Source organism: Malaclemys terrapin, chromosome 7 (assembly GCF_027887155.1).
Source record: "Malaclemys terrapin pileata isolate rMalTer1 chromosome 7, rMalTer1.hap1, whole genome shotgun sequence".
Classification (NCBI taxonomy): domain Eukaryota; kingdom Metazoa; phylum Chordata; order Testudines; family Emydidae; genus Malaclemys; species Malaclemys terrapin.
Window position 1 is genome coordinate 62032345 of NC_071511.1, and position 67846 is coordinate 62100190.

Consider the following 67846-nt stretch of genomic DNA (forward strand, 5'->3'; position numbering starts at 1 on the left):
AAAGGCCCAAACCCCAATGGTATTGAGCCAAAGGTGTGGCATGACAAACATGATTGTAGATGGACAATTGCAATAAATTTGTTGTTATTGCTAATGGTAATTTTTGTAACTAATGTGTTGCTATTACCAAAAACTGTAAAAATGTACAATGTGCCTAATCTTTTGGAAAATCTCTTGAACATGTTAAAAGGAATACATGAGAACACACTTTATGTTAAAAGGCCTTGTTATACTGATGTTTCACAGTTAATGCCTGTAAACAGTACTGGAACTTTTCACAAGGAAAAAGACATTCCAGACCTAATGTCTGGCTTTTTGGAGTTAAAAATAGCGTCCGGGGGGAATTTGTAAATGTCCGGATTTCCCCCCCCATGCAGAGCGTGCGCGGCTGACAGGGCAGCCGGCCGGATCGTGCCACTCGCACGGGGCTCCGGCAGCCAGAGCCCTTCCTCCACTTCCCCCTCCTCTCCCCTGCAACTTGAGACCACTCCCCTCCTCTCTTTCCCTCCCCCCCTCCCTGCATTCGCAGATCGCCGGCCGGCCGTTCGCCTCGGGCCTCCGGCAGTCTGGAGCTCCCCCTGCTGCCGAGTGCGCTGCTCTGCAGCACTCTGTTCTGAGCAGCACGGTAAGGGGGCCAGGGGGTCAGAGAAGCAGCAGGGAGGCTCTGGAGGGGGCAGTCAAGAGACAGGGAGCAGGGGGAGGGTTGGATGGGTCAGGAGTTCGGGGGGGGGGGCTGTCTGGGGGTTGGGGCTGTAAGGTTTTGGGCAGTCAGAGTACAGGTGGGGGGGGGTCTCAGGAGGGGGCAGTTAGGGGACAAGGCACAGGGGGGGTTAGGTAGGGGGTGGGGTTCTGGAGGGCAGTTAGGAGCAGGGGTCCCAGGAGGGGGCAGTCAGGGGACAAGGAGTGGGGGAGAGGGTTGGGGGTTCTGAGGGGGCGGGAAGTGGGAGGGAGGGGAAGGGGCGGGGCTAGGGCAGAACAGGGGCGGGACTTGAGCGGGGCTCCTCCCGTCCTCTTTTTTGATTGTTGAAATATGGTAACCCTAACTAAGAGCTGTCTGAGACCTTTTTAAACCCTCCCCTGGGTGGGGAGGGAAGCCAAGCTGCCAGTAGGTGAGGAGTAGCAAGATACCAGGGGGAGGCTGAATTCCCTCCCATAAGTGAGAAAAACAAGCCTAAAAGATTGGCTGAGAGAAGGAGTGGACTGTCCCTGTGTGGCCAAGAGGGACTGTTTTACCCCAAGCCCATCTCGCCAAGGCTAAAAACAGCTGAGGCTGGTGAGACTGAGAAGGTGCCTTGCCACAGTGTGTACACTTATGGGTATTCCTTCTGTCTGTGTGTGTACACATACACATGTGTACTCCCTGTGTGTGTCTGCATGTGCACTCTGTGTATGTGTGAGTGTGTGCTCCCTCAGTGTGGTGTACACACATATCCCTTGTAGTGTACATGTGTGTGTCTATCTGGATCAGCATGTGTGTATGACTGAGCTGGCACTTGTGTCCCTGCGCAGGCACAGACAGACCTGTCAGTGTGTTTAAACAGAGATCAGCTTTTTTCTGTAACTAAAAGGGAAAGGCTGCAGCTTTCTTGTCGGGGGACCTGTCCTCCCTTGGCAGTTGGATCCTGCCTGCTCAGGACTGACGCAATGGAACAATACGTGACTTTTGCTTTTTGTTCCCTCCAGAGCAAAGATCTGTCCCATGATGCCACTAAACCCCTCCTGGGACTTGATGGCAGGTGAAGATGTCATGTGTAATCTGGCTGCCTATCTCAGCTCCTCGTGAGAACCTAGCGGTGATGGTCAAGGCCTGTTTCTGCGCTGGGAGTGGTCCAGAGGCCTGGCCCTCTGCTGGCTGCGGCAGGAGTACGGCGGGGGAGAGCCATGGCCTGGTGCCCAGTGCGTCTGACTGCACCTGATCAGCGCTGCTGCTGTCCCTGGGGATTGCTCGCCTGTGCAGCTGTGGACTCAGCCTGAGGCCCAGCCCTGTGGGGGATAGCAGGGATGGGGGGCAGTTAAGGCCCCCCCAGGCGGGGCCAGCTCTAGCTCAAGGCCACCCCAAGCAAAAAAAAAAAAAAACTTCTGGGAGCGCAACTGCCGAAGCGAAAAAAAAAAAAAAGTGGCCCTGCCCCTGAAATTGTGCTGCCCCAAGCACGTGCTTGGTTTGCTGGTGCCTAGAGCTGGCCCTGCCCTCAGGTCGGACCCTCACATGTCTCCAGCCAGCATGTGCTCCCTGCACCAGCAGCCTCATGTGATGGGCCGGGCCAGGCTAGGCTAGGGGGGAGCCCCGCTGTCAGCACAGAGGCCATGCGTGTCTGAGGGGAGCCAGCCTTCTCCACCTGCATGACACCAGCCCCTCCTCTTAGACCCACGGGACCACCCTACAGCTGGCTCTGTGCCTCCCTTCTGCTTCCCAATCCTGGGCCCGCTGCAGGGGGAAACTAGCCCAGCATAACTTAGAGCATCCTCACCCTAAAGGCTGCACTCAGTTATGCTGTCTGCAGGCAGAGGATCTGGCAGAGCTCTGTGACCTTGTCCTGCTCTGCCACCTGCCGCCCCATCCATCACAGCCTCCCTGGCTGAACCCTGTGCTCTGTGGCACCCGTGTGACAGGGCAGCCCAGCAATGCAAAGCAGCCAGGGCCCAGGAATGAGCTGCTCTTCGAAGAAGGGCCCATCCTTCAGAGGGAGAGGGCAAGTGTCTGTTCTTCCCAAAGGGCCCTGGCATTGCTAGGGTGGTTCACCTAGGCCCTTGCCCAGGAGCATGCAGACCCTCCCCTTCCGACCCCATCACCTGCCCCAGGAACCAGCTGACACGCTGTCACCCGGAGCACAGCTCCCCGGCCTGGCCCAGTGCCCTGCCACCCTCGTGTCATTGGAGCAGTCAGCGTCTCCCGGCCCTGGGCAAACAAGAGCTAATAATTATGCATGAGTAGAGACTTACCCTCTGCCAGCAAGTGGGGCCTCCCCAGTGACAGGGGAATCGTGGATGCATCTGACACCAGCATCGGCTGGTTAGTGGGCTCCTGTATTGGCAATGAGGGTAAAATTCCTGAACCCCAGCTCCCTGCAGCTGCTCAGGGGAGCCCCCCCTCCCCACACACACGCAAATGCACCCATCACACTGATGCACCCAGGCACACATACCTAGACACACGTGCACACTCACAGCCGCATGTGCACACCAGCACACTCACACCTGCACGCATCTGAAGAAGTGAGGTTTTTACCCATGAAAGCTTATGCCCAAATAAATGTTAGTCTTTAAGGTGCCACCAGACTCCTTGTTGTTTTTGTAGATACAGACTAACATGGCTACCCCCTGATACTTGACGTCTGCACACACACACTCATGTGCACATTCACACCAGCACACTCACACTTGCACATGCACACTCACTCACCCACAGCTAGCGGTCATGTACTCCATCTCGCTGACCCAGCCCATCTGAGTGTGCAGTGCTCTTTCTGGGAAAGGCAGCTCTGCGGTTTCATTCCTAGCTGGGAAATCCCAGCAGCCAGTGGCTCTGTGCGGTGACATGTAGCTCAGCCGTTTCCTCAGAAACACTCCATGGGAGAGCAAGACTAGTTCCAGTTCTCAGCCCAATCAGCAGGAAATGCTGGGTTTGCAATGTAGTTACTGGCTGGCTGGAGCCCGATCCAACAGAGAGGAGAGGAATCACCCTTAGACCAGGAGCTTCATCACCGTGACTGCAAACCCCACAAGCTCTTGAGCTGAGTTAGAGCGAGGGGGGCAGAGTACAGGTTGAGCCAGGATCCTGCTTCCTGTCCAGGCCTGACCCCGCCTCAGGCTTATGGGGTTTTTCTGCATTCAGGGTTCACGCTGCGTTCAACTCAGAGCGCTGCCTCGGCCTGCGTGTGACGCGGGCCACAGGATTCCATCCAGGCATCTTGCCCCATTGCTCCCTCAGGGGCCCCTGGCCAGAGGGTCCCAGAGGCCAGGAACTGCTGGGGGGAGGGCAGAGTTACATTTCCCTCCAAAATGAGTTTTCAAACAGTGGCACTGGAACACTTTTACTAGTGGGGGAGCTGAAAACCAGCCCTCTCACCTCTGTCCGCACCCCACCCCTGCCCCTGGAACAGGGCATTGTCTACGGGTTGGGGGGACCTGGACAGGGGTAAGGGGACTGAGGCTGGGGGTGGGCGCGGGGCCCTCAGCCAGGATCCTAGACATGGGGCCGGCAGCCGGGAACCCGGGCGCAGGGCCAGGAGTGCAGCCCTGGGTGGCTGCCAGGACCCCGCACGTGGGGTGGGAACGGAGCCCTGGGCTTGGGACTGGCAGCCGGGACCCTGCACTGGGGACCAGAAGCAGAGCCCCAGGCATGGGGCTGGGAGCCCGCATGTGGGGCCAGGACCAGAGCCCCACATAAAACCTAGGGGTGCTGCAGCACCCCCGCACCCGTAGTTCCTGCACCTATGTTTTTAAAGAAACAAAAGATTTTGGGGGGGAGGGGGAGTTTCCTTCAAAATGTTATTATTTTTCAACAATTGCAATGAACATTTTTGACTGAAACAGAAAATGCACGTTTGGTTTTTCAGTTTTTTTTGGGGGGGGGGATTTGCCAGAGAGGAGAAGAATGACTCAAAAAAAGGATTAAAGATTTGGGCCTTGGTTCATTTCATCAAAAATTCCAGGAAAAAACAACAACAAAACCCATCATTTTTCATATTGTTCCTGTGGAGGATTCTCCCACCCCCCTTTTCAATCCCTGGCCTGTTGAGTCCCTGTTTGTGGCGCCCCCTGGTGGTGAAGCACTTGGGGGCGAGGAAGGTGATCAGGAACAGTCAGCATGGATTCACCAAGGGCAAGTCATGCCTGACAAACTTGATTGCCTTCTATGATGAGATAACTGGCTCTGTGGATATGGGGAAAGCAGTGGAAGTGATATATCTTGACTTTAGCAAAGCTTTTGATACGGTCTCCCACAGTATTCTTGCCAGCAAGTTAAAGAAGTATGGATTGGATGAATGGATTATAAAGTGAATAGAAAGCTGGCTAGCTTGTCAGGCTCAATGGGTAGTGATCAACGGCTTGATGTCTTGTTGGTAGCCGGTATCAAGCGGAGTGCCCCAGGGGTCGGTCCTGGGGCCAGTTTTGTTCAACATCTTTATTAATGATCTGGATGATGGGATTAATTGCACCCTCAGCAAGTTCGCAGATGACACTAAGCTGGGGGGAGATGTAGATAAGCTGGAGGGTAGGAATAGGATACAGAGGGACCTAGACAAATTGGAGGATTGGGCCAGAAGAAATCTGATGAAGTTCAACAAGAACAAGTGCAGAGTCCTGCACTTAGGAAGGAAGAATCCCATGCACCGCTACAGGCTGGGGACCAACTGGCTAAGCGTCAGTTCTGCAGAAAAGGATCCGGGGATTACAGTGAACGAGAAGCTGGATATGAGTCAGCAGTGTGCCCTTGTTGCCAAGAAGGCCAACGGCATATTGGGCTGTATTAGTAGGAGCATTGCCAGCAGATCGAGGGAAGTGATTATTCCCCTCTATTCTGCATTGGTGAGGCCACACCTGGAGTATTGCGGCCAGCTTTGGTCCCCCCACTACAGAAGGGATGTGGAGAAATTGGAGAGAGTCCAGCGGAGGGCAACAAAAATCATTAGGGGGCTGTGGCACATGACTTACGAGGAGACGCTGAGAGAACTGGGGTTATTTAGTCTGCAGAAGAGAAGAGTGAGGGGGAATTTGATAGCAGCCTTCAACTACCAGAAGGGGGGTTCCAAGGAGGATAGAGCTCAGCTGTTCTCAGTGGTGGCAGATGACAGAACAAGAAGCAATGGTCTCAAGTTGCAGTGGGGGAGGTTTAGGTTGGATATTAGGAAACACTATTTCACTAGGAGGGTGGTGAAGCACTGGAATGGGTTTACCTAGGGAGGTGGTGGAATCTCCTTCCTTAGAGGTTTTTAAGGCCCGGCTTGACAAAGCCCCGGCAGGGATGATTTAGTTGGTGTTGGTCCTGCTTTGAGCAGGGGATTGGACTAGATGACTTCCTGAGGTCTCTTCCAACCCTAATATTCTATGATTCTATGAATGATGGCTCGGCTGCCCTGTATCCCAACGCCTAGAGCAATGGTTAAAGCCTGCGGGATCGTTGCTGGCCCGGAGCTGAGGATGCTGCCCCTGAGCAGAGGAATCTGGAACAGCTGTCCTGGCGAGCTCCCACCCAGCATTGCCTGTGCAAAACCCACTGTGGCCTGAGCCCTTAGCCAAGCCTAGTCTGATAGGGCCCAGCCGGGATTTTTGCCCTAGCACTTAGCACGCTGGCTGTTGGCGGGGGATCTGTCTGGTGGTGTGTATGCTGCTGCTCGGTGCTCTCCAATCAGCCGCTCAACAGGGAGGGTTTGGGATCTCTGCTCGCTGCCGAACCGCTGATTGGTGGCCAGCCAGCAGTAGTCTCCATGCAGCTGTGGCACTTCAGCCTGGGTGGCTGGGGATTACCTGGGCTCCCTCGGGCCTTGGCCTGAATGAAGTTGCTGGGGGAGAACAGGAGAGGGGCATGAATGAGGAGAGGCGGGTTAGGGGAATCGCCCTGCCTCAGCTTACAAAAGACAAGCCGAGGTGGTGGGGCATCAGCAGGTGAGGGGGTGCTCGTGGGCTGGGCTGCTACCCCCTGATACTTGCCCCCCTGCTGCAGCCCAGCCTTTCAGGATTGCTTTTTGCCTTCTTCATTTGCAGCCTTGCTGTTCTCGGGAAGGGGGGCAGTCTGTCATCCCATTGAGGACAGGCCAAGAGGAGGCACAGGCTGCAAGCAGACCTCGTGGGGAGGCCCAGACTACATCCAGCTTTGATTGCTGGGCAGGCGGGAGCTGCCTGTTAAAGGCGAGTGCACTGAAAATGTGTGGGACCACACAGAATCACCGGCTGTGTGTCATCTGGATGTATTTGTGCCTCACACCCAGCCTGTCTAATCCCTGATGGGCGGGCTGGCTGCATGCTGGCAACTAGTCTGTGCCAGCCAGGAGGACAATTCACTCCTGTTCTTTAGGGGTGAGATTGTCCAGGGGAGGAGCTGTTCCTGCTGACGTACAGTGTTGTGTGACCGGCAAGGCAAGGGTGTATCTAGCCGCATGGCTGTTGTGCCTTTGTTGCTTGTGCATTGCAGAGCCGGGACCCATTCTGGGCAGACACACACTCTGTGCTCTCCCTTAGACGGACTTGACATTGGTTCTTTCTTGCTCGTTCTCTTGGTCTGAGCTAAAGTCTGGTCCCAGTAAAGGACTGTGGTTGCTGCTGTGTGTGGAATCACACACCATGCGTGCCCCAGCTGCGTTCTCTCTAACCAGTGCTGGGTGAGGGTAATGCCTCTGCCCCTCTGGCCGTCCCCGCCCGGGCGGATCGGGGCGGGCTGGAGGAGGCGGCGAAGAGGCGGATCGGGGCTGGCTGGAGGAGGCAGGGGGCGGTGAAGAGGCGGATCGGGGCGGGCTGGAGGAGGGAAGAGGAAGGAGGCGGTGAAGAGGCGGATCGGGCGGGCTGAAGGGGGCGGATCCGGTTGGGCTGGAGGAGGTGTCTCCAGGAGGTGGCGGGGCGGGCGCTGCTGAGCTCAGCGCGCCGCGGGATGGAGGCCGCCGACGGGGTCCGACCCCGGGTGCTGGTGGTGGGCGCGGGGCTCGCCGGGCTCGGCGCTGCGCAGCGTCTCTCTAGCTCCCGAGCCTTTCCCCACCTGCGCCTGCTGGAGTCCACGGGCCGGGCCGGGGGCCGCGTCTGCTCCCAGCGATTCGGTACCGGCCGGGCCCCGCGGGGAGCTAGGCCCCGACCCAGCCGGGCTGGGGCAGTGTCCGGCGGCTGTGCCGGGGTGCGGCGTCCCTGGGGAGCTGTGCCAGACTGGGGGACAGCAGGCTGGGGGGGGGGGTGCGCCGGGCTCTGGGGCAGTGTCCCTGTGGCGTACAGCTGCCTCTTGCCCTGCGTCCCAGCACCTGGCATTGAGCGGGTGATCATGACTAGTGAGAACAACCACTCTGGACGCTTCTTAACCCTCCCGCGTGAGGGCCCAAGCTGGTCTCTACCTGTTAGAGACCAGGATGAGACCTATTGTGGGATTGGGGAGCTGTGCCAGGCAGGGTGGATCTGTGCCAGGATTGGAGGTGGCATCCCTGAGGCTGGGGAGCTGTGCCAGGCCGTGTGGGTCTGTGTCAGGCTCTGGGGCTGGGGGTTGGAGAGCTGTGCCATGCTGGGGGCAGCAGGCTGTGTGCATGCGCACCAAGTTGGGGGGCAACAGGCTGGGTGGGTTTGTGCCAGGCTCTGAGGTGGCGTCTCTGGGGCAGGAGGGTAGGGAGCTGTGCCAGGCTGGGGGGCAGCAGGCTGTGAGAGTCTGTGCCAATGCTGTGTAATGTTTCCCCTGCCTGCTAGGGAGTGAAGTGGTGGAGATGGGCGCACACTGGATCCATGGACCCTCCAAGGAGAACCCTGTCTTTCAGCTGGCGTCCGACTACGGGCTGCTGGATGAGGAAGCCATGTCCGAGGAGAACCAGCAGATCGAGGTGGGGGGCCACCCCCTCCTGCCCGCTGTGTTCTACTCCAGCGCAGGGCGAGTCCTGAGCCCAGAGCTGGTGGAGGGGGTGAGGAATCTGTTCTCCACCCTGCTGGACCAGACGCGTGAGTTCCTGCACGTGCCACAAGTCTCTGTGCCCAGTGTGGGCGAGTATCTGCGGAAGGAGATTGCCCAGCAGGTGAAGGAGTGGACGGATGATGACGAAACCAAATGGCTGAAGCTGGCTGTCCTCAACACGTACTTCAAGCTGGAGTGCTGTGTGAGCGGGACCCACAGCATGGATCACGTGGCGCTGGGGCCCTTTGGGGAGTACGCCATGCTCCCCGGCCTGGACTGCACCTTCCCTGGGTGAGTGGGGCAAGCGGGGGCTGGCTGCGCTTTCTCAGTGCTTGCAGGCTTTGAGAGCAACCTGGCGCAGCGTCTGCCCATCCTAAGTAGAGTCCTGCAGAGTGGAAGAGCCCAGCTCCCCCCTTCCAGGCTCTGCAAACAGCCCAGCCTCTGCTTTTAAAAATGTCTCTGCAGAGCAAAGGACTGGCTCTTAGCCCTCCACCTGCAGCGCAGGGAGCCTGCAGTCCCAGCTCCCCCTCCGAGCCTGGAGCTGGCAAGGTGAAGGTGGGCTGGGCTTTCTCCTGTGGAAGGCAGTGGGAAAGGCTCTTACAGGTGTTGCACTGGGCCCAGTGTTGCATTGGGCCTGAAGGGGCTGCATCCCTTGTTTAGGAGGAGCTGAGAGCTCTTTCCCGAGCCAGAGGGTGACTTAAAACGGGGGATGCAGGCAGGGGAGTGTTTCCATAGTGCTGTGTCCGCGGACAGCTGGGAGCACAGCCCTGGCTGGTCAAGAAGCAGCGACCTTGTCGCGGTGTTTGTGTCGCTGTCCCAGAGGGGAGTGTGGTGTGCAGCTTGCCGAGCTGAGGAACGCAAGGCCTCAATGCCGCTCGGCAGGCAAGAGTGGCCTCTCACTTGTCCAGGGTAGGCTGATGTTATTCTGCACTGCCAGATGCTTGGCTTGTCCCCTGTGTCTGTGCAAAGCGGTAATAACACTACCAGCTCACTGGGCGGCAGGGTGCAGAGCCCAAAGTGCCAGCCTTGGGGGCAGGAGCCCTTGTGGTGGTGCCATTTTGGGGCACACTGGCCGTAAAAGGAGAGGCCCCACACACCCCTAGAAAGTTGTGGAAATGCTCATGCATTGTGTCTCCCGCTGGCGTGCATGTGCCCGTCTGTGTGTCTGTCTCCCCCAGTCCCCTGCTTCCCTCTCTGGTCTGCCTGCACAGAGGGAGCCCAGCAGTCATACAATCGCCCACGTGCTGGGGCACCCCAGTAGTCCAGGGCAGCTCCAGCAGCAAGGAAGGCTGTGGGGGGGTGTCAGGCTCCCCCAGGGAGCAGAGAGGGGGGTGAATTAAAGCCCACTCTGCTGCCCCTCTCGCCTAAGCCTGGTCTGGGGCACTGGGGCTGCTCTGGGCCTTTCCCTGTGGGGAGGAAGCTGAACTGGTGTGTGGGTCTGTCTGAGCTTGGGGAGGAGGCTAGTGGCCCCCAGCGAGCCCTGGGCTGATGTGCTGGTGATGGGCACTTCCTCTCCCGCAGCGGCTATGGAGGCCTGCCGGACTGCATGCTGACCTCGCTGCCCAAGGAGAGCGTGCTGTTCCACAAGCCAGTGACGGTGGTTCGCTGGGGCGGCTCCTACCGGGAGGAGAGCCAAGAGGGGCGGACGTTCCCGGTCCAGGTTGAGTGTGAGGACGGCGAGAGGTTCCTGGCAGATCACGTCATCATCACGGTGCCTCTAGGTGAACTGCCTCGCGTCCCCCTTGCTCCCGAGTGCCTCGCTCCCACCTGTTCCCGCTGCAGCTCCTCTCTGGTGAACCAGACGCTGCCCCATGGGCTGGCTTGGCCGGGCCATGCCCTGCCTGGGCTCACTGGCCTGTCTTCTGCCCACGGGAAGGACAGCTCTGCCCTGATGCCCCAGCTGCGGCATTGTCCCTCCTCCCAAACCGAGCCCTGGTAAAACCTCATCGCAGGGTGTTACGCTAGGGAGGAAGGAGCTCTGGTAAAACCCAGCCTCCCCTCCCCCACCAAGGGGCTCTGTGCAAGAGAAACCAAATCGAACTGCATTGTAAAACAAGAACACAAGCTGGCTTTGATTAGTCCAACAGACCCCATTCCCCTTGCTCAGCTGTCCCCTGGGATGTGCTTGCTAGATCTCCTGGCCCCAGAGAGTCTTCAGGGCAGAGAAGACCCAAACCTCCAGTGTCAAAACCCAGGAGGAGAAAGCCCCTTGGGTGGCATCTCTGTACTTCCTGAAGAAGCTGAGGGGCCCACGCCCAGCCGAGCAGAGAGCACAGGCTGGGCAGTACCAGAGGGCATTCTGGCACCCACGCCCAGAGGGAGTGGCAGGATAAATGGGGGCAGCCCTTGTGCACACTGAGGGAAAGGCCTTCCAGCCCGTCAGACTTGAGAGGCTTCCCATAGGAAGGGCTGGCCGGGTAGGACACCCAGATCCCTGCCCTGAAGCTGGGCGAACCCAATCAGTAATCCCCAAGCTGGTTCCCGCAGGGGGCGGATGTGGGAGCTTGCGCGCCCCCCCCCCCCCCCCCCCGAGACCCAGTGTGCAGGGCCCCTGAGGGCAGAGACACGGTTGCATGTCTCACCAAGGGCCCTGAAGACAGCCTCGCTTTTGGAGGCCCCTTGATGGATTGTCCATCTTGGCCCACTGGTTCCTACCATCCAGGCCTACCCCTTGCCGGATGATCGCAGATACCAGTAGTGGGTCGCAGTGGCCACAGCAAGGGCTCATGCCCTGCGACAATGAGGTGCCCGCGGACCCAGCGCCTGGGCACATGTTGTGCCTGCTGCTTCAGCACCAGGGTGGATTTGATTTAAATCAAATTGATTTAAATCACTCGTCAGGAAGACTCGATTTAATCATGGATTTCTACATAAAAGTGCATTCTTGTTGGTTGTTACCAACCTGAAGATTCCGCATGTTCAGACATGTTCCTTTTATCATCTTCAACACAGCTTCCTTCTGAGAAGGAACACTTCTCATGATGTTGTTTCATTTGGGCAACCAGGCCTTGCATTTCTTTGTTGCACTATTTGCATTTTGCACGCATGCCTGTCTTACCCACAGGTAGAGGAACTTCATTAAAATATTCCCAAACTGGGTCTCTCTTACGGCCTGCTGCCATATAGGTTTTCCCTTTTAGTGAGAGAATGGTATGGTAGATCTCAAATCAATGAAGGCTACACTCAGAAAGACCTCAAGACTTCTGGAATATGCTGCTCAAACAGTTTCATTTTTGTTTCTGCTGCCTGTCCCTCCCTTCTCACATTTATCTCCAGACTTCTCCTTGTCCAGATATATTCAGCCCCCAACAATCTTCTATTCCTTGAACTTTCTGAAACTTTGCACTTTTAGAGGGAGGTAAGAGATTGACTCTGTGTACATAAATTTGCAGAGGAACAATAGGATTGAAGTGTTTTAGTTCTCACCTCTATATATTATTAATTTATTTATGTTTAAAAACATTTTTGCTCTTAACAAGCATTTGTGGAGGTTTTCAACAGAAAGCTTTACATTACCAGTAAAATTGGAGACACAAATCCACAGTTTGAGAACTGCAAAACTAAGCATCTCTGGCGGTATCTTCTAGCCTGAGCACTGAGTCCCCTTGGGTAGATAGAAAGATTAACTAATTAATCGATACAGAAGCCCCTGGAACTCCATAAGATTGGATCTCTAATCCATGAACTATTGGAACTCACTTACAAGACTTTTCTTAAACATTACATGAATATAGTCTCATACTATGGAATTAGAATTTATAATCACTATTCCATGATGAGAAATCTTTGCTCAATAATGTATCCTAATTAAAACTAACTTTAGATAGGTTTTTTTCCTCAAAAAGCATTTTATCAAAAAAATCCGATTTAAATTTAAAAAAAATCAGACTTTTTTTTTTTTTTAATCATTGATTTTTATCCACCCTGTTCAGCACCAACCAAACATGTGACTCTGGGGTGTGCCAGCCACGCCCGCCCTCGCCAGCTCCGTCCTGCTGTAGCAGGGGCGCTGACAGCCCTGCAGGGGCAGCTGGGCAGCGCAGGGATGGAGTTCTCCCAGCCAGCTACCCACGACCGGAACTGACTCCCAGGAGCAATTGTGTGGGTGTGGAGCTTGACCAGGTACCTCTGCCCTGACCTGGTCTCCCTGCAGCAACTGCACGCTCAGGCTGTGGATGAGGCCGAGACCTTGGTGCCGGGTGGCATCCATGCCATGCTCAGTTATACAGAGGCCTGGGTGGTTAATGACGAAGGACTGCAGGCTATCGTAGCCATGTATCCAGAGCAGAGCAGCCCTGGCTGCTTCAAACAATGCTTGTGTCTTTTATAAAGAGCCAAGACCTGGAGGGTGCTGGGATGGCTGGTAAGGCTGCCAGGAGACGCGTATGGGTCAGTCTGCTCTCTGTAGCAGAGACCAAGGCGAGGGGCTAGTTCCCCTTTTGCAGTCTATCTCAGTGTGCCAGTGCTCAGGTGAGGAGCCCATCCAACAAGGGGCTGGGAGGCAGCTCTGCGAAGGGCACCACGAGGGGCAGGATCGCTGGCTGTGGCTGCTGCAGCAGTGCCAGGGACAGCAGCAGATTAACTTTCTCTGACCAAGCCCAGGAATCGACCCTGCTGCCATGCTGGGTATAATCTCAGTGGGGACAGATGCCTGTCAGGATGTGCCAGCTTGCCACATACAAGGAGAACCGAAACCCCAGCGAGCTTGGGAAGGTCAGGGGGCGGAGCGCATGTCGCTCAGCAAGGGAGAGACACAATGAGCTGTCCACCCTGCTGAGCAGCCCTTGGCGAGGATGCGGAGCAGCTGTGTGAGAGCTATGGGGACCCGCCGAGGAGGAGCGAGGGTGGTAGCTGTGTTTGCTGCTCTGGGAAGAGGCTGGGACGTTTGGGTCCTGCCCGCCCTGGCAGGGTCTCCAGGCAGTGCCTCCTGGCTGGTTAAGGGGAAGGTCGTGGTACTCAGAGCTGTTTAAAAATGCTGTTTGTCTCCTGTTTCAGCCCAGCACTGGAGAAGGAAGCTCTCCACGCCCTAGCTGAGTGTGTGAAAGACCGAGAATGCCCCATCCACATCTCAGCTAGCCAAGGAGTGCTCCCCCAAACGGGACACCCCTGCTATCTCTGCAGCAAAGAACCGCTCCCTTTAAAGCTCTTTCAGCCTCTACCTATCAGGAGCAAAACATGACCCAAGCCCATTGTCTCCCCAGTGGCAGGGCCCTGGATGGATGGCTTCCTGCCACGCCCCCAGCCAAGCAGGGGCAAGGCTAACTGCAGTCAGTCTGGGGATTAAATCTAGCCTGTCTGGTGGGACCCCGCTCTCTCCCCTGAGTCAGATCCTTTCTTCAGCATTCAGGAGGCAGCAAACACTTTTTGTCGTTGTTCGGTTCTTGAAAAGAAGTCATCCAGGAGACTTGCAATGTCCAATCAGAGGTAGAGTTCTTATGAATGTGCAGAAATGCCAAGTGATTTAGATGTTCTTGGCCCATTGTCGTTCTCAAATAATTTTTCAGTCTGTGCAGGAAACTGAATGATCGCTCAGCGGTGCAGGTTGTAGTCAGAATTGCGTAGCACAATTTCAGGAGAATTGTAACTTTTGACAAAAACGTCACTCAAGCCTTCATTTTGTTTCAGAAATTGCTTCATTTCGCTCACTGAATTAAGCTGGCAATTTCTCGATCTGCAAATATCACTCAGCATTTCTAAATGAAGAGAGAGCCTCTCCGTGTGAATGTCACCATGGAAAGCATCACTTATTGGGACACTGTCCTGTTTTGAGCCATTTACTGCATCAGTTATATGCTTCTCCAATTTTACTGGGAATGTAAAGCTTTCTGTTGAAAACCTCTGTTCAATGACAACTTCGCAAGCATCAATGATCCTGACATATGTTTGATGAAAATACTGTTTGGGGTCACTGAAAGTGTGAGGAAGGCTTCCTTGGTCAAGCCAAATTAGTGGCTTGTGTTTTCTCAGGAACATAGGATCATCTAAATACGATTTCTTGCCTTATCTATTGTTGTTTCCCAGAAGTGATTGTATGATGAATCAGTGCACATCCCACGCAACACCTCTTGCAACAGGCCAACTTTCTTCATAATGCTTGCCAATGACATGTTTGGGCTTTGAATTTTTGCATTAACTTTTTCTACAGAACCCATGGATTTCAGAGGAACTGTTAGTGTAAGGTACATTGAAAAAGATTGAAGTTGCTTCAAGAATCCACTGCATTTTGAGCCAAATTCATCTGAAGAGTGACTAAATTCATTCAGGCAGTTCGTCATGGCCTCGTAGTTGCTGAGCAGTGATTTAATGCTGCTGAGCCTTAGTGTCCATCTTGTTGGGCACAGTGGTCGTAAAGAAGGCTCCCCTTCACTCTGAAACTCTCTGAATGCTGTCATACGCTTTGATGACTCCCTGAGGGCATTGATGAGATCATTCACCATTGAAAACATATCACAACATTCTGGACTATTATGCAGGGCATCCTGCGTGGCAAGGTTAAGGGAATGTGCAGCACAGTGCACAAATTCCACTCTCGGCTTTCGATCCTTCACTCTGACTTGGACCCCAGTAAATTTACAGGACACATGACTGGCTCTGTCGTAACACTGCCCCCAGCAATCAGAAAAGGGCAAATCACACCTGAAGTGTATCTTTCACAATTTTGAAAAGAGAAGCAGCATCCATTGTGTCAGTTTGGTAAAACCCAATACACTCCTCATAAATCTAGTCTTTACTAGAAAAGAACCTTAAAGAAAAACTTATTTGTTCATTTCTTGACAGATCAGTAGTCTCATCCATTACAATGGTGTAAAACCTAGAAGCCTTTATCTTTTGCACAATTTGTCTTAGAACCATCATTGCCATCGTTTTGATTATTTCGTTAATAACCTCATGTGATAGCCACTTGTATTTTGTGCGACTAGGCCAGTCTCAGTTCCTCTGAATTTGTGCTGCAGAGCAACAAGGGCTGCATCAAATTTGAATCACTCTCATTATGTCTACGTAATGCTATGCCTTGTTGAGCTAGGTACTGAACACTGTTAAAAATGTTGTGTAGTGCATTCCTAGCTGATTGTGGTTCTTTTCTGTAACTGGCCGACATTAGTGCAGAAACATTGACTTGCGATTGCAGAGCAGCATTCTTCATTACCCCTTCCTTGTGACAGAAGGATTTTTTGTGTGATGTAAAACCACACAATGTGCATCTTGGAATCCAGATGAAATAAACATTGATTCGGCCTTCGTAGAAAATATTAAATCTTCTTTTCAGAACAGTTTTTGCAGACTGAGCAAAAAGCGCCACAAGATTACAAGGGCCAATTAGAAGTGGAAAGTCAGAAGCAGCACTCGCCTGTTTCAATACATTATATTTTGTTGTACGCTTATACAACCAATTATATACTTTACTTTAAAGAGTATAAAATAATCAAGTATTGTGCTAAATACGATCGTACCCCAAACTGACCGCCAAATTGAAGTTGCGTGTTTTTCCCCTCAGGCACTCAAACAATATACAGACGCCTTTCAAATGAATCCGGATCAGGGCCATATTTGTAAGAGATGCAGCGGTGCAGAGTGGGTGAATTCATGACACAGACTTCCAACCTTCTATTTAGACGATGATGAGAATAATGCGGGTCTCCATCACAGTCCCGCATCATTGTCATCATTGCGTATGCAGACTGTTGGAAGACTGCACGTCACAGAAGCACTTCGATAATTTAGCCTGTTTTCACGACACAAGGTTGCACTATCTTAAGAAATAAGGTTAAGCATGCCCTTCAAGTTGATGCTCAGTGGACAATTGTGAACAGACATATTGTTCACATCAAAATGTATGTAAAATATAAGCCCAAACATTGGTGGAGCCTGGCCCACATTCCTGAATAGTGGTGGAGCACGGGCACCACAGGCCCATATAACTCGCCACCTATGTTCGTAGGGTTCCTTAAAGAGCATCACGAGACCTTTATCGACCCTCCGCTGCCTCCCCGGAAAGCAGACGCCATTAGACAGCTGGGCTTCGGGACGAACAACAAGGTCTTCCTGGAGTTTGAGCAGCCGTTCTGGCCACCGGACTGCCAGCTGATCGAGGTTGTCTGGGAGGACGAGTCTCCTCTGGTCGAGGCTGGGACCGACCTGCAGGCCAGCTGGTTCAGAAAACTTATCGTCTTCTTGGTCCTCCAGCCGCCGGAACGGTATGTGGGGGCCTGAGTTGGGGTGTGGTAACTGGCTTCTGGGGGTGCTCTGGGTTAGAATAGATGGTACAGTTCAGCTCACGAGAGTGCCACGCACCAGTCCCACACTTCCCTGACGTTCAGGGGACTGGTTCATGGCAGTGTTGTGGCCTTTTCTCACTGGAGCCATCCAGCAAACTCTACCCATTCAGCCCCTTGAGAACTGTCGGTACCCAGCTAAGTGGGCAGGATGCCAGGGAATACAGGGCAATGAATGTTACTGACCAGGCCTTGCAGAATTGATTTGTCCACTCCAGTTTATGTTAAACTCTTGGTTCTTGTCCTTGTAGCAGCACAGAGAATTTTCTGAGTGCGGCCCAAGTGTGACTGGATCAGTGTTGCCCTCCTGAGTCTGCCGACAGGCAGCTCCAGTGCTGCTCAGAGCTCTGCCAAGCAGCCACGGAGTGCAACTGTGACCCTAAGAGCCCCTAACGCCCACTGGCATAGGTTATGCTGTCTCCCATCAGACCTTCCAACTCACTCCACCCACACCTTCATTGTCATGGTATTTATCCAAAGGGTTCTGTCACCCCTGAAAGCATGAAACCAGATCTCTTGCCACCCTGAGTCTGTCCTGCTCCCAGCAGAGTCCTGGCCCACAGCTATTTCCTACTTGTACCAGTGACTCACCGCATCTGGGAGTTTTGGGCCACAGCACCTGCCAGCTGTGCCTCAGTTTCCCCGCTGGCTGAAGCGCTGGCCTGCAGCTTTCCTAGCATTGCCAGATTCCCATCATTCCCAGCAGCCATCTTTGCTTTCAGTGGAGTTGTGGCCCCCAGCTATTTACCTAGCTGTACCAGGGTCCCCCCATGCCTAGCAGATCCTCTCTCTGGAATGAAGCTGCTCACCTCTCTTTTCTTAGGTATGGGCACGTCCTCTGTGGCTTTATTGCTGGGAAGGAATCTGAGTACATGGAGACCCTCAGTGACGCTGCAGTTCTTACGGCCTTAACTGATGTCATTCATAGACTGACAGGTAGCGCCCCCCCCCCGGCCTACATGTGAATTCTTCAGTTCATTGGGCTGAGCTTTCAAAGGGACTAGTGATGTTGGGGCCTCGCTGCCTGGGGCCTCAGCTTGACTTGCTTTAAAGGGACCTGCTTTTCAGCAAGTGCTGGGCACCCTCGCTCGGGAAATCAGGCCTCTCCCTGGTGCCTCCAGCTGAGGCTCCCAAAAGCACTAGCCCCTTTTGAAAATGGAGGCCATGAAACAGGAAGCCGAGGGCTCCACGCCATCAGAGTCCCACCGTAGGAAGTGAGCCACCCACCACGCAGGGGAGAGCTCGTCTGGGGCGATGGCGGCTGTTGAGATTCCAGCTTTGCTGTGTTAGTTGAAGTGTGAGGCCCCGCACTGGTTCGCAGAGCTGACTGCGGAGGCAGGCGTCTGTAGGGTGTGGAACGTTGAGCTGGGCTCTTCAGCCATGTCCTGGTTTGTAAATGATGCGTAAGCAGATGGTATTATCCCCCTCCTCGTCTGCTAGCACAGCCCCTGCATGCTGGGTGGGATCCCAAATTACCCCTTCCTGCATGGCCCCTTATTGTTCACTTTATAATCCTGAACTGGAGCTAATGTGACTCACCTGGTTTGGTTGCTAGGATGAGTCGCAGACCAGCTCTGCATGTCTGTGCAGAGTCCTAGTGCCTGACGCCCTATGAATGCTGCTTGTGCTGTGAGATGCAGGCCCCCCCTTGCCAGGTGTTCAGCTGCTGTGTTTGTGGTTCAGGGAACCCTCACCTCGCCCCGCCAAAGAAGGTGATGCGATCTCAGTGGCACAGTGCTCCCTACACCAGAGGCTCCTACAGTTACGTGGCTGTCGGCAGTTCAGGAGATGATATTGATGCACTGGCTCAACCCCTTCCCGAGGATGCAGCTGACCCCCGGGTAATGGCTTTGCTTTCACACCTGGGTACGGTAGCAAAGGAGTGCAGCGTTCCTTCTGCACTGCCTGTGGGGTGAACAACTGCAGTTGCCGTGGAGGGCTGGAGATGGGAATTACAGTAGCTGCCTTTGTTTGATTGTGATGGTCCTGTCTGATGTCTGTCTTCCCCCCACCGTCTCTCACTGCTCCCTCTGGCCTGACTCATCAGGGCCCAGCTGGTGCATTGTCCCCCTCTGGTGGGGGATGAAGCGTTTCTCCCCAATTGGCTGGCATAGCGTGGAGCATTGCAACAGGCTTTGCCGCCATGGGGAAATCTCCCCCCTCGCACTAGTGCAGCCGGAGTTCTGGCAGGGCTAACGAGGGGATGGATGACACACCAGACACTGGCATTTGTCAACTCTGAGCAGGGCTAGATGTGCTGATGACAAAAATGCCTAATCCCTGGTTGCAGCACAGCACCAGAATGACAGCTACAGTGTTGGCGCATGTGCCAAGGGAAATGGGGAGGGCAGCTTGGCATTGAAATACCCAGGGAATCCACTGCTTAACAAAGCCCCATTCATCGACAGCTAAACTAGAAGGATGTGGGATCGGGGCCTCTCCCAGCCATAATGAAGCTACAGGGCATGGGTATATTGCAGCAAAGCCCTTATAAACGGTTCAACAAAATGCCCTAGGCACCATGACCCGGGGCAGGTTACCGGGACATTTGCTGTCCCCAGTGTGGGAAGTGCCATGGGAGGTGTGGTATACGTAGTGTGGTGCATGCACAAAGCTGTGGCTGCAGTGGAGTAGTCCCCCTCCCCGGTTCTGTATGCATCACATGTTCTGTTGGAAGCTGGACGATTATCCCTGAAAGGGGCATGCAGCCGCCTTTCCGCATGAGTCCAAGAACAGTGTGATTAACCCTGCAAGTGCTGTGCTGTGCTCACGCCTCCTTCTGCTCTTCCCATTGCAGCCGCAGCAGGTTCTCTTTGCTGGAGAAGCCACGCATCGGACTTTCTACTCCACTACGCATGGGGCCCTTCTGTCAGGCTGGCGGGAGGCCGACCGTCTACTCAGCCTGTATGACACGTCTGAATCCCACCAGCACAAGCCTCGGCTCTGATACCACTTGCTCGCTTCTCCCTGCTGCCGGGATGCTGCCAGCTTCTGGTTTCCAGCTCGTTCCTCAACCTCTGATTCCTTCTGTCCCTTGCCGTTGCCAAGAGAAAGGGGTTAGTTTGTCTCTAGCTGGCGCACCCGCTCTTTGTGGCTTGTCTCTCTGATCTCCCTGCGATCAGACTAAAGGCAGGGTAGCTGTAGGCTTGAACCCAACACTGGGAGCTGCAGCACCCACACGGATGAGGACTGGGGAATTGAAACGTCACCTAACTATGCAATGGAGTGCTGTCAGTAGTAACAAGTAAATCTCTATTGTTAGGGCTTTGTGGTTGCAGCTTGTCTTCTCTGCCTGCCCCTGAGAGGAACATGGTAGCCAGGATGCTCCTGAGACAGGTGCTGTAAATGTGTGACCCACATGTCAGGCCACAAACCCCGGTCGCTCCTGAGACAGGTGGTGTAAACATGTGACCCATGTGCCAGGTCACAAGCCCCGAACACTCCTGAGATAAGCAGTGTAAATCTGTGACCCATAAGCCCTGCTGAAAGCAATGGGCAGAGTCCTATTCTCTCCAGTGGGCCTTGACTTCAGCTCTGACATTCCCATCGCTAGGGTGGGAAGTCGGCCCATGGAAGGGCTGTGTGAAAACTGCCGGCTGAATTTCCCCTGTTGTCCTCTCCAGGGCAAAAATGGGTGGATCCTTGCCTGCCTGAGGGGTAACGTTAGTGTCCCAAAGGCCTGGTGGCCCCGTATCCAGTAGGGCCCTGCCCCCAAGGTGTGGGGAGGATAGAGCTGAATGCTATGCCCCTCAGCCTGCCCCACAGCCACCAACAGCAAGTCCAGGTAATACAGCCTAAGGGAAACCTAGGGGCAGCCACCTCTCCTGGGCCATAGGGCGAGTTCTCCATTGGCTAGGAGTTTGTTCACCCCGTCCTGTGACTGTGCAGACAGGAGGGAGAGGAGCACTTGGCTCTCGTTGCTGTTGCCTAAAGGCCTGGAAACTGCTGTTCCTGTTCAAAACAGAGCAGCTCCTGGGGGCCGAGCATCCCCTCCCCTTGCCAGCAGGAGACACCAGCACGAATCTTACACATGTCCTGGAGTGTGAAAGCACAGTCTGGCCTCAGCTTGCCTGCTCCCTGGAAAAGATTAGTGCCAGGTTAAAATCCCTCCGAACTCGGCTGGGCTGTTCTCCACTCAACCTGCCCTGATTTAAGCCACGTACAAGCCAGAGACCATGGAGATGAGCAGCGGGAGCCAGGACAACAGCCAATGAGGCTGTGGTGTACTCAGGCCGTGCTGCAAGGGTGGGAACAGCAGGGCCAGTAATGATGCCAAGGTTGTGGAGTGGAGATGAGTGAAGGGTGGAGTTAGCAGGGGCAGACATGCAGCGGTGGGTGGAGGCTCTTCTCACCCTGGAGAGCTGGTGTCAAGTAAACTGAAGCCACTGATCAGAAGAGGCATGCAAAGGGCAGTTTCTGCCTATAGCCATTGGGACCCCCCCAGCAATGTGACTGTGCAAGAGGGGACTAGGAATACCAGCCCCCAGCACTCTACTAAGCTGGAGGAGTCAGCCCAGCCCTGGGACGAGACAGGTGGATTTAGCACCAAAGCCCAAGTTGCTGACAAGAATCGCAATGTAGGGTGCATGAGAGTGGGGCAGAACTGAACTACAGGAGTGGGTAGGGGCTCATTTTCTAGAGGGCCAGGCTGCTGGCAAGAAGATCCTCCAGCACTGAGAGATAGCAGGGAAAGGAGGAGAGTGTAGGCGTGAGGAGAGGGGAAGTGAATCCATTGAAACAATCTAGGACACAAGGAGGGAACCAATTCCTTGCCCTTCCACGAGGGAGGGCTGATCCGGACACTTGGCAAAGGGAAGGAGGGAGGGTCTGAAATTAGCTTGGGGTGGTGGTAAGGAAAGGAGCAGCTAGCTTTAATGTGGGAGACTGTCCTGTCTAAAATGACACCGGGAACAATTCCATTCCACAGCCATCACCTTGCTCTTGAGCCAGAAACCCCAATGCCCTTCTGTCCCCCTCCCAGAGCACCACCAGCTGGTCACACTGAACTGCCAGCTGCTGTGCAACCTGCCAAGGAGGACAGACTCATCAGAGGATCTGCTACAAGAAGCTGCCCAGGCAGTAAATCACTGCAGAGGAGTGCCTCATCTACCATGCTATTAGGACCAAGGTTCAGCCTGCTGCGAAGAGAGCCTCTGTGGCCAGCAGCCAAGCTGCTGTGAAGTGAGACTGCTGGAACACAGTGGGGATGAGGTGTCAATGGCACCCCTTAGCCTCCTCCCAGTGGCCTTGGCACCACACCAAGTTGCATGTTTCAGTCAAGTACTATGAACCCTGGCACTAATTCTTAGAAAACTGTAATGCATTGCCATTCTGTCAGTTGAATAAAGTGCCACTCTCCCCTCCCTCTGCTCAGCAGGGACATAGAGACTTCTTACAGCAGAGGTTCTCAAACTGGGGGTGCAGAATGTATTCTGAGGACCATGAGAAGCTTTAGGGAAAAAATTCACTTTACACATTTAGAGCTGGGCATTTGCAGAGGCTGCTGGGCAGCACTCAGAGTTGGGGGGTGTAAACTACTACAGCCACAAAGAAGGGAGGTGCGATCAAATAAGTTTGAGAACCATTTACACTGCTATTTTCAGACCTGTTGCACAAGTTCAGATTTGACATGCACTTAAAGCCTCATAGACCAAGTCTGGTTAGATCTGAACACATGGAGCCCAGTGCTGCTCCCAGCTAAGCCACTGCAAACCCAAAGAAACCCTACTGCAATGAAGTGGTGAGCCCATTCTGATCCTGTGGCAATTCCCCATCACGTGAGAGTCTATGTATTTTTGCTGGCTGGAGGAATCTTACGCTGTGCGTAGGCATGCTTTTCTGTTCCCTGTGTACATGGCATTGGCAACATTGAAGGAAGTCTGCACGCTGGTTATTTCATTCTTTTTGCACTTCTAGCAACCGGACAAATGTTGCCTAAAGGCAATTATTTTACTCAGCACTTTAGGAAGTGAGCAGCAAAAATGATGGTAGAGGTAGCCCCAATTTCTCCAACTAAGGCTATACAATGGTTTCTGTTTTCACACTGTTTACAGTCACTCACAGCGCTGCAAACCTCACAGTTTGGGCTCCTGCTATTCACACTTGCTTTCTGGCAGAGGGCAGTTTTTAAAAAAGATTTTAGCTGCCTTTGAGTATTAGCGTGGTGGGAGAGGGAATGCACTCACCATTATTAAAAAAACCTGGTCTTCTGTGTTGAACAACGCTGTAGCTCAATTGGGTGGGGTGGGGGTTGGAAGGTGAATTTTGGGAAGGCGATATCTTTTGCTGGGGAGAAGCATAAATCCAGCAAAAAGTGGATTTGATTCTGAAAACAGCAAGCTGTGCAGTCAGCACACTGTGTGTACAGACTCTGTTAGTGTATAAAGCACAAGAAGGCAGGACATGTGTGCATGGGAGAGAGAGGGGATATGGCCCCTTGGGAAGGAAAGTTTCTGTGGGTGAGGGGAGAGAGTAAAGCCCTGTGGTTATGACAGGGGTCGCTGTCCACGTGATTTGGGGATATCAGCATGAAAGCTGGTAGAAATGGGAGCCTAGTAGCCGGAGAGAAGAGCAGGAACTCAGCAGCTTTGACCCTGGCTCTTTATTCAAAGCATCAGATGCAGCAGTACGCAGGATGTCATCTTCAAGGAGGGCAGTAATACAGGTGCTCCTGGAGGCGACATGGAGTCCATCTGCATCACTGGGTGCCTGGCGCTGCGGGGTCTGAGACTTGCCTTCCAGATGCAGTGGAGCTGGACAGTTCTAGTACCAGTTGGTGCAAGCGATCTGGTATCGCACATCATCCAGCAGCAGCATGGGTGTTTCCTCGGCTGGCATGGGGGGCATTGTTTCAGATGGAGTGGGGGGAGCTACCCTGGCAGGGGGGCTTTTGTCTGGCACAGGTGCTGATGCCATGGCAGGGGACGCCACGGGAGGAGCTGCCCTGGGAAGGGGGCTTGGGCCTGGCCCAGGGGGCGCTGCCCTGGCGGGGGGAGCTGCGGGGGGTGCTGCCCCAGCTGGGGGGGACGTGCCTGACAGGCCAGGGGATGAGTCCGTACTCCTTGTGCCACACCCTGGCTGCCCCTCACACCGCGGCTCTGCCATCGCTGCCTGGGGGGAGAAAGGGGGGGGTGTCACAGGAGCAGCGGTCAGTACCGTGCCTTGCCCCCCCCCGGTACCAGCCCGGCTCAATCCGCCCCAGGTACCGACCAGCCCGCCGTGCCCCCTCCCTTCCCAGCTCACAGAACTGCAGCTCCCGCGCCGCCATCTCACCTCGGGCCGCCTCCGCCGGCACATGCGCAGCCACCACCGTCCCGCCCCCAGCAAAGCCCCGCCCAACACCCACGTCACAAAGCCCCGCCCCCAATGGAGTCACACCACAGCGCGAGTGCCCAGGGCCCGGAGTTCGGGCAGGGGTGGGTCATAGATGCGCCTACGACTGCCTTGTTGCCAGGCGATGAGGGACACACCCCCCGTAGAATGGTTGTTGGGACGCTGCTCTGGTTCTGACGTTTTGGCTCCTCCCGTTATTCTGGGCCCGGCAGACTGGTCTGGGGGCGGGGCCTGTGAGTGGCCGGAACCGGAAGTTGGCCGGGCGGGGGGTGTTGCGGAGGGCGCACTCCGGGTCGCTCCCCTGGCGGCTCGTGGGTTCCGGCGGCGGGATGCGGCTGGCGGCGGGCGCGCTGCGGGCCTGGCGGGAGCGTTTCGATTTCGGCGGCCGGAACGTGGCCTCCTGGTTCCCCGGGCACATGGCCAAAGGTGGGGGGCTGGGCTGGGCTGCGGCGCTTTGCCCGAGGGTGCTCCGGGCCGGCTGAGGGATTTGCCGGGTTGTGTGCCGTGGGGCTAGAGAGTCGCTTGTTCTCCCAACGCCCGGGGGACGAGCAGTGTCTGTGCCCGCTACGGAGCCGGCCGCGTTCCCCCGCCGCAGCGTACGCGGGAGCCCGTCCCGCCCCGAACAGCTGCCTCCCCCGCCACGTGCAGGCGCCCCAAGCGGGGGAGACCCGCTGTGATCGATCTGTGTGTGGTCTCTCTCCGGATACTGGGTTTGCCTTGTCGGGGGTACCAGGTTTGCTGCCTTTCAAAGATGGTAGCCCTGTCAGTCCCGACTCCCGCAATATTTGGGGCCCGCTGGAAGTCCGGACTCCTGCAGACGCCTTGTTATTGGGATGACCAGACAGCAAGTGTGAAAAATCGGGACAGGGGGTGGAAGGTAATAGGAGAAAATATGAGAAAAGGACCCAAATATCAGGACTGTCCCTATAAAATCAGGACATCTGGTCATCCTACTTATTATGGCCAGGCAGGCAAGGGCCTGGCCCATGGGGCATCTCTGCCCAGGGCCTGGTCCGAGCTGCGGGCAGGGCTGAGCCAGTCCCTTCCCCTTTGGCCAGGCTTGGTGGGCACAGCTGACCTGGCTCCACTTTGGCAGGCCTGCGGCAGATGAAGGAGTCGCTGCGCAAGGTGGACTGCCTCATCGAGGTGCACGATGCCCGAATATCCTTCGGTGGCTGGAGCAGGTGGCCTGGGTGGAGGCTGTGCTGGTAGCACCACCGCCATAGCCCGAGCAGCATAGCGGAGCCCTGCCCCCTTGCGCAGCACCATGTGTATCCCCTCCACTGCTGTGTCTTTCCAAAGCCAGTGCGTAGAGCCCACGGGCCGGGTGTTGCCCTCTGTTCCCCACTGCTTCCCTCCCTGGCTGGGCCTTGCCATGGTGTGGTGTGCTGACGCAGCTGCGGGAACTTGCCTTGTGGGAGGTGAGAGTTTGTCTCCGATGGAGCAGAGTTCTGTGGGCTGGACCCTTCCCTGTCACTGCGGGTGTCTCAATTCTTTGGCTTCCTTAACAGTAGCACATCCCATTCTCAGGCCGGAATCCGGCCTTCCAGGAGGCCCTGGGAATCAGACCTCACTTGCTTGTACTGAACAAAATGGACCTGGCTGATCTGACTCACAAAGCAGTAAGAACCCAGTTTAACGTCTTTCTCCTCCCACTCTTCACAACCATCTTCCTGTTTAATTCACTGATGCAGCTTCTCCTTGTAATCTAGAGTAAACGTTGGGGCCGAGGCCAGGTCTACATTATAAACTTACAGTGGTATAACCATGTGGCTCAGGGGCTTGAAAAATCCACACCCCTGAGCAAAACAGTCATACCAACTTTACCCCCTGTGTACACAGCGCTATGGTGACAGGAGGGCTTCTCCCATTCATGTAGCTAGTGCGCCTCAGCGGTGGATTAGTTACGCCGAGGGGAGAAGCTCTCCCCTTTGGGCCAAATGTGTTAACATAAACTAGGCACTGTCCCAACGTTAAACAGTGTTAAATAAGGTTCAGAGTTTGGTATACAGAGGCCTCAGCCTGCTTAGTGCCATGGCAAACACACCTTGAAACAGTCTTTTATTAAAGATCCAGAAGAAAAGAAAAATAGTTGAAGTGTTTGAAACGGGGAAGTATTTAAGTAAGGCTTTCAGTTCATAAACATCCCTTGTTCCCTCTTCCTTTAGTCCTCCATCTCCCAGTGCTAGGCTGCGGCTGCAGGATGTGGCCAGCAGTCCATCGAGATGGCACTAAGGAGATCCAACACCCCCCGACTGTCAAACAGGCCACGTCTTTACAGGGTCCAAGCCAGCTGCAGCTCTTTTTGGAGACCGTCCAGCCAACCAGTGGGTGCAGTGGGGGAGATAGGCTCCCCCTGGACAGCTCCTTCACTCAGCTGACAGTAATCCCCACTGGTGTCTGCTGATACCTGGCTGTTCAGTGACCTGTGCAGGGCATGCTTGCTGATGGCTTGATCTGCCAGTAGCTCTGTGTTTGAACCATCCCTTCACACACTTTCTTCTTGTTGGGCTCTAGCAGTGAGGCTCAGTCCAGAGAGCTGTCCTCTGGGCCAGGATGGAGGCTCCACGGGGCTGGGGTCCTTGTGCGGCAGAGGCAGCAGAGTTGCTGCGGCTGTTGTCATTGTTGTCATATACTACTTGGCTGAACGATCCTGGATTCAGCCTGCAGTCTCCATTTTAGGTAGCATAGCCACGTAACACTCCCTGATCCTCACCGCACCCCTGTGAGCTATGGTGGGTTGGCTGAGTGTTGTCATCCCCGTTCTACAGATAGGGAAAAGGAGGCACAGAGCAGGGGGTCTAGACTCCGGGTTTCCCACAGGAGCCTGTCGGCCTTTCTGAGCTGGCCAGCATTCATGCTTTCCAGACAGGTAGTGGGGAGCTGAACAGATATTTGTGTTTTAGCATAGTGCCTTCTCTGTGAAGGGTAACTCAGCTGATGGCTACAGCACGCTTCACCCCAGTTAGCTCCAGCCTGAGCAGCCTTACCGTGGTTTGCCCTGTGTGACTGGGGCAAGGGGGCACCGTGGGCCACTGCATTCTCTGACATAGAAATCTCTCATTTCTTGCTAGAAAATTCTGGAGCGCTTGGAGCAGGAAGGACTCAAAAACATCCTCTTCACAAACTGCATAAAAGATGAAAATGTCAAGAAGGTAACAGCCCATCTCTTCTAACAGCAATTCCTTACGGTGTGTGTCCGCTCCGCAATGTGACTGCTTGGAGCTGAGGGCAAGCCGTGCTGCACTCAGCTGTTCAGCGCCCCGGGTGCCTCGGTGAGATCAGGTCCCATTAGTGACGGCAGTACATTTTGACTACAGGATTCCACTTTAGCTAATGCCGCCTCGGAATTGTTGACTTCAGATCTAAGAGTCCAGCTTGAACCTCTAAGCCCAGGGGAGTTTGTGGCGCTGGCAGTTAGAAAGAGCATCTCTTTACTCATACATTGAGTGCACCTTCCCCCAGGCTTGCTGAGAGACCACATGGGCAGCACTGCCTGCTGACATCCATACAATGTGCCTTTCTGAGCAGTGCCCTAGTGGCAGGCATGGCCGTTGCGGTACACTGAGAAGTAGGATCTGAGCACTCGTGCCGGGGACATCAGGGTTAAGCTTTGATTATTTTAAATGTTATTAAATGCTCATGCAGCCACAAACGTGGCCAAGCGCTTCTCTCAGACCTGCAGGGGAGTCCTCAGCTCCCATATTCTGCCCTGCAATGGGAGATCTGTGCATGCAAAATGAGCTTGGTATCAGTTGACATCCACCCTGCGGAGGGCAGAGGAGAATCTTACCTTTTATGTGGACCGAAACCATCAGTGTGAACATTCCCAGTCTCTCCTGCTTTGCCTGCATTAAAGCTGTGCATTAGTTGTACTCTGAACACACTGGAAGTGAAAGCCGGCTAGGAAGGACTCACCCCACCGTGTCTTGTCCATCCTGTTAGCACCTTCATTTGGAAGCAGTTGCCAGTTAAAACTGTGTTAAAGTACAGGCTAGCTGCAGAGAAGTCCCTGGCTTTCCCACTTGCTGGTGCATTGTAGCAGGAGGCGTGCCTGTCCTGCCAGTGAGTTGTGCCTGGCTGCTCGTAGCAGTACTGTGCTGGCCAAGGAGTCTAACGGCAGGGTACTACCCACTCGGGACAAAGCCACCAGTGCTTTGCTTAGCATGTGTCTTTGTATTGCCTTGCAGGTCATCCCTCTCATCACGGATCTGGTCAGCAGAAGCCAGCGCTACCAGAGAGCTGAGGTCAGCTAACGGGCCAGAGTGAGAATGGGGAAAGTGTGTGAGAGAGACCCACACACTGCTGTCCGGTTCCCCACATGGGCAAAGGGCTTGTCCAGCTGGACGCGCTGATCGGCGTGTAGATGGTGCCCAAAGAGGTCCTGGTTCTCAGAGTGCTGAGAGCCCTCCGTCCCCATTGGAATCAGCAGGAGATACAGCGCTCTGGTGGCTGTAGGGCCCCCAGCATGCTCTCAGCTCCTGGGGCTGGATCTTGCTCCTGGTTACACTAGCATCAGTGCAGAGAAGCTGACTCCAGTGGAGTGAATCTGGTTTTCCACGGTTTGAGTGGGAGAAGAGTCTGGCTTCTCTGTTCAGATGGAAACATTCCACTGGTGGCCTGGGCTTCCAGATGGTCTACCTGACTGTGCTGAAGCCAAGAGTGTAATGAACTGTGCCGGCCGCCATTCCCTGGCAAGGCTGGCTTATGACTTTCCTTGTTTCCATGCAGATCCAAATTAATCTGCCTGGACACATCCACGCTCCTGTTGTTAGCTCTGCCCTGCATGGTGTGTGTGGGGGAGGGGTGGGGGGGCGCGGTTGAGTGGGACGGGGAGCCTGGCATGGTGCTGGCTGGTGGATCTGGGGGCTGGCTGGGTGGGATGGGGAGCTTGGCACGGTGCCGGCTGGTGGATCTGGGGGCTGGCTGGGTGGGACGTGGAGCCTGGTGCGGTGCTGCCTGGCATTGCTGCCAAGGGAGGGAGCGGCTCATCCATCTCCCTTCCTGTTGTTCCAGAACGTGGAGTACTGCATCATGGTGATCGGAGTGCCCAACGTGGGGAAATCCTCCCTTATCAACTCCATGCGGAGGCTGCACCTCAAAAAGGGTACTTCCTTGTGTGCCTTCCCATTGTGCCCCGCGGCTCGGGGGGAGAGCACCCCCTGCCTGTGGGTCACAAATCCCTGGAGGACTGGGGGCTTTGAGGTGGCCTTGGGGTGGGTTCATCAGATCTCCTAGTGGTTCAACCCTCTCCTGCAGAGAACTGGCTCCCCCAGCTGCTGAATTGGCCCTGCAGGCTGCATCTTTTCCCTGGCTGTTCAGTCACCCAAGCTGAGCAGGGCTGGGCTTAGCCAGTGTTTAGCTAGGAGGCCCTGGAGGCAACAGGGGAGTTGGGCCCTTGTTCCCCTCTCTGCAGCTGCTCTGCCGTTGCTGTGATGTTCGATGAGGGATGCAGAGGGGCTGGCAGAACTTGCTTAGGAGCAGCGAGAGAGAAACCGGGGGGTTCTCTGGGGAACAGGCGCTGGCTGAACAGGGCCTCAGCTCTGGGACGTCAGTCCCATGAGGCACACTGATCAGAGGGATGGCTGGGGGATCTCTTGGATATGCACAGGGCCCACCCCTGCGCCACGAGGCCAGTGGCAAAGCTCCGTCAGTGCCCTGGGAGCAGGCCAGGCCAGAGTGAGCCTTCCTTCTCCAGCTGACTGGGCCTCTCCTTTTCCTGAAGGGAAAGCGTCCCGTGTGGGTAGCGAGCCAGGGATCACCAAGGCCGTGCTTACCAGAATCCAGGTACTGTCATTGGGAGCTGTGCCCCTGAGCACGGCCGGCTGGGGCGCTCTGCTGGCCATGTACACAGTGTGTAGCTAATGTGTGCACAGCGCGAGGGGCTGCGTGAGGCCAGTAGCCATTCAGTTGAAATGGTGAGAAGGTGGCCGGGTTAAGAGACCTCTGGGACAACACAGCATTGGTAGCTTCCAGAATAACCCTGGGGTGCTGCCTGGTCGTGTGGCTCCATAGTGATAGAATCTGGGAGCTGGGCCCCCAGGCCTGGCTTGAGGGGACTGCTTCGCTAGGTCCCCAGGACTGCAATGAAGTGCATGCCAGGATCTGTAGTCTCTGCACTGCTGGTAAAGGTCACCTTTAAAGGAAGTGGCCCTGGGTTCGGGCCTTCTCTTGGCTGGCTCTAGAAGACCTGCTGGCTTCAGGAAAGAGGCGATGTTTATGCAGGCTGTTGGATGATGGGGCCTGTTACATTGGGGTGCGCTCCAGTAGCCCCAGGGGGTTTGGGGAAGAGCTCTCTAAGGATTCAGCACCCCCACCCATTTGGGTAAGGGCTGGGAGCTCTGAACCCACCTCCATTCATCCCCCAGCAGAGCCAGAGCGCCAGAAGCCCACACCTGGTGTGGAACCCTCCTTGGCCTCCTTTGCCTGCCAGGAAAGATCCTGGATGACACCAGCCCAGTATGGTTCTTTGTGGATGACCCATGTAGGAGAAGGCTGGGCTCTGCCTTGCTTTGTGCTTTGCTTTGGCCCTTGGGCTGCTGGCAGGTTGCTCGAGGGACTCTTTGGGGCGGGTGCCCGGTTGTACTGGGCCGTTTCCAGTGCCAGCGTTCATGCTCCACAGAGTCTCTGCCCTGGGCTGGTGGATCACAGTGTTGTCTCACGCCATTCCCAAGTCAGCTGGTGGGGGGAATCGGCTTTGAAGTGTCAGCGGTCCCCTCCGTTTGTGCTGGCACTGCTCAGGGTGCTGGTTTGGGCTCTGCTCTCTGACCCACAGCTTCGTAACAAGCCTGCCTCTGCCTGTCTAGGTCTCCGAGAGGCCCCTTATGTATCTGCTGGACACGCCTGGAGTGCTGGCTCCGAGAATAGAGAGCGTGGAGGCGGGCATGAAGCTGGCTCTGTGTGGTGAGAAGGGTGCTGGAGCTGCAGCTGCTTCTGGCCAGGGGCTGTCCTCACTTGGCTCTGCTGGGGCTGAGATAGGAAGCCCCGGAGCTCATGATCATGGGCACAGTGTCGGGAGGGGGACACGTTCCACAAAGGCAGCAGGGCTTTGTGGAGGCAGTGCGGGCCCTGCCTTGAGACATGTTGTTATTGGGTGCTTGGGGCAGAGCCACTGCCCGTCCCCCTCCTCTGAGGAGCCCAGCTTGGGACAGGCTGCTGCTCCCAGCTGCCTGGAGAGGGAGCATCACTCAGCGCATGTGCTCCAGCCCAGCTGTCTGCCCGGCCCCTCTCCGCTGCCTGGCCATACTGGCTGTGAGCTGCAGCTGGTGAACATCCAGGAGATCAGCTGCTGGGGCTCTCGCCCCGGGGTGGGGGTGGCACTGCAGGCTCTAGAGCTCAGTAGGAACAGCCCATTTCTCCACCCCAGGGAGCTCCTTAGTAGGCCAGTGGCCACCTCCATACTGTGTCTGGCACTGTGGGCTGGAGCCTGGCTGTGCCCAGGGTGGCTCCTGGGGAGCAGCGCCTCGAAGGTGCCCTGTGCACACATTCTCAGGCTGACCAAGCCAGCCCCAGAGCAGGCGGCTGGAGCCCTGAGGGAGAGGGGTCGAGGCACAGCTCCCAGGCTAGTGCGGACGGGGCTGTCTCTTGCCCTCTGCCCTGCGTGGCTGGCACTCAGACTTTGTTCTGTGTCTCATAGGGGCCATCCGGGACCACCTGGTGGGCGAGGGCGTCATGGCCGACTACCTGCTGTACACCCTGAACAAGCAGCAGCAGTTCAGGTGAGCACTTCCTGAGCACCTGGCTGCTGTGGGGTCGGGGGGTGGGGCTGGGTGGGCTCATACATTGAGACCCCAGGGGCTTCCCTGGTCTTGGGAGCTGGCTCCTGCCCATGTCTCCCCAGTGCCACCCCTCAGCTCTTGCTTGGAGTCTGCTCTTGTGCTCGCTGTTGGCAGGGAAGCTCCTGCAGTGGGGGCGCTCCTTGCCAGAGCGGAGGGTCTGTCCGCTCCTGATGTGAGCCTGACTGGCTGTGCCCCTGCACTGAGCTGCCACAAGGGGCTGTAGGAGGTGGAGTGGTGCCCAGCGCGTGTATGCAGAGTGTCACGCTGCATGACTTTGAGGGCCAACCTCAGGGCAGACTATCAAAAGCAGGGCGACACCCCAGGCTGGTTGCATGGTCTAGAATTAGATTGCACCAGCCCAGTAACAAGTGGGTTCCTAAAGAACTAGAACAGTCTCACCATGGAATCACAGACAGTCCCCTTGGGCTCTCCGGTCTGTCTTGCCACCCAGGCAAGCTGGACTTAGTGAGGGCTGGTTGCTCTGCACCAAAGATCACAAAAGATTTGGGTTGCTGCTAGTCCCGTCCATTTGTACCTCAGATCTCACACCAAAGACAACATTTGTAGCCAAGCCTATGGTAAACTAACTAATGATGTATTCACTAGGAAAAGAAATGAGAGCAGTCTTAAGGTTAAAACAGGCAACCGTATAGTGTGTCTATGGTCTTTAAAGGTGATGGAGTTGTAGCAATCTGTCAGCACTGAATGTCTTTTAGGGCTAACCCAGGTTGACCCTGGGGGGGTCTTTGCTTCTGTTTTGTGGCTCCAGCCCTGGGAGAGTCAAAGGAGATGTTAGCTATTTTTATTTCCTTCCTAGCCTCTTCACGGGTGTGAAGGGACAATTAACACAGTCTTTGTATTGTGATGTCCCACAATGGCTCATTTAGTTTTGATAGCCCTGCCTGATGGGCAGGAGACATGCCCCTTGCCAGGTTCACCATTCCAGAGCAAACACTGTTTACAGTTACAAAGCAAACACTTATTTATCTTAGAGCCTGTGATAAAGAGATTACAAGTGTGATTGATGCAAGCAGCAATTTACAGACATTTCAGAAAGTTCTAAGTTCAGTACCCACCTTAGCCGTACTGACGCGCAGGAGAAACAGACTGGTTTCCAGCAATGAATTTGTCTGTGATTGGCTGAGGCCTGAAGCCTTGGCAAGAGCTGGCACCTGTTGAACAAAATGCAGCTCTTGTCCCAGAATCGGCTGCTGTGCTTTGCTGGTGCCTTCAGTGCTCTCTTCTGGCCACTGGGAGGCGCAGCGCTCATGGCTTGAAAGGGACAGCCAGCCTCCTGTACAGAGGGTCTGCAGGGGTTTCTGGGTGGCTTTGCTAGTGAAAAGAACGAAGAGTACTTGTGGCACCTTAGAGACTAACAAATGTATTTGGGCATAAGCTTTCGTGGGCACGAAAGTTTATGCCCAAATAAATTTGTTAGTCACTAGTTCTTTTTGCTGATACAGACTAACATGGCTACCCCTCTGAAACCTGTCTCTTTGCTAGTGAAGGCTCCCACCTGGAAAGGGCAGGTATCAGCCCTGCTGCCCCATGCCAGAGCAGCGAGGTGTTCGCTGCCAGAGGCCCCCGAAGCCAGCAGGCGCTGGCAGCTGTCCTTGTAGAGTGGCAGCGGGGACACCACATAGGTAGGGATGTGCAGAAATCCCTGCCGTCCCCAGGAGGTGGCAGTAGAGCTGCTTGGGTCACTGATGGGGCTGAAAGGAGCCCGGAAGGACCTGGGACCTGTCTTCTGTGTGGCTGGTTGGTCAACTGTGACATGGAGGGTGCTGGCCCTGCCCCAGAACAGGCACTGCATGCTGTGCAGCCACACCATCCCTCTGCACGCTCCTGAGCACGGAAGTGCTCTGCACAGGGAAAGCTGCCCTGTACCCTGGCCTGGCTGGTGCTAACCCACTCTCGCTGCCCTGGCACAGCTACGTGGAGCGCTACGGGCTGGGCGAGCCCAGCGACGACATTGAGAGCGTGCTCAAGCGGGTGGCACTGAAACTGGGCAAGACGCACAAAGTGAAGGTGCTCACAGGGACAGGTGAGTGCCCCTGCAGGCCTGGGACCCCATGGCGGGACGGGTGAGAGCTAGCTGGGGGGGGTCAACAGTTGAGTGCTCTCCCATGCCAGGCGGAGAGCCTGTGGGGAGGTGGGTAAGTGCTGTGCCCATGCCACTTGGAGATTCCAAGGCTTGAGGAGAGGACGAGGGAGCCCCCTAGCTGGGCGGGTGGGGGACAGAAGGGGAATGCCCCACCCACTGCAGGTTCTGGGGGAGCGCCATGGCCTAAAGGCATGCAGGGTAGGAGCGCCCCAGCTGCTGCCAACTGCAGTCTCTCTGTTCAGTGTGATTTCCTGAAGAGGCATGGCCAAGGTGTGGGGCTGGCACCAGGAAGGGCAGTGGGGGCTGGCAGGAGTTGCCCGTTGGAGCAATGGAGTCTGGTGACTGGGTGTGGGGAGGGAGGATCTCTGAGCCGTGGTGTGTTGTGGGGGAGCCTCTTGTGTCAGTTTGCATGGAACCAGGGCTATGCAGCACCCAGGGACCAGCCAGGGCTAGCTCCTCTCCCCCCGCTCCCAGCCTACATTTGGGGCTGTGTCTGTACAGTCGTGGACTCTGGAGCCCAGCCAGAGGTGCTGAGCTGGGCCATGAGCGCCCCACTCACCTACAGCCTTTGCCTTCTCTTGCAGGGGACGTGAACGTGATCGCGCCCGACTACTCTGCAGCCGCCTATGAGCTCCTGCGCACCTTCCGCAAGGGGGAGCTGGGCCAGGTGCTGCTGGACTGAGCCCTGCCCAGCCCCCACGCCTGGCTCGAGCTCAGCTGCCATCCTCTTGCGCAGGCTGATCATGGCTTGGAGGCGGCTCACGGGCACAGCGGGATGTGGTGGTGCCCAGGCTGTTTCCTTCCTCCTGCCCCATGCACATGCAGCTCTGGGGTCAGTATGGCCATGGCCAGGAGAGCAGCCCTCATGGGGGTCTGTTTGGCTTCCCAGCCAGGGCCCCTGTCATCACTTGGGTGGGCTCTGTCTGCCCATCATCCCCAAGGGTGATGTGCTGTGAACAGACCCTAGCCCAGGGACTCCACATCCTCTGTTTGGGGGAAGGGGGGAGAGGCGAGTCTTGGGGCAGTTCAGGGCCCTGCCTTTCCCCTGCGTAGGTTCGTGCTCCTTTGGGCTGTTGCCTCTGTGGGCAGAGCCAGCCTCCGTGTCTCCTGGAAGAGCAGAGCACACCCTGCCAGGGACCCCTTCTACACGAGGTGCTCTTTTGCTGTCCCACAGCATGGACCAAAGGGCTCCAGCTGTGTGCGGGCAAACCCTCATCTGCTCTGTCACTGCCACAGTGCTGGCAGCCCACTGGTCTTTAGTGGCCAGCAAGCCCCAGGTGCTGGGCCTGGATCCTGAGGGCAGGTACAGCGTGTGGTGGCAGCTTCGTTTAAAATAAAATCTGGGGCACGTGTAGTGAAATCCAAGCCCTGTGCTGCTGGGATTTAATGGCCATTAAATTCAATTCCACCCTGTCACCACGTTGGTATTTATTAACACAGCACTGTGTCGCTGGTGTTCTTGGGGGCTGGCACTGGGGGCAAGCATGTGAGCTGGATGTTCGTGCTGCAGTGATTTGTGGGGGGATCTAAGTGTTGTGATGTAAATTGTCTTTAGGTTTCAGATACTACCCAAGGGGCAGCAGCAGCTCCCCTCTCTCAGAGCGAGATGCTCAGGCTCTGCACACGCAGGCATCGTCGCCATGGCAGTCACTCAGGGCAGCTCCCTCCCCTCTCCCCCCCAGCAATGGGCTCAGGCAGCGTCACTGTGTCTCACATTCAGGTCACACTTTCATGGTCCTCTTTGCAGGCCCCCGTTTGAGTGCTGGAAGCTGAGACTGTGAACATGATTCTGATGTAAGGGCTGGATCCCACAGTGGCAGGGTTCGTGCTTCCCTGCAGACATAGGACAGCTGTTAGCTCTGGCAGAGAACAAGTTCCCTGCTGTAGTGGGCAGTGGTCTGAGTGTAGTGACATTTGCCCCTGCACTTGGGTGGGTATAGCAAGGACTGAGGGGACTGCAGCACCGCTCACACTGCCCCACAGGAGCTGGTTGCTTTTTGTGCCCAGCTGCCGCTAGGCCCCTTGGGGAGTGAAGTAGCTGAGCCTCCTCCATATGGGGCTGAGTCTGCTGGGGCAAGGTACCACACAGGAGTCCTCCTCACAGACCAGACCCTCCTTGATCACAGTGTCCATCAACCTCCCCAAGGTAGGAATCTCTAGTAGGAGAGAGCTCCTAAATCCACCAGCTAAAGGCTACACTAGTTCCAAGGGCTGGAAGCAGTGACTGGGCTGGAAATAAGGTACACGCTTTTAACAGTGAGGCCACTTAACGCACGGAATAGCTGACCAGGCACTTGGGGGATTCTCTGTCACATGGAGTCTTAACTCAGGATTGGATAGGGGCCGGTGGCAGCAATCACGGGGTGGGCTCTCTGCCTGTGCTCTGCACGAGATGAGACTGAATGGTCCCATCTGGCCTTAACCTCTCTGATCTCCTGACCTCCCAGTGAGAATTCAGGGCTGAACTGCTGCCTGTTCCCAGAGCTCTGGGGGAGCCGCGGGGGAAGGTGCTGCAGGCCATACATGACCAATGAGCAGGAATGGGAGAACCCATGGCCCCCACAGGCACTGAGCAATTGGCTAGAGACAGCCATCCAAGCTTCTTTTGGTGCTGGCTAGGGCAGCTGTACCCGAGTGGGGGGATAGTGTGTGCTCCGTCAGATATGGACTGTGCTCTGTGCTTCCCCCTGCACTCACAGCTCACCCTCTGCTTCAGCGAGGCAGCCTGGCTGAGCAGCCTCTCCATGCCCCCGGGCACGCAGCGATTGCACCCAGAGTGTAGGCACAAGCCCAGCAGCCCCCACAACCCCCCAAGCGTTATCCCTGCAAAGCCATGGCAGCAATGGAGGGTGATGGGATGAGAAGCCTGCAGCACTTCAGGGGAAGGCCCCATGCCAAGTGCAAGGGGGGCAGCCCTTGTGCCCCAGGGCTGGAAGAGGGTGTGTGTGCAAGATACCCCTGTCCTCCCTCTGATGAGCAGGTGCCACTCTGGCATGTCCCTCCCCAGCTCAGTGAGTCGGACTCTCCTCCTAGACTTTATTTCCACGTCACCGTGAACACACGTATAAAACCATTACAAACAAGGAACATTAAAAACGGGAGTGCAAGAACATACGGCCCCCTGCTTGCTGGGTGGGCTGGCATTAGGCCTGGCAAAGGGGCTGGGGCAGGGCTCTGCATGGAGAGGAGGGGGTGTCATAACTACACTGTTCACATGCACATACAGCGAGCTGGCCGCTCGCAGGGGCTGTCTAGACTGTGCCTGAAGCCCAGCCTGCCAGGCAGGGCCTGGGGGGATTCCCACCAGTCCTAGGGCACTAAGAAATAGCTTAGTGCCAATCTACCTCCTGCATCCTGCCTCTGGCTGCTGGTGGGTTAAGTGGGGGTGGTGGGGGAGTTTGGTCCAAAATGTAGAGGGCATTTTTTTAAAAAAGCCCAGAACCCCTGTGCCCCAAGTGCAGTGATTCCATGAACAGCCTGCTCTCAGGGGCCAGAGCTTGTGCATCTGTGCCAATGCCAGGCAGCACACCTGACGGCATGTGGGGAAGCCAAGCTGTTTGATGGACAGCTGAGGGTGAGCCTGGGGGGGGGGGAGCATGGAGCCCCCTCCCCTGGCCCGTGCAGAGCAGGGGGATCTGCCCCCCTCCAGGGTGGAGCCTCCCAGATGTTGGGGAGAGCACTCTTCCCCCCACCCCCTGTGGAAAAGCTGCAAGGACTGAGACTGTATTAACTCTCCTGGCTGTGCTGGGAAAGGCCCCCAGGCTGCGAGCTGGAGCCAGAGCAGGGCCTGTAACTCTGGAGCTGGCTTCCAACCAATCTGGATCCCCACGTGGATCTGCCTGTTTCCTGCCCTCTTTACCCCCAAGTGGAACTGGGGGCAGTTTCCTCCCCTCCCATGGGCACTTCCCCAATCAGCTCCTCGGTCACTTGAGCCCAGTTTCTCCCTCAGCCGGTGCCCAGAGCTCACTGGCAAACACGCTGGCTGGTACCAGAGGAGTTTCCCGCTGCAGCGGCTTCCCAAACCTACTAGTGGCTCAGCAGGCAGCACAGCTGCTGGCCAAGGCTCAGTAAGCTCATCCCTAACCTGCCACCATGGGACGCGTGACTGTATTGGCGGTACCTGCAGCATGTTGCATGGGGCTCTGCCATTTACAGCACTGAACAGGCTGGAAACCATCGCTGCTGTGGCAGCCAGCAGGGTTGAGCTCTGGCCTGTTGGAGACCTAGCACACACCTCTGCCAGTGCCACTGGCTTTCCTATGGGGACTAGCCACTCGAGGGGGAAGGGATGTACACTTGACCATTTGCTAGACAGCGTGGGAATACGGGACACAGGACTCCTGGGTCCTCTCCCTGCCCTTGGAGGGGAGTGTCGTCTCATGGTGAGGGATAGGGTAGCCAAAGCACGTATATTTGGCACATTCACTCTGCCAGACAGCGTGGCTGAGTTTGGGTCAGTCATGCCAGAGGCTGGGGTGTTAGTCCCAATTTGCTTGAAGTGACCCTGTGCATCGGTTACCATAGTAAGAGGGGGTAGGGTTACTACTTGACTGCCTCCTGGGGTTGGAGTGCAAGGTGGGGGCGGGGGGAGAATAGGCTCTGGGGAGTGCACGGCAATATGACCGCAGGCAGGAGAAAGGAGCACTGAGCTCATGAGTTCCTGCCTCTCAGCTCAGTGCACCTTCCCCAAGGCTACAGGGTGGGGGGCACTGGCAGCCTGGCAGTGCACCAGGAGGCCTGCTGAGCGTGTGGCTGCAAAGGAAGCAGGTGTCTACCCTGTGTCCCAGAGAGCCGGGTGAAGACCAGCATTCCTGTGCATTGCCCACATTTGGCTTGAAATCTTTGCATTTTCTTCAGCTGGGGCCGGGTCCAGCACTAACCCAGCCTGAATGGGGGGGGCATTCCCCTAAACCCCTCCCCTGCTCCAGAGGATACAGGGTCTTCACTTCCCCAGAGCCCCAAGGGCAGCCTCCTCTGCAGGGGATGAGGTGGTGCACCGGCTTTGTCCCAACCCCTCCCAGCTCTCCTGCACCATGGCCTCCCCCCACGAATCAGGACACTAAACCATGGCCCCTTTGGCTAACCGGGACAAGACAAATCAACCACTGTGACCCAACCCTCTAATCCCCTTTTGTAAATTAACAAATGAAGGCTGAGCGCAAAGACCGCTCCCCTCCCTCTGCCTGATCGCTCTGCCACCCGCCTTCTGGACTTCCTATTCTGTGTCGTTCTCAAGCTAGAGGGGCCTGCAAAATCAGGGCATTCAGAGTGGGAACTCATTCTGGGGCCAATTTCTGACCGATCAGCAGTTGGAACGCCAACGGATCGATTTTCCTGGAACACCTCCGATGTGCCCGTGCTGTGCTGTGATTAGGCACAGAGGTTTTGGGGCTGAGGCACCGTGGTTTTCATGCAAAACCAAGAGACTGACCTTCTGCTGTATGTGCAAACCTGAGCCCACCCTTCCCCGTGGTGGCACTGCACCGCAATGGGCACCCGCTTCACAGCCCTATCGAAAGCAGCTGGCGTATTTGCTGGGAGGTGGCTCGGCTGGGCCAGAAACACAGTACAGCTCTGCATGGCTGCACAGCTCAGCCAGGGCGTAAGTCAGGGCAACCTGCAGCTGAGCGGCTCCCAAGGCAGGGCTACGGCTGGTAGTGCTGTTCAGGCTTCTCCCCGAGCAGCCTGGCTCGACAGGCCCCATTTGGGCAGTGAGTTGGCAGGAGCCAGTCCATCCTGGTGGGCGCTGCTGAGATCAGTGGGGCTCAGACCCCTTCAGCCAGTGTCCGGCAGTCTGGGGAGGGCGGGGGTGTTCTGGGAGTGCTGAGGAAGCGGCGGCTGGGCAAGGAGGGCCCTTGGGTGTAAAGGAGCCAGGGGACTCATCTCCGGTTTGGGAGCAGCTGGCTCTAATCGTTGCCTCCATCTGTGGAATCAACCGGCACCATCCTCACCAGCCTGAGTCAGTGCCAGCGGTTGGGGTTCAAGCCAGGAGGACGTGGACTCCCGCATCACACCCAGCTCCGACCCCCCACATGCTTGGACAGACTGGCCCAGAGTCCCAGATCCCCACACCCCTTCCTCCCCCTCCCCCAGGAGATCCTGCTCCACATTGGCACTGACAGAGTGGAGCTGCTTCCCTCACCATGCAGCTCCACCCCAGCCGGCCTTCACCACAGCCCCCACAGGACACACAGGGCCGCTCTGGCCTCCCTTCCATGTTACCCCAGTTCGGCAGGAGAGTGGGGCCCCAAGACAGGGAGCTGGCACCCATGGCCCTACCCCAGCCTGTTGACCCAGGCTCCGCCCCTCATGCTCTGCCTTATCCTGCGGGCCCTGGCCCCACCCCACCCTGTGAGTCAAGACTCTGCCCCTCGTGGCACAGGCTGACAGGGCCAGTGCTTTGGGAAATGTCCATGTCAATCAGCATGAGTGGGGACGTCACAAGCTGCAGTGATGGCAGTGCCCGGCAACCTCACGCTACCCACAGCAGCTGCTCCAGGTCCCCCTGCTGGGGGCCTCGGGCTGCACCACTTGCCCTCATCACAGCCAAGAGCAAAGCCCCAGTGGGATCAGGCCCTGGGGCACTGCCCCAGTTGCCTTGCTGGCTGCTGCTCCAGCTCCAGCCCGTTGGGCAGTGCAGGCTGCTCCAGCCCCGCGGCAGGCAGGAGAGCCACTTGGCCTGCAGGGGGCTGGGGCAGATGCAGCTGGATGGGGCTGGTGCTGCCCGGGCCCAGCAGGTGGCGCTCTGCCGGCTCCAACACATGGAGGGTGGGTCGGGCGCCGTGGGCCCTTACAGGGGAAGGAGCTGGAAGAAGCCAGTCACCAGGCAGAGGGAGATGGCAAGGTGCGCCGTGTCCTGGGCCCGGGCAGCCGAGGTCCACGACCGGTAGCTGTACACGCTGCTGCCCGTCCTGTTGCCTTCCTGGAACTCAGAGCCGTCATCTGGACCAAACTCTCCGGAGATCCTCATCCTCCTGTGGGCCGCTCCTGCCGCCACGCCTGCCGCCGCACCCGCCGCCGCCGCTGCCGCCACCCGCAGCCCCGCTCCTGAGGAGCCGTAGCGAGGGGCAGCCTTGGCTCGGCTGCGGGCCATGCCCCGGCCACGGGCCGCCCCCCGCGCTCCGCCCCGCCCACCCTTGCAGGTGACGCTGTCGCAGAAGAAGGCAGCCAGCAGGAGGAGAGTCCAGCAGGTGGCGGTGCGTCTCTTCATCCCGGTGCTACCCCCCGCACCTGGAACGAGAGGGACCAAGAGGCACGTCAGTGCCAGGCTCAGGGCAGGGGTGTCGGCGCAAGCGGTGCCATCCCCCAGGGCTAGGAGGGCCAGGCGCGGTGCCAGCGTTCAGGCTGGGCTGCAGGGGACCCACGCCCCTGCCTCGGCCCCTGACCGGAACTGGGTGCTAATGGCAGAGCCCCACCTCTGCTGGCGTGGCTGGGCCAAATCTGAGCAGAGCTGTGCCCCTGTGCGCCAGGTTCCAATCAAATTTGGAGTGGTCAGGCGGGTAACCCAGGGCCCTGCCTTAGCAACAATCTGGCTGTGCCTGGCCTGCTGCCCTGAGTGTTACCCTCCCAGCAGGGATTGGCTGCTGGGCTCTGCCTGGGGCTGGCTGATGTGGGGGGCGTCCACGGGGACTGGATCCCGGGCAAGCACAGGAATGGCTGCCCCTGAAAGCCAGCCTGGTCAGCCCTGAACTGAACTCTGATTCTGAAATCCCAACCCCTCCCCCGCTGCTCCTCCTGGCCATGATCTACTGCCTCCCACCACCAAGGGGATGCAGGGGTGTATGGGCAGGCTCAGGGGCATGTGGGGGGTACAGGGGCTGGAGAGAGGTTGGGGGGCTCTGGGAATGTGGGGATGCAGGGGCTGGAGTGGGGTTGGGGGCTCAGGGAATGTGGGGGTTCAGGGGTTTGGAGTGGGGTTGGGGGGCTCTGGGGAATGTGGAGGGGTTGGACAGTCAGGGAATGTGTGGGTGTGGGGGGGGGCTGGAGTGTAGTTGGGGAGCTCAGGGAATGTGGGGGTTCAGGGGGCTGGAATGTGGGGGCTCTGGGGAATGTGGATTTTTTGGGGGAGTTGGGAGGCTCTGGAAATGTGGAGCGGTTGGAGGGTCAGGGAATGTGGGGGGAAATGGGGGGCTGGAATGGAGTTGGGGGCTAGGGCAACATGTGAGGCTGAGGGCTGCAGGGGTTTGGAGGGCAAGAGATAACAGTCACCATCACACACTATTTCACTCTGCGAGGCCAGTCCATCTCCCTGTGCCATAGAGCCCATTTCCCACGTTCCCCTCCAGGCACAGCACCCACAGGAACTGGGCTGGGGGCACAGCAGGTAGGGTCTTGCCCTTGCTCTTGCCCTTTGGCTTTGCGGGAGCTTAGGTTTGCCATGTGCGGCTGGGCTACGTGCCCTGCTGGCGTTGCAGGACGTGTCGAGGCCCTGACTTGGATCCAGTGAGGAAGGGGCCAGATCCTGGCTGGGAAGCCAGCAGTGGGCACATGGTGCCTGATCCACAGGCTGGCAGCAGGGAACCCTGATGGCAGCGATTTGTCAGACCCTCCGCGGCTGAAGGAGCCGATCCAGAGAGGTGGGCGCCACCTTGTGCCCCGAGTGCCTATGGCTCAGTCCTGCCAGGCACAGGGCTCCCTCTGTAGAAGCTAATGGGTGCACTCCTTGTAGTAAGTGTATGGGGCCCCACTCTGTGTCCTGGCCTCCACGCTCCCACCTGGCCCTTCACATGGGCACCCTGCCAGCGTGTTGGCCCCAGGACTCCAGGCACAAATCAGCGGTTGTACAAGGCCAGGAACGAAAGGAGGATTCCATCTGCTCTGGGCACCCCAAACCCCTGGGAGCCACACTGCTGAGGAATACGAGGCAGCAGGGCTTGAGCGCCATGGGGGCCCCAGGGTACAGCTGGGCTGGGAGCTGCGGGGCACAGAATGGATGCCCAGGCCTGTAGCCCTGCACACGTGAGCCAAGCTGCACTCGGGCCCTTCACAGAGCCCCCCAGCAGAGGCAGCATGGAACTGGCTGCAGATCACTGGCAATGGAGTGGGGAGCAGTGCGGGAGCTGTACCAAGGGGAAGCCCCTTGAGGACAAGGGGAAAGGGCTGCCTGCCAGGAAGGGGGTGTCGGGCACAGAAGGGAAGGCTGGTGCCTGGCTCCTGGAGGGGGTGAGGGATGGAATAGCAGCATCCCCCACCGCCAGGCTGGGAGTCAGCAATGCTCCGCATCTGCTGTTCCCCCCTCCCCTGTATCTGTGCCACGCAGCAGAGCTGTGCCCACGCTGATCCCAGCCACGCCCTCTGCTGAGCGCCAGGCTGCACACGGCACAGGCATTAGCACGCTCGTTTCTAAGCGACGAGAAGTAGATTCAGCTCCAGCAGAGCAGCAAACCCCTCCCCCATAGCCAAGGCCTCAGCTTCCCTTGGCACTGGCCCCCCGGGCCAGGCAGGTGAGAGGCCAGGATGCCCACCCAGGCTTCCCGAGGGCTGCAAAACTCCCAGCCCATCAGCCAGAGACCCCAGCGACGCTGTGAAGCTGCTCCAAGGGGGAAATCTGCTCTCCGGCCCTGAGCACCTCGATTCCTGCCTTGTCCCTGCTGGTTCCAAGCGGCCAGCCTGCATAGCCTGCGTGGAGCCAGGACTCTGCCAGACGGTCCCGTTCCCTCCGCACGTGCCAGGCTAGCCTTGGCACTAGGCGCCACCTTCCCTGCTGGTCCCCCCAGGCCAGAAAGCTGTGAGCGTCCCTGTACGCTCTGCGGCCGGGGCAGAGTCCTCTGCTGGGGCTATGGCTGGGGCAGGGCTGTGCCCGCAGTGCCCAGGGCTGTTGCTGCGTCCACCTGCAGCATGCCCCATGCTGGAACCAGCAGCTGGGGTGGGTTGTTCCTCTTGGTTTGGTTTTGCCCTGATGAGAAGTGTTAGTTCCAGTAAATGTGACAGCAGCATCCTAGCCTGAGCCATGCAGGACTGGCGTGTCCATGCCTGCCCCCACGCCCTGGGCACGCAGGAGCCCCCTACACCAAGGGGATCTCATCAGCAGCAAGTGCAGTAATGGCTCAGGTTGACCCCCTCTCCCCAGGACAGGCCAGTGTCTTGCTGGTGACCCCACAGCTCACCCAGCTGCCTCCAAACGTGCCAAGCTGCCACTGTGAGAGCCCTCACCACAGGCAGGGAGCCAGGAATAGGGGCAGGGAGGGGGCAGGCAGGCAGGGGCAGGGTTGTGAGGCACGGGGGCAGGCAGGGAGTTGAGTGAGGAGCTGGGAGCAAGGGCAGGTTTGTGGGGAGAGGACTGGGGGGCCAGGAGCAGGGTTTGGGGCAGGGAAGGGACTGGGTGAGGAGCTGGGGGGCAGTGGGGCGGGCAGGAGGCTGGGACCAGGGGTAGGGTGAGGAGGAAGGTTGCGGGAACTTGCCGGGGGCGGACGGGCCCGGACACCTCGCCGCCCGCTGGCCGCAGGGGGTTGGGTCACCCTGGAGCCACCCGAGCGGAGTCAGGCTGCGTTCGCTGCCCGCTCCCCCGGCACAGGCAGCACGGGGCATGGCCCCACCGCACTCGCAGCCACCAGCATCCCGGCAGGGTCAGGCCCGCTCCCCCACCGCATGGCCAAGAGGGACACGGACCCCGCAATCTTCTGCACACACACCCCCCGCAATCCTCTGCACACACACATCGCCATCCTCTACACACACACGCACACACACACACACACATCACCATCTGCACACACACACTCCCCGCCATCCTCTGCACACACACACACCACACACCCTGCCATCCTCTGCACACCCCACTTTCCTCTGCGCGCACGCACACACGCACACACACACACTGCCATCCTCTGCACGCACACACACACAGAATCCGCCATCCTCTGCACACAAACACACACACACACACATACACACCTTCCATCTTCTGCGCGCGAGCGCACACACAAAGACAGACAGTTATTCTTCCACGCTGCCTACCGGGCAGGGAGGGGCCAGCCCCGCGGCCAAGGCTCCAGCTCCACCTCGGCTCCGCACTGCCGATGGACGCTGCGGGCACGAGGGACCCCCCGTCCTGGGCTCGGCTCCTGGGTCCTCGTTGCAGAGGCGGCGGCGCTGGCAGCCCCGGCTTCTCCTGCTCCGCCCAGGACTCCTCCCCGCCCAGCACTACGAGCAGAGCTGTGGGGAGGGAGAACCGGGTGGTTGGCTAGGGGCGGGGGTTGTGGTGTTCAACGGCGCTCCGTGTGTGGGGGTGGGCGGGAGTGTGTGTATGGTGTGGTCCGGGTTCTCTGCGTGGGGGTTGTGGTGTGGCACGTGTGCTCTGTGTGTGTGGCGGGGGGCGGGTTGCGGTGTGGCTCGGGAGTCGGGTGCTCCGTGTGTGGAGTCGTGGTGTGGCATGGGTGCTCTGTGTGTTGGGTTGCGGTGTGGCCTGAGTGCTCTGTGTCGGGGTTGTGGTGTGGCACGGGTGCTCTGTGTTTGGGGGAGTTGTGGTGTGGCACGGGTGCTTAGTGTATATGTGGGAGTTTTGGTGTGGGTGCTCTGTGTGTGGGGCTGCTGTGTGGCACGGGTGCTCTGTGTGATGGGCTGCAGTGTCGCCCGGGTGCTCTGTGTGTTGGGTTGCAGTGTGGCATGGGTGCTCTGTTTAGCGGGGTTGTGAAATGGGTGCTCTGTGTGTCAGGGGGTTGCAGTGTGGCACAGGTGCTCTGGATACAGGGATGCTGTGTGGCATGAGTGCTCTATGTGGGAGGGGTTGTGGTGTGGCACAGGTGTTGTGTGTTTGGGAGAGTTGCAATGTGGCATGGGTGTTCTGTGGGGTGGGGGTTGCAGTGTGGTACGGGTTCTCTGTGTGAGGGTTGTGGTGTGGCACTGGTGCTCTGTGTTTGGAGGGTCGGGGTGTGGCACAGGTGCTCTGTGGGGTGGGTTGTAGTGTGGCATGGGTGGTCTGTGTGGGGAGCTGCGGTATGGCACGGGAGCTTTGTGTGCAGGGTTGTGGTGTGGCAAGGGTGCTCTGGGGGGGTTGTGGTGTGGCATGGGTGCTCTGTGTGGGGGGAATGCAGTGTGGAATGGGTGCTCTGTGTAAGGGTTGTTGTGTGGCATGGGTGCTCTGTCTGTGGGAGACGCGGTGTGGCAAGAGTGGTGTGTTGGGAGTTGCGGTGTGGCATGGGTGCTCTGTGGGGGGAGGTTGCAGTGTGGCACAAGTGCTCTATGTGTGGGGGTTGCAGTGTGGCACGGGTGCTCTGTGTGGAGGGGATTGTGGTGTGGCACGGGTGCTCTGTGTTTGGAGCTGCGGTGCGGCATGGGTGCTCTGTGTGTCATGGGGTGGCAGTGTGGCACAGGTGGTCTGTGTGTGGGGGGTTGCTCTTTGGGGGAGGTTGTGGTGTGGCACAGGTGGTCTGTGTGGGGGGGTGCGGGTGTGACATGACATGGGTGCTCTGTGTTGGGGAGATGCGGTGTGGCACGGGTGCTGTGTGTGTGTTGGTGTGGTGGGCTCTTATTTTAGTGACACCCCCATTGTTCCCACAGGATCCTTTTGCCAAGTCCCCACCCACCCCTCCCCCTCTCAGTGCCGCAGACGATGATGAAGATTGGCATCTATATCTGGGGCATGGCTGGATTATACTGCACTATGCAATGGCGGGACTCACTGTATTTTCAGGAGAATGTATGTGAAGCAGTTGGGATTAGAGGGGGCAGTGAGCTGGGGAGCCCTCTGCGGGGAGGAGTGGATGGGGAGAGGTGCAGGGGCGAGTGGGGATAGGGCCGGGGAAGGGACATGCGGGCAGGTTGGCAGGGGATTGGAGGGGAGACAGGCCATGCTTCCTTGTCTTCCTCCTGCTACTGCTGGGAGCCCCCCTCTCACTATGGGGATGGAGGGCTGGAGGGGGGCTCAGGAATGGATCAAAGGGGGTTGCAGCTGGGATCTGGCATGTCCTGTGTGCCCAGGCTGGGCTCTTGTGCCTACTCTGAGATTGGGGCTTGCAGCAGCACAGCTATCTTAAAGGGACAGCCAGCACATCATACTGGGCACAGAGAGACCCAGAACATGATCACTTGGGCCTACGGGGAGGAATTTGTTCTTTATTCTTGTGTGCATGGGTGCTTGTGTGTGCGGGTGCACGCATGTGTGTGCGCAAATGTGTGTGGGTGCTTGCATGCAGGTGTGGGTGAGTACAACTGTGTGTGTGTGCAGATGGGGGTGGGTACACGTGTGTGTGTCTGCAGGTGTGGGAGGGTACATGTATGTAGGTGTGTGGGGGGGTACATGCATGCACATATATGCATGCCTATGTTTGGGGTCGTGTGTGCTGGGCTGTGCATGTGTCTGCACAGAGGGGGTGGAGTTGTTATTTATAGAATCACAGAAGAGATGGAACATTCCTCCACCCTGCCGCAGGGGTTAGCACAGATTGTTCCAGTGACAGATGCATTCTCCAGTGCTTTGTCCACCCCCGAGCAATGGGCTTCCACCACTCCTGTTGTTTCTCATCAGCTCACTCCTAGGAATCGTCTCCCGCTGTTTGTGGAGGGCTTGGTTATGTTTCTGCCTTGCCTTTGTTTTCTAGATACTGCACGGTTACACCTGTAAAGACTCTGCTGCCTGTAATGCTGCCGGCAGTGGCTCATGAGCGTGAGCACCAACCTCATGGCAGACGGTTAGGAAGCAGGGCACACCCCCAAACTGGTTGTGAGTTCTATACTTAGATTTCAGCAACCAGCTATCAAATGTAAACTGCTCAGGCGCTATAACAGCCTAACCATGGAGTCACAGACAGTCCCCCTCTCTGCTCCGATTTGTCTTGCATTCCAGGTGAATCTGCCTTTGATAGATGGTCCCTTATACCAAGAATCAGAGCAATATTCAGGTTCCTTCCAGAATCAAAGGACCAATCACTTACCCCAGGTCAATTGCACCTTAGATCTCACACCAAAGGCAATGCTTGTAGCCAATCCCATGATCACTCCTGTGCTAGGTTCCAGCCAATCCACAAGCCAGAAACTGGCCATGTGATTCCCGGAGCAGGTATATAAGCCCCACAGGCGAAATAGCAGCTCAATCTGTTCAGTGTGACTTCAGGGTTTGGAACTCTCTTCTGCCTGATGGTGGCAAAACTCCTTAGCCTATCCCAGCCTTGCTGCTGCCTTGCTCCCAGTCCCCCAGCCTCGCTTTGGCCACCTTGGACTCCTAATTCTGGCTCTGACCACTAGGCCTGGCCATCTCCATCCTGGTTTCCGACACACATCTCTGTACAAGGCAGGCTGCTGGCCCAACGTTTGCAGGCTCATGGGTATCTGATCTTTGTGCATGAGCATTTGATTAGCTGAAGGATTGATTCAGGAGCACATGGTATTTCACACACATAACTCTAGTGCACTCGTGGCCAAAATGGAGTCCACTCTGCCAGCAGTTCCGGCCAAGAAAAGGCGCCCATGGGAATACAGCAGGGAAACTCCCTTCCACCCCGCCCGGGGCAACAGTTCCAAGCCCCCTGGAGTAAACACACACCCTGAAATAGTACAATTAATATAGGAAAGGGAAATATTTACAGAGGAATGAATGGATAAAAATGGGGGGAAAGATAGGGGGAGCGGTAAAACAGGGTTACATCCAACACGGGGACCCTCTCCAGTGGTACCACAATATGGAGCAGCAGTCACTGAGCATCTACACTCAGAGTCCAGGAATCCTGGGCAGAGTTCCAGTTTGGCAGAGTCTTGGGTTCTCGAGGTTGTCTTTGGTGCCAGTAAACTTTCCCCAGCAAACCCCTCTAGTGCCCTCTTCTGCTGCTCTCTGCAAACCCACACACAGCGACAACCTCTATGTTTAACTAGCTACAGCCTCCTTCCTTATTGCAACACAAAGTCACAAGCCCCAGTACTCACGGCCCCATGCATCTCTGGGCAACAGTGATACTGGGTCCAGCTCTGGAGCTGTGCTGCTGTAGTGCTTCAGTGTAGACTCCACCTATGCTAATGGGACGGGTTCTCCGATGTCTGTAGTTAATCCACCTCACCAAGAACCCGCAGCTAGGTTGACGGAGGAATTCTTCCATGGACCTAACACTGCCTGCACCTGGATGTTAGGGAGATTCCCAAACCTGAGCTGGCTTTTGTAGGTGACAAATCTGAGGAACTGTCACGGATTGAAGTGTCACTAGAGGAGGTTTTGGATTTAATTGATAAACTTAACATTAACAAGTCACCGGGACCAGATGGCATTCACCCAAGAGTTCTGAAAGAACTCAAATGTGAAGTTGCGGAACTGTTAACTAAGGTTTGTAACCTGTCCTTTAAATCAGCTTCTGTACCCAATGACTGGAAGTTAGCTAATGTAACGCCAATATTTAAAAAGGGCTCTAGAGGTGATCCCGGCAATTACAGACTGGTAAGTCTAACATCTGTACCGGGCAAATTAGTCGAAACAATAGTTAAGAATAAAATTGTCCGACACATAGAAAAACACAAACTGTTGAGCAATAGTCAACATGGTTTCTGTAAAGGGAAATCGTGTCTTACTAATCTATTAGAATTCTTTGAAGGGGTCAACAAATATGTGGACAAGGGGGATCCAGTGGACATAGTGTACTTAGATTTCCAGAAAGCCTTTGACAAGGTCCCTCACCAAAGGCTCTTATGTAAATTAAGCTGCCATGGGATAAAAGGGAAGGTCCTTTCATGGATTGAGAACTGGTTAAAAGACAGGGAACAAAGGGTAGGAATTAATGGTAAATTCTCAGAATGGAGAGGGGTAACTAGTGGTGTTCCCCGAGGGTCAGTCCTCGGACCGATCCTATTCAACTTATTCATAAATAATCTGGAGAAAGGGGTAAACAGTGAGGTGGCAAAATTTGCAGATGATACTAAACTGCTAAAGATAGTTAAGACCAAAGCAGACTGTGAAGAACTTCAGAAAGATCTCACAAAACTAAGTGATTGGGCAACAAAATGGCAAATGAAATGTAATGTGGATAAATGTAAAGTAATGCACATTGGGAAAAATAACCCCAACTATACATACTATATGATGGGGGCTAATTTAGCTACAACAAGTCAGGAAAAAGATCTTGGAGTCATCGTGGCTAGTTCTCTGAAAATGTCCACGCAGTGTGCAGAGGCGGTCAAAAAAGCAAACAGGATGTTAGGAATCATTAAAAAGGGGATAGAGAGTAAGACTGAGAATATATTATTGCCCTTATATAAATCGATGGTACACCCTCATCTCGAGTACTGCGTACAGATGTGGTCTCCGCATCTCAAAAAAGATATACTGGCACTAGAAAAGGTTCAGAAAAGGGCAACTAAAATGATTAAGGGTTTGGAATGGGTCCCATATGAGCAGAGATTAAAGAGGCTAGGACTCTTCAGCTTGGAAAAGAGGAGACTAAGGGGGCATGATGTGGAGAAAGTGGATAAGGAAAAGTTATTTACTTATTCCCATAATACAAGAACGGTACGGCCTTTTTTATGTTCTTATGTTCTTATGGGTTAGGTAGACTTAATACACCCTCAGGGTGTGTAACTGGGTCAACCTAGCTTTGTAGTATCAGAGGGGTAGCCATGTTAGTCTGTATCCACAAAAACAATGAGGAGTCCGGTGGTACCTTAAAGACTAACAGATTTATGTGGACATAAGCTTTCGTGGGTAAAAAAACCTCACTTCTTCAGATGCATCTGAAGAAGGGAGGTATTTTACCCATGAAAGCTTATGCCGACATAAATCTGTTAGTCTTTAAGGTGCCACCAGACTCCTCATTATCTTTTTAGTGTAGATCTAAGAAATGGCCAAACACCAGGAATAAGATATGGGATGTTCATCAAATTCTTCAGGTGCTTGTTCCACAGACAAGCTCTGCATGTGGAAGAGCATCCCATGTTTCTGGTTGGCTCCAGGGAACCCCAGAGGTTGACAAACAAAGAGTAGCACCTTGCTTTCTGCTGTAGAGTGGACTATTGACCAATTGTGGTGAACTCTAAGTCAAATAAACCAGTTAAGGAATGGGAGGTAATGTTTAAGGAATAGCTTGCTGTGACACCCAGAAACCTTCCAGAGGTAACACTTCCTAATACCCCAGCAAATCCAAACCAACTAGCTTTTACTTCAAATCCATATCTGTACATTGGTCCACTGTAGTGGTCAGCTAGACCCCCCTCTCTATATTTGATTAACCTGTCTTGTTCCTTCAGCAGAATGTCTCTTGTTCTGCTGCAAGCACTGAAAGATGGGCAATTAATGGTACTATATAATCAAAGAATGTACAGGCTATGTCCATTTAACTTAGAGGTAATATGAAGGAGGTCTCCTTTTCAAATGACTGTTGTATTATAGAAGTGATAAGAATTGCTATAGCACCAGAAGGAGAAAGAATATTTAAAGAGATAAGCACTTAATCAGTGTGTAACCCTGGAATATTAAAATAAATGAGTAAGTAGAGAGAAATTCCATTTAATAGTAGGGGTTAATAGAGAAATATAATCCTTAAAATGAAGAAAACAAAAAACCTTAAGAAAAGGTGAGAGATATGCTATCCAACAGTGCCATCTACTGGGTACTGATGGAAGCAGCAGAGAAACTGAGCTGAAATCTAAGAGCTCTGATGGCAAGGATCCAATAGAAATAAGAGGGTCACTACTCAACCCTGTAAATGGGGTATAAAAACTGAAGTCATGGGGTGGGAGCTCCTAGATGACCCAATCCACAAATAAGCTGCAGAATCTAAAAGTGGAACTGGACACTTGGCTCAGAAGGGAGGGACCACCAGTGCTACAATTGGGTTAAGACAAGTGCATCTGATCCTTCTCTCCCTGGAAATATGATACTTTTAAGATACTACATTCCTGGTGAGCTAATAAACAACCAAGTGTTGTGATGGGTGCATCAAGACTTCTCTGGCCCCTGCTGGAGTCGTTGTAGAGAGCTGACACACCAACCCAAAGGAAGAGCATTGCCTGGGATAGAGGGGGAGGGAGCCTAGACCTCCAGCACTGCCTAGGCCCAGGGACATCACATGGTCCTCCAACAGTTGGAAGGGCTGGGAGGGGACAGTACCCAATCAGGACAGATAAGAAGGCCTGCCTCCTCCTCTCAAAGGAATGCTGGGTGCTGCTGTGCTGGGAGAGGAGCTGCCCCATGCTTTCCCAGAGGGGCCAAGGCCTCACAGCCCGGCTGCCTCCACCCCAGAGGGTTCCGGGGAGCAGGGGAACAGCTGTTTATTGACTGAGCAGTTCTGGGACCAGACGGCTGAGCTGAATTTCAATGCTCTGTCCCAGGATGCAACTAGAACGCTCTGCTCCCGGCCTGGGCTGAGAAATGCTGCCCAAGGGCACAACAGATCCGGGAAGGGCCCAGCCTCGCATCATGTAACTAGTGCTCCAGCTCAGCTAGTACAGGACCGTGTGAGGGATCACACCCGGCCAGGCTAGCAGGAAGACTGCAGCATCTACCAGCACCTCAGCAACACCATGAAATCAGTCACATTCATAGAATATTAGGGGTTGGAAGGGACTTCAGGAGGTCATCTAGTCTAACCCCTTGCTCAAAGCAGGACCAATCCCCAACTAAATCCCTAAATGGCCCCCTCAAGGATTGAACTCACAACCCTGGGTTTAGCAGGCCAATACTCAAACCACTGAGCTATCCCTCCCCACCCAATTGACCATGGCTCTCCGATCTTCCCCTCCTCTGAACCCACCCACTGCCTCCCAATATTCCCATGAACCAATCCATGGCCCCCCGATCCACCCCACTCCCCTGAACCTGCCCAATTCTCCCCTGAATCTACCCACGGCCCCCGATCCACCCCACTCCCCTGAACCTGCCCAATTCTCCCCCAAACCCACCCATGGCCCCCTGATTCTCCCCCTCTCCTGAGCCTACCTACACCCTCGAGCCTCCCCTGAACGTACCCACGGCCCATCATCCCTGCCCCCAAGCCCATCCACAGCCCCCTGACTCGCCCCCTCCCCTGAACCCACCCGCGAGCAGGGGGCGGGGCTATGCCGACGAAGATGCTGGGGACGGGGCAGGGGCGGGGCTCTGCCGATCGGGTGCTGGGGGCGGGGCTCCGGGTCCCGTGGCTCAGCTCCGCCATGGCTGTCGCTCTCCGTGCGCTGCTCTGCCCGGCCTGGGCCCCAGTCCGCCTGCTGCTGCGAGCCCCGGCTCGGCTCAGCTCGGCGGGTGAGCGGCGGCTGCTGGCCGGGGGTAGAGTGGGGACAGTGCGGGGGCTGGTTGTGGGGACTGGTGTGCCGGGAATAGTGGGGGGCTGGGGGACAGTGGGGTGATTTAGTTCCCTGCAGGGTGCTCGGCACAGTAGCTCCACGCTCTGGAGCCTGCTGCCCCTGCCCGGCTGGCTCATCGGGCGATCGCTCCCCTCTCTGGCTAGCTTTGCCAGTTGTGTGCCGGGTGGTGTGGGGAGCCCCCCTGGGCCTTGGTGAACTCTGCCTTTGTGTGCTCCCCCACCTCCCGGGAGAGGGGCCTGCCCCACAGAACTGGCTCCCTGCACTTCCCCATCCCTCTCTGTCAGCCTGACCCTGTGGCCTGGGGATTTCTTTAGGTCAGTGTGGGGGGCAGTGCTATGCTTTGAGATTGCTGTCTGGAAGTTCATGCAAGGGCCTCAGGCCCAGCCAGTGTGGCCGGCTCTGGAGTTGTTGTTGTCCAAAAGCAGAGGGCAAAGTTCTCCTGACTTGAGCTCTGCTCTATCCAAATGAACCTGGTTCCCCCAGCAGCTTCTGTCTCACTCCCTCGCTGCTTGCTCCCCACCCCTGGAGGTGCTGCCCAGGAGCTCAGGGCTGCGTTGCACTGTGGGTGGAAGTAATGCCAGAGCTGTGCCCGCTGCCCTGTCTCCCCTCCGAGCTGGTGGGGGAGCTGTCAGTCCTGTTGACTTCTGAGGCACTGTTTGCACCCACCGTGCTTCGTGGGCATGAGGCCTTGTGCACTCATGACAGCACCTCACAGCTGTCAGTGCCTCAGTCTGGTTCCAGGGGCTTGCCTGAGGACTGGCCAGGGGCCACCTGGTCATACCCTCTTCCCTCACCCTGTGCAGACAGCTCCTGTGGCTGATGTGGATGTGTCAAAGGGCATGCCAGCAGGGCTCAGGGTGACAGGAGCCCATATGCGAGGCCTCCACATTCACTTCTTTCTCAGTTAATTCAGGGCTTGTGGAAGGGACCTGATGTGCTGCCCTGGAGAAGGAAAATCTGTGTCTAAGGTCAGGTTTAGAATAGGTAGCAGGGCAAGCCTTCCCCGGGCTGCCCTACAGTGTGCCTCAGGCCAGCTGAGAGGCAAGGTCAGTCTCCAGGCGTGCTGGTAAGGGGACATTGTGATGCTGCTGGTGCTAGGAGCTGGGCTGCCACTCGTGTGGGAAACTGAACGGCTGTTGGGAGCTACCCCCAGGTGGGTTCCTACTGGCCATTATTTTGTACCGGGTTCTTTTCTGACACCAGCCTCATAAAATTTACCAGTGGCCTAGGCCCAAATCTCCTCACCCACCATTGCTGTGGTGAGGATGATGGAAAAATAAGGGTCTGTTTTAATTGCCGACCAAAAGACTGACCTCTTACAGGCTGGCTTCTGCCAGGCTGCTCTGGCGTAGTCGCGGGAATGTTAATTTCAGTTTTGCAGCACTAACTCTAGCTCAGTGTGTTCAGAGCCTTTCGATTCCTCCTGCTTTGTACTGTTGGTTCTCTGGGCATTTGTTGAATGCTCTGGAGAATAGTTTGTGTTGCTCTGTGAAGCACAGACAACGTACCTATCATAGTACAAGGTACACGTGACAACATAAAATAAAATACAGAGTAAACAAGACAGACACAGACTAGGCTGAACATAACTTGGGCTATGTCTACACTACGCAGCTTTTAGCAACACGGCTGTGTTATGCCGCTAAAAGACACTCAGTGTAGCCACTGTTTGTTGGCAGGCGAGAGCTCTCCTGCCAACAAAAAACTTCCACCCCAATGAGTGGCGTTAGCATTGTCGGCAGGAGAGCGCTCCTGCCAACTAAGCGCTGTTCACACCCGCACTTGTCCTCAACAAAACTTTTGTCTTTCGGGGGTGTATGTTTTTTTTAACACCTCTGACCGACACAAGTTTTATCTTTCACTTGCCAGTTGCCAGTGTAGACAAAGCCTTAGTGTCATGTGAAATTATTCACTCTTCAGGAGGAGAAGTGAGGCTTCAGGAGAGATTTACACGCAGCGCAGATAGTGGTTTGGCAGATTAAAATAAGGGGAGGGGATGAGAAATGGAACTAAAATAGTCGTGGGAGGAACAGACTGTGTATCCAAGTTGGCATTACTGACCGGGGGAGAGGGCTGATGCAATAGGAGCTGATACGCAGGGCCTTGCATAAAAATAATGCTCCCATCTTCTCAACGAACTTTTTTTTTTAATGTTGAGAAAAGAAATTACAGCCAAATTCATTTGATTGCAGGTCTGCTGAGGAGTGTTAGTGAGTGGGTTAGAGTGAAGAGACTTGCTATATTTAGTTTGTGTATACGTATCTGGCAATTCTAGCTATTGTAGCTGCTGGATAATCTATTTACACAGCCTCTATAATATGCCTGGATTGCTTTTCCTCACGTGTGTGTGGAAAGTCCTATGGATTGGTTGTTACAAGGGGGAGGGAGAAAAATTGTTGTTCTTAACCTCTGAAGATAGGACAAGAAGCAATGGGCTTAAATTGCAGCAAAGGAAGTTTAGGCTGGACATTAGGAAAAGCTTCCTAACTGTCAGGGTGGTTAAACACTGGAATAAATTGCCTAGAGAGGTTGTGGAATCTCCATCATTGAGGATTTTTAAGAGCAGGTTGGACAAACACCTGTCAGGAATGGTCTAGATAATACTTAGCCCTGCCATGAGTGCAGGGGACTGGACTGGAAGACCTCTCAAGGTCCCTTCCAGTTCTATGATTCTATGGATGGGTGTCTGAAGTGTGGGTGCATGTATGATTGGCTCCCATACCTTTCGTACAGGAAATTATTAACGTGATTTTTTTTTTTAGGGCAACATTCTTTCAAATCCAACTAATGAAGCAGGATTCAGGCATTGTGCTCTCTCAGTGGAAGGTTTGTGCTGAGCAGCATATTGGAGTTGATGCTCCTGGTGTATTTGAGGGGAGCTGTAGTCTGAGCTGGGTTGGAAACTGGATCTGGTCATGCTTTCTTTTAAACCTGGGGATGCAACCCTTGTGATTTCTCCATGTATTCTTCTCCCCTTTTTTGGTTACTCAAGGTATATGCTAGCCATCATAATGCTTATTAGGCTAAATAAGTTTTATTGCCCAATAAACGTTCTGCAGGACCTGATGTGTAAACAGGATGTTTGTTCCTTTAAGTGTCTTCCTGCAAATGTCCTCACTTAAGGTCCTACTGGCTGCTGTGGAGGTGACTGTGACCTCACCAGTGGAGGATTATGATGTCAGTTGTGGAGTAAGCGACCAGAACAATTGCAGCCCCTGTGCAGAAAAGCACATGGGCAATCATTTCCCCTCCTGTTTGCCATCTGTAAAGTGGCGTGATGATCCTGACCTTCCTTTGAAAAATGCTTTGAGAGCTATGAAACGGTGTATGAATTACACTTAGCACCGGTTAGGTGCAATACAGAAATATTGAGAGACGTGTATGTGAAATGCTTTGATTCTGTTTACACAAGATGAGATCTGCTGCTCTTTTATGAGACTTTCATACTAATGGTGCATATATAGATCAGTTTACTCAATCAGTCCACTTTCATGCAGTTAATTCAGGAATTTGACTTCAAAGGGCACCAACTTCAAGGTCAACTTGAAAATCCACCTTGCTGTTGTGCCATCTGTTGTTAAAGTTGTACGTAAGGCCCCTGTCCTCCAATATGATGCAGGACTCCTGAACAGAGCCCCTTGTGTGGCGCAACATTCCCATAACTGAAGGATTGATCGGGAAAAAATATTTTCCTCTCTTTTCAGTTGTGCATTATGCATTTGAGAGCACCTTGCAGAGTCAGTTTCACTGGTCTCCTGGCTAGTCAGAGAGGGGAAGACAGCTAATTGGAAAAAGATCCTTATAAAACTCAGCAGAGGAGCGGGAAATCTTTTAGATACTTTTAAATTGGAATTTAAGAATAAAATCCGGATTTATGGTGCCCCTGCACAGAGCATCAGAAAATGATTTTGTTTTTTTTTATTTCCAATCGACAGTGCCCCTTTAATCAGTGCCTGCAGCCAGGCTCACTGGTGGGTCTGTCATTGGTGGTGCTGCCAAAGGGGTCACAGCTGCTGATGTGATGTAAAGCAGGGTCTGGATAGAAAAATGGGTCCTGTCAAGGCCAGCTACAGTGAGGACAGAGCTTGAACCCCATCATTGGCCAGGTTCTCACAAGCCTGGGGAGGCAACTTTCATGAGTTAAAAACCTATGATATGGGCCTTGATTTTCATGCCTGGCTTCCTGACGGCACGCACCGGCATCTGTATTTAGGCTCCTATGTAAAAGCAGCTTGACTTGCAACATTACTGAGCACCTGTCGTTCGCGCTGACTCCAGTGGGACTTGTAAGTGCTCAGTAGTTCTGAGATCCAAGCCACTTCATTAGGCGCCTACGTATGGATTTCCAGTACCTCAATTTGAAAATTTTGCTCTTGATGGTTCCCCCCAATAATCCAAGGAGGCCAAAGAATGGGGCAGCATTTCCCAGGCGGATCTGTCTCCTGCTAGATTCTGCAGCAAAGCCCTAAACCAGTGCTTGGGACAGGGTTGCTATGGCAAAAAGCATCACAAAATCCCCATTCTGAGGACATGGCAGGTTCAGGTTAAGAGGAGCAGATAGTCTGGGAGATGCCAATCGTACCAGCACACGCACACAGGAATAAATGTAACCAGAACAATTGAAGGGATTTTTATTCAAGTGCAATGCATTTTATTGGAGGTTCCTGGTTGTGGAGGCTGCACCTTTTAACCCAGAAGTGTCTTGGATTATTGCTGCTTTTCTGCAGGTTGTCCTCTGTAGTGTACTGCTACCTTTGAGGTACATGGTGGAGGGCTTGGTTATGCCCCCCTATCAATGGCATGGGAAGGGGATTGAGTTTACACCATCAGCAATTCATTCATATTTGACTACTAGCGGTAAATATGCCCAATGGCTTTTGATGGGATGTTAGGTGGGGTGGGATCTGAGTTACTACAGAGAATTCTTTCCTGGGTGTCTGGCTGGTGAGTCTTGCCCACATGCTCAGGGTTTAGCTGAGCGCCATATTTGGGGTTGGGAAGGAATTTTCCTCCAGGGCAGATTGGCAGAAGCCCTGGGGGGTTTTCGCCTTCCTCTGTAGCGTGGGGCACAGGTCACTTGCTGGAAGATGCTCTGCACCTTGAAATCTTTAAACCATGATTTGAGGACTTCAATGGCTCAGACACAGGTTTGATACAGGAGTAGGTGGGTGAGATTCTGTGGTCTGCGTTGTGCAGGAGGTCAGACTAGATGATCATAATGGTCCCTTCTGACCTTAAAGTCTATGATTCTGCAGAATTTACAATTTCATTTGTCACTTTTTGCTGGACTAGGATCCAGGACTCCTGGGTTCAGTGCCAAGTTCTGCCATTGACTTTTGGTGTGATCTTAGGCTAGTCCTTACCCAGCAAGGCCCATCTATAAAATGGGATAATGGTACAACCTACCTTTGCAAAGTGCCTCTATCCTCTGCTGACAATTGCTAAATAAGAGCTAGGTGTGAATTATTTTAAAGTAGGTTGCTGGCCTTAATGATTATGAACAAAACCTTCCAAATGGGATATCAGATGCAGCCCTATCTGCCTGAGACTGCAGACTCCCCAGTGCCTCTGCTGCTGCCCAGAGCTTTCCGGAGCAGCAGTATAGTGAAATTATCAAGGCTCTGGTTGTTTTGAACCAGCCCCAGCTGTGAAATAGACAAGACTGTGTCAGTGTCACTGCTCCCTGGGGAAACTCTGAACCAAGCACTAGATCCGTGGGGAGGGGGGCCAACGCTGAAGGCTGAGAGAAGGGACAGAATAATAGAGGTCATCTCTCCCAACCCTCCCCACAACACGTGGCTAAGAGGCTTTAGGAGAGGGTACAGTAAGGGAGAGAGTCCTGCAGCAGTCTGGTGGAGAGACACAGAATGCTTCTCCGTTCTAGCAGGTAGGAAGGGTTTTAAAGAGCTGTCAGCCAGAGGCTGAAATGAAATGTGGAGTCACCTAAGGTACAGGGTAGGAGTTCTAGCAGTCTGGGTGTGGGATAGTTGAGCTGCACACTGGCCATTGCCCTGGAGGGCAGGCCCCTACAGCCTGCCCAACTCCCACAGCCTCTGGCCAGGCTGTGCAGTCCCCAGCTAGCAGGGGCAAGCCCTGTGCATTGTAGAAATGCCAGGGAAAGTAGCAGGTGGGTGCTGACTGTGTGCTCGTAACCACAGGAAACTAGCCCTATCCTGAGTCACTCTCAGTGCAGGACACTAGCCAGCAGAGCAGACTTGTGAAGCCCAGAGTCAGCAAGCAACAGAACTACTCCACACTGATGCAGGGGCGTGGTCACGGGAGCCCTAGCAGAAGAGCATTGTGGGGTGGCTTTGGCAGAGGAGGAGCGGGTGCTTGCCCTTGCAGAATAGGAGGGGGATCCCAGCCCGCCGGAAAGCAGGTCCATCCCATGCAGTGCCACTCACTGCTGTAACTATGTGCCGGTGTCCCTTCCCCCGGCAGGCACTCAGTTCCAGTATCTCGTGGTGGAGAAGAAGGGGGCGAAGCAGAATGTAGGAGTGATCCAGCTGAACCGCCCCAAGGCCTTGAATGCCCTCTGCGATGGCCTGATGAACGAGATGAACCAGGCCTTGGACTTCTTTGAGAAGGACCCACATGTGGGAGCCATCGTCATCACCGGCAGCGAGAAAGCCTTCGCAGGTAGGCAGAGAGGGCACCCTGGGGCTCTCTGGGGAGGCTCGCTCAGCACGTCCCATAGCGAGGTGGGTGGGCTGGAAGCTGCTTTGCCTTAGTCACCCACTTGCCATTGGTAGGTGGTGGGCTCGCAGGGGCTGCAAAGGCCTCGGGGTGACTGCTGCTGCTTTTAAATGCTATGTCTCCCAGTGAAGAGGATGTGTGAGAACTATGGGAAAATTCTGAGCCCAACTGGGAGCTGCCCTCTGGATGCCCTCCCTTGTGGATGGCAGTGCTAGGGAGCTCTGCTGTTCCTAGCGGGAGCACTTGCAGAGGCTTGAGTTTGGGAAGGGGAATCGGTGACTTCTGTCGTGGGTCCAGTTTTGGATGGAGGAGCCTCATCCCCACTCCTCTTGGAAAGGAGAGAACCCAGCTGTGTGTGAGAGATGCAAGGCATGAAGCCGCTGATAATTCTGGGGATCCCAAGTGATTGGCTGCTCCCCCAGAACGTTCAGAGACTCGTGAGCTTTAGAGATGGGAAAGGCCCCTCTTGTACCAGGGGCTAGTGAAGGATGCTTCCCAGGGCTGGCCTGCAATACACAGCTAGGTGGGCTTAACTACGTTGCTCAGGGCTGTGAAAAATGTCATGCCCTGTGCGATGTAATGAAGCCGACCTTCATCCCAGTGTTGACACTGCCAGATCAATGGGAGTATTCTTTAGTCAACCCAGCCGCTGCTTCGCAGAGATGGATTTACTACAGCGATGGAAGAACCCCTTCAGTCACTGCAGGCAGTGTCTACACCTCAGCGCTGCAGAGGCGCAGTCACAGCGTTTCTAGTGTAGACGTACCCTCAGTGTGGATTTTAAATGTCCAAACATTAGAGCTTCCAGCCCTTCCCCTGGGCAAAAAAACAAATCACACCTGAATCATGGCTAGGGTCTGGCTTTGCCACTGAGAACCCAGTGTGAAGCTCCAAGGATGGGGGATTATTTTTAAGGCCAGATGCTATAACCATGTCTTTCAGGCATGTGTTGTGACAGGTGCTCTTGTTAAAGAGAAGCTCGACTTAAGCATCACACCTTTGTCTGAGCATATGTTACCTACTGCTCTTCCTACAAGTAACCCCTAAGATCACTGTGTGGAAAAAGTAGAGAAAATATTTCTCTTTTTCAGTGAGGGAGTTCTGAGTGTAGTCCTTTCCCCCATCTATCAGTTTTTCACGTAGTAACAGGAGGAAAGAAAACTTTTACAAAACAGGACAATTTCTGTGATTTTTTTTTTTTTTTTTCTGCAAATCACAAATTTTATGAGGGCAACTTGGAGGCAGGGGTTGGACCTGAAACTATTTCAAGAGGCCCCTGTAAGTTTTAGACAGACCAATCTAGTGTGGACCACTTACTGATCAAAGGATGTTAGCAAGACAAGGTGGGGGAGGTAATATCGTGTATTGGACTAGCCTTTGTTGGTGGGAGACAAGCTTTCGAGCTTACACAGAACTCTTTTTCCTTTCTGCTGAATAACATCTAATATCCTGGGACCAACAGGGCTACAACAATACATGGCCCAAGGATGGTCATTTCCCAGTTCATCCTGTCTACACAATATTCTCTCTTTCAGCTGGAGCAGATATAAAGGAGATGCAGAACAGAACCTTCCAGGAATGTTACGGGGGCAATTTCCTTGCACAGTGGAACAAAGTCTCTCTGGTCCGGAAGCCGGTCATAGCAGCTGTGAATGGATATGCTGTGAGTTTGGGTTTTCCATTCCTTAATCTACCCCTGCAGCCTAGAATGTTTCTTGGTAAATATTATACTGTGGTTAACTTCGATGTCATTGTTTCAGCCAGCTCCGGGCAGATCCAAATGCCAGTCTTAACTGGGAATTGTGATAGTCTTAATATACTTTTTATGTAGAGGGCTAATGGAAATTTTTTCTGAGTCAAAGCAGCAGGATAAGCAGCATCCAAACTCCTGCTCCTTCCCTGCAGCTCTGGCTGTGGAGTTTTTTACTCCTGCTTAGCCCAGGAAGCAGCTCTGCCTTCCTCCCTTGACCCCTTGGGGAATGTCCCATCCCTCACCCCCTAGTCCCTCCTGGAAGAGAGGAATGGGCCTTGGAATGCTTTGTACTAAGCTGTTTCTCTTTGGGCTCCTTAAGTGAGTTCTATAGCTCTGTGCTGGTTAGCGCATCAGATGGGAACTTGGAAGAAGGGGGTTCAAGTCCTGGCTCAGCCACATGCTCCTTGGGTGATTGTGGGCAAGTGACTTTAGTTCCCCCTCCCCTGCTGTGGATGAATACAGCACAGACTGTGAGGCCTCTGATCCCATGAGACCTAGCTCGACTGCAAAAAACCCTCATGTGCCGGGTGGCGCTGTGCCAGTTCTAACCCATGCCCCTCTCTCCCCTGAAGCTGGGCGGTGGCTGTGAGCTGGCCATGATGTGCGATATCATCTATGCTGGCGAGAAGGCGCAGTTTGGGCAACCCGAAATCTTGCTGGGAACTATTCCAGGTAACCCCTGTTGAGTACACTCCTGCCTGTGAGCGTCTAGGGTGGCCAAGCTCCTTCCCATCCTTAGCACTGGCTAGTGGTGTTAGGGAAATGAACGCTTTTAAAAAGACACATTGAAAGTTACTGTGAGAGTCCCAGTGACACGTGGTAGACGGAGCATGGAAACTGACCCATTCTGGTCACTCGGATAAAGACATGAGTGCGATCAGTTCAGACCAAGGCATCTGTTATGGGCTTGGTTAGTTCGGAATCCCTAACTACCAGGCTTTCAAATGTTGACAGCCCTCTTGAGGTATGCAGAGACAAATATCACTGTCTGACAACTTCCTGCTTCACAGTGAAAGCCCGCTCCGATCTCTGGCGTGCGTCTTCCTCCCTTCTTTAAAATGACCACACCAATCTCTGGTCCCATTACTCTTTCGCTGTTCCTGCTGCTTTTCAATGCTCTGGGCTTGGCAGGTGATCGTTTTTTTTCATGTATGTATCTAACACCAGGAATCTGTAGGTCTTGAACCTGCTAGATGTGTTGTCAGGTTACTTTCTTGTCCATTAGACACCCCTCCCATCTCCTCCAAGGTCAGGTGGTGCTATTGTTGGGTTATCTGGAGCCTTGCGTTCAGTAATTAGCCTGATTTACCCTCTGATTTTTGACTGGTAGCTATTGATAGACTTGCATGCCTGTGTCTGAGCACAGGACAGCTGTCAATCACGTGGTCACTTTAAAGACCCATAAAAAGAGAGGGATTCCTGAGCTTGCCCCGATCTCAGATCCCAGATGCTCAAGAAATGTACTTGTAGCAGGGTCCCGTTGCCTACATCTGTGCAGAGAATAGTTCAAGTGGTTACATACAGAGAGAATGGCAGGCACGTGTGCCCCATAATTCCATGGGGTGGAGGTATGGGGTATGGTGACATCCTTAAGCCCCAGGGCAAAGCTAGAGCCCTGTGATAAAATAGCAGCAGCAGGTAGAAATGCGCCTGTATCTTACATTGTGTTACATAAGGATCCAACAGCTTGTCTCCCTGCCCACCCCTTCCTCTTCTACTTGCCGTGCTGCCGCCCCTGAGTGCACAGAACTGACCTGTTGCACATGTGTGTGATCAGGGTGTGTTTATTTAGGAAATTCCTCCTGACTGACCCTTGCAAGCTAATTACGGCCTTCCTAATTAACCACAGGAGCTGGCGGGACTCAGAGACTCACGAGAGCAGTTGGCAAGTCCCTGGCAATGGAAATGGTCCTAACCGGAGACAGGATCTCTGCTCAGGAAGCTAAAGAAGCAGGTATGGGCACAAGTGTGTACGTCTTCCCGCCAGGCTCCTCCTGTGGCACTGGGTGGGAAGGGAGGGGAGGTTTCCTGTACCCGTGGTGTGGGTGAGAGGGCAATCCATGAGAGATGCTCAGGCATCATTTCTGGTCTGGATGAGGGTGAGTCTTGGGACTTGCCAGCTGACTGAAGTTGTCACTTCATGCCCTTCTCCGGAACGCATGGCTCCTGGGAAGGGCTCCCCATCTGTAGATGACTGAGACCCTCCTGGCTCTGTGCCTTGGGCATGTGTCAGTTAACTAAACAAGTCAGGGAAGAGAGTGCATCCTCTGCTGCCAGGCACAACGGGGCCACACAGCCTTGCGGCGTGCAAATCCATCACTGTTCCTTAAAGCTGGATGTTCCCTGCTGCATGTGTGGCCCAGCCATCCCTGTAACGCGGAGCAGGAGGTGGCTTCCCCAGGCTGCAGACTGGCCAGCATGCGAAGGTGTCCCCTAGGAACATACCTGGATGGAGGCTGCTAGGGGCACATGGCTCTTCTTTCTTACAACTAACTCTTCCACGCTGATCCCATCTCTGTCGGGCGTTTGCCCAGCCGCTCTCCCTGCGCTCCTAGTGCAGAGGGTCCACTGCCTGGCGTCGTTTCTCTTTGCCGTGTCCTGGGATAAACCATTCAGAGAGAAGGGGACATTACTGGGAAGGATTTCCTCCCCCAGGCATTCTCCCTTCACTATTGCTCCCCAGATCCTGTGGGGAAGCTGATAGTGATAAATCAGCTCAGGAGCTCTTCAGCCCAACCCAGCAGGCGAGGGGTCCAGACAGGAAGGCAGCTCTTTGCACACCGTGGTCCTATGAGGGGTGGCCAGATCCCCATCGGGAAGGGATGCAGTCAGCAGCTAATGCTGGGTGGAGGGGACCGCATTGCTCTCGACTGGAACATGGCACTGCGTAGACAGCAGCCCTCTGCCCCGTAGCTAGACTAGAAACGGTAACGGCCCTCCCCCCCATTCCATCTCCCGGGTGGAGTTTGGCCTTTGTCCCTGTAGCTGGGCACATGCTTATTGTCAGCTCCGGATCCAGTGGTTTCATTTGGACTCGCTGCCGGGAGGTAAAGGGGGAATTGGGAGCAAGGTGCCTGCTGCTGCTCAGTCTGAAGCACAGAGGGAGCTCGGCATGGGGTGGCCTTTGGATGGTGGTATCCCATGGCCTCCGCAGGCTTCACTTGGGCATTTCTCTGCTGCAGGGGGAAGCTCCAAAGTGGGGTGACAGTGGGAGCTTTCTGTGGGCGCTGCAATGGCATCCCGCGGCTCCATGCCAGCGTCTCCCTCAGCTGTGCTCGGTTTAGAAGGAAGAGGAGTTTGCTAACAGGAAATGTAGCCTGGGCTCCGTTGGAAGGGGGGATTCATGCACAGTTGTGTCTTAGGCCATGCCCATGCTTTACTCCAGTGAGGCTTTGCGCCATGTACAGAGCCCGCTAACTGACCCGAGGTTCATGCGCTGGGTCTGCTGGATGGCAGCTGCTCTGCGTTACCAGCGTCAGACATTGGACCCTGGGCAAGACTGTCCGACGAGCACCGCTGCTCTGCTCTGTGGCTGGTCAGAGGCTGGGAGTTGTGAACGTGTTCTCGGATGGTGGTGTCTGGGGAGGACACAGGAATGCTGAGTGCCAAGTGCTGACGGTCCAGTAACTTGCCCCCTCCACTCTAGGCCTGGTCAGCAAAATCTACCCCGTGGAGAAGCTGCTGGAAGAAGCCATCAGCTGTGGGGAGAAGATTGCAGGGAATTCTAAGCTCGTAACAGCAATGGCCAAGGAAGCTGTCAATGCAGGTACAGGCAGTGCTGAGTGATGGCTGAATGTGGGGGTGGGTGCACTAGGCTGATATGGCCCCACCAGGGCTCAGTGGGAGGCTGAGGTACTCTGGGTCCGTGGCCGTAGAGGGCAGCCTTGCTGAGGAATGGTGTCCCGGAATGGGCACTTAAATGAGGAGTTACTGTACTATGTTTCTTCCTGCAACGTTGTAGTTATGTTCCTGAAAAATGCTACTTTAAGCGAAATGATGTTAAACAAATCCAATTTCCCCATAAGAATTAATGTAAATGGGGGGGGGCGGGGTTAGGTTCCAGGGAATTTTTTTTCACCAGACAAAAGACTATATATATATATATATATATATATATATATATACACACACGCACAGTATAAGTTTTAAACAAACAATTTAATACTGTACAGAATGGTGATGATTGTGAAGCTTGGTTGAGGTGGTGAAGTCAGAGGGTGGGTGGGATATTTCCTGGGGAATGCCTTTGTGCTGAATGATGAACTAGCACTCAGCTGAGCCCTCAAGGGTTAACATGTTGTTAATGTAGCCTCACATTCCACGAATACAGGGAGGGGAGACAGCATGGCAGACAGAGACACACACTGTGTGTGAGAGACAGAGAAAGATACGCATTGCCCCTTTAAGTACGCTGACCCCACTCTAAGTACATTGCCTTTTTAAATAGATCAGCAAGTTGAGACAGCAGCTGTTGCCAGCAAGCTCCCTCCCTCCTGAGCCCTGTCGTGTTGTCCCCCGCTCTATGGAGATGGGGTAAACGGGGGGCAGGAGCGGGGGCAGGGGGACACCCTGACATTAGTCCCCCTCTTCCCCCCCTTCCTCTGAACAGCAAACAGGAGGCTCCTGGGAGCAGTTCCAAGGCAGAGGGCAGGAGCAGCACATGGCAGTGGGGGAGGGACAGCTGAACTGCCAGGCAGTTGATAGCCTGCTGGGAACTCAGGGGTGTGGGGAACTGATAGGGGGGCTGCTGGTCCACCCTGGTTCCAAGCCCCCATCACCAGCTCCCATGGGCTGCTCTTTCTGCAAGCAGTGGACAAAGCAGCCGGCTGCCAAACAATGTTATAAGGGAGCATTGTGCAACCTTAAACGAGCATGTTCCCTAATTGATCAGCAACGAAACCACGTTAACCGGGACGACATTAAGTGAGGAGTTACTGTATCGTGGTTTCAAGGGCACTTGCACCTTTAAACCCCCTCCATGGCCCACTCTAGGAACGCCCCTCAGGTCGGAGGTCTCCAGCTGTCACCTATCCCTCATCTCTCCTATTCCTTGCCTGTGGCACATGGCTGTCTAGCCTCCTGTGGGCTGTAATACTTTGGTCTCGTTTTGGTTGCTGGGTTAGTGTGCGGGGGCTGGGTGGGGTTGGTGGCCTGTGATAGACAGGAGGCCAGACTAGGTGATCTGGGGGGGCCCTTCTGGCCTTCAGCTCTGTGACCCCTGCTCTGCAGGCTCACTGGCCAATCGCAGTATAATGGTCTGTGAAGATAAGCCTGGGTTCATCAGATCTGCCGGTTGTGCCTAAAACCTTGCAAACGTGGCCCAAGTGCAGCTGCTGCAGTGACGTGTGCACGGGCAGCCTGGCGTGCTAGCCCAGATGGGGTGACGGCCTGGGGTTAACGGGGACTATGGGCAGGCCAACGTTTACCCCTTCACTGCCAATGCTTTTCACACAAACATCCAGCTGGCGTGCTCGTCCAGCCGTCCCAGCTGGCCTGCCCACCTGCCAAAGCCCCAACCTGCCCCCGGAGATCTCACAGTGCAGTCCTGGGTTCTTACAAACAGGTGGGGATGGTGGGGAATCGAATGTGCTGTGGCTCCGCGTGAGCAAGGGGTTCTTTGAAACCTCCCTGGTTTAATGTCAGCCGACTTCCAGTGAAGACTGGGGAGACCCCCTGTCCTGCCACCCAGGAGTTGGTAAAGAAACGTGGAAGGAGGGGAGCAGAGGTCTGGAATGTGCATGATTCTGGCCTTCCACCCAGTGAGGCTGCAGTGGGGCAGTACAAACCCTTTAGGTCTCCTTGGGGGACTCTCCTCTCAGGGAGTCGGCTAGATGTGATTGTTAAACACCCAGCCATCCCCTCTGCCTTCACCCGCATCTGCCACTGGCTCCTCTTTTTCAGCCTTCGAGATGACGCTGACTGAGGGAAATAAAATGGAGAAGAGGCTCTTCCATGCCACCTTTGCTACGGTGAGTATAGGTGCTGCCCCATGGGCTGCTTGTCTGGAGAGCGACTGTTGTACGGACCATGCCCCTGAGCCCCTCTGTCTCTCTCAGGATGACCGGAAGGAAGGGATGGCAGCCTTTGTGGAGAAGAGAAAGGCAAACTTCACAGACCACTGAATGC

General features: G+C 55.1%; 4 protein-coding genes and 1 long non-coding RNA gene across 8 annotated transcripts in view; 3 read left to right on the forward strand and 2 right to left on the reverse strand.

The window, feature by feature from the left end:
• The first annotated feature begins 7549 nt into the window (after positions 1–7549).
• Positions 7550–20113, forward strand: PAOX (polyamine oxidase). 3 transcript variants are annotated; one of them, XM_054036150.1, is made up of 7 exons: positions 7550–7748; positions 8377–8866; positions 10097–10296; positions 16515–16770; positions 17672–17784; positions 18532–18689; positions 19646–20113. In XM_054036150.1, exons 1-7 carry the CDS (start codon positions 7586–7588, stop codon positions 19793–19795), a joined length of 1530 nt encoding a protein of 509 aa, XP_053892125.1. In that variant the 5' UTR covers positions 7550–7585; the 3' UTR covers positions 19796–20113. The 3 variants fall into 3 exon arrangements, with proteins under 3 accessions (XP_053892125.1, XP_053892127.1, XP_053892126.1); XM_054036152.1 differs by having other exon boundaries at positions 7564–7603; XM_054036151.1 differs by lacking the exon at positions 7550–7748 and adding an exon at positions 7855–7970.
• A 2304-nt stretch (positions 20114–22417) lies between these two features.
• On the reverse strand, positions 22418–24155 carry LOC128841266 (uncharacterized). The gene is made up of 2 exons (XR_008445789.1): positions 24091–24155; positions 22418–23958 (listed from the first exon to the last, which is right to left on the reverse strand). It is a non-coding gene; the product is annotated as an uncharacterized LOC128841266 (long non-coding RNA).
• Positions 24156–24460: 305 nt separating this feature from the next.
• On the forward strand, positions 24461–35478 carry MTG1 (mitochondrial ribosome associated GTPase 1). 2 transcript variants are annotated; one of them, XM_054036153.1, is made up of 11 exons: positions 24461–24606; positions 25277–25341; positions 25698–25802; positions 27255–27335; positions 28371–28427; positions 29197–29287; positions 29906–29967; positions 30987–31083; positions 31817–31898; positions 33890–34002; positions 34647–35478. In XM_054036153.1, the coding sequence occupies exons 1-11, from the start codon at positions 24510–24512 to the stop codon at positions 34742–34744; spliced, it is 948 nt and encodes a 315-aa protein (XP_053892128.1). In that variant the 5' UTR covers positions 24461–24509; the 3' UTR covers positions 34745–35478. The 2 variants fall into 2 exon arrangements, with proteins under 2 accessions (XP_053892128.1, XP_053892129.1); XM_054036154.1 differs by having other exon boundaries at positions 24524–24606; positions 25239–25341.
• A 1606-nt stretch (positions 35479–37084) lies between these two features.
• On the reverse strand, positions 37085–45234 carry SPRN (shadow of prion protein). Its single transcript, XM_054036156.1, has 2 exons — positions 45019–45234; positions 37085–41292 (listed from the first exon to the last, which is right to left on the reverse strand). Exon 2 carries the CDS (start codon positions 41270–41272, stop codon positions 40853–40855), a length of 420 nt encoding a protein of 139 aa, XP_053892131.1. The 5' UTR covers positions 41273–41292; positions 45019–45234; the 3' UTR covers positions 37085–40852.
• Positions 45235–53028: 7794 nt separating this feature from the next.
• ECHS1 (enoyl-CoA hydratase, short chain 1) overlaps positions 53029–67846 on the forward strand; it is a 15144-nt gene continuing 326 nt past the window's right edge. The window contains exons 1-8 of the mRNA XM_054035466.1: positions 53029–53209; positions 59713–59910; positions 61503–61630; positions 62293–62392; positions 63570–63674; positions 65367–65486; positions 67622–67689; positions 67777–67846. The exon at positions 67777–67846 is cut by the window's right edge and continues 326 nt beyond it. Coding sequence (XP_053891441.1) covers positions 53029–53209; positions 59713–59910; positions 61503–61630; positions 62293–62392; positions 63570–63674; positions 65367–65486; positions 67622–67689; positions 67777–67842 — 966 coding nt within the window. The 3' untranslated portion in view covers positions 67843–67846. The remainder of the gene's footprint in view (positions 53210–59712; positions 59911–61502; positions 61631–62292; positions 62393–63569; positions 63675–65366; positions 65487–67621; positions 67690–67776) is intronic.

Excerpts from the sequence above, each read along its gene's own strand:
- PAOX (XM_054036150.1), top strand. The coding sequence starts at position 7,586 with ATGGAGGCCGCCGACGGGGTCCGACCCCGGGTGCTGGTGGTGGGCGCG. Across the intron at positions 16,771-17,671 it reads GTCCTCCAGCCGCCGGAACG|GTATGGGCACGTCCTCTGTG; the intron begins GTATGTGGGGGC and ends CTCTTTTCTTAG. Across the intron at positions 17,785-18,531 it reads TGTCATTCATAGACTGACAG|GGAACCCTCACCTCGCCCCG; the intron begins GTAGCGCCCCCC and ends TTTGTGGTTCAG.
- MTG1 (XM_054036153.1), top strand. The coding sequence starts at position 24,510 with ATGCGGCTGGCGGCGGGCGCGCTGCGGGCCTGGCGGGAGCGTTTCGAT. Across the intron at positions 24,607-25,276 it reads CCCCGGGCACATGGCCAAAG|GCCTGCGGCAGATGAAGGAG; the intron begins GTGGGGGGCTGG and ends CCACTTTGGCAG. Across the intron at positions 34,003-34,646 it reads GAAGGTGCTCACAGGGACAG|GGGACGTGAACGTGATCGCG; the intron begins GTGAGTGCCCCT and ends CTTCTCTTGCAG.
- SPRN (XM_054036156.1), bottom strand. The coding sequence starts at position 41,272 with ATGAAGAGACGCACCGCCACCTGCTGGACTCTCCTCCTGCTGGCTGCC.